We start from the raw sequence: 72,089 nt of genomic DNA, 5'->3' as shown, positions 1-72,089 counted from the left end.
TTACTCAGGTCCAGTGGCTCACTGCGTTAACGCTCGCCCCTGGATGCGGTTGGTCGCGTGTTCGAATCCATGCTGTAGCATACTTTTTTTCATTTTCACCCTTTTTCTATGGATCTCCAAAAAGTCAACTTTGACTTTTTCTGAGTCTGGAGGAATTCAAGGGGAGTTTTCAAGGGACTCTACCCGCCTTATGAGGCACTATTTTCGAATACTTTTTTCCATTTTCACCCTTTTTCTATGGATCTCCAAAAAGTGAACTTTTACATTTTCTGAGTCTGGAGGAATTCAAGGGGAGTTTTCAGGGGAGTGCGTTCTCTCTGCCATCTCCTCCCTGTGTGTGCGTTGCTGCATGCAGCATCTGCGTGTGTGTGTAAACTGCCCCTCCCCTTCGCAAGCAGGCGGGGGAGAGAGAGATGTTTCGTCTCGATTTACACATGCTATGAATCCGGGGGTACCTCCATTTGCTTCGTCTTGATCTGTTGGTGTTATTTCATGTCTCGTTTGTCCATTGTGTCGGTGGGAAAGCCAGGGAAATGTCCCGGAGATATACTGATAAATCTTTGTAACAGCATTTTCCTGCGATCACAGCTGTTCACAGCTACGAGGCTGGGACCGCTTCCATTCGCTTCGTCTTGATCTGTAGATGTTATTTCATGTCTCATTTGTTCATTTTGATGGAGAAAAAGTTGTACATTTAGTGAATTCAGAGTTTCTAAGATGCAAAAGTAGGCATGTTTGAGTACTCAGGTCCAGTGGCTCACTGCGTTAATGCTCGCCCCTGGATGCGGTTGGTCGCGTGTTCGAATCCATACTGTGGCATACTTTTTTTCATTTTCACCCTTTTTCTATGGATCTCCAAAAAGTCAACTTTGACTTTTTCTGAGTCTGGAGGAATTCAAGGGGAGTTTTCAAGGGACTCTACCCGCCTTATGAGGCACTATTTTCGAATACTTTTTTCCATTGTCACCCTTTTTCTATGGATCTCCAAAAAGTGAACTTTTACATTTTCTGAGTCTGGAGGAATTCAAGGGGAGTTTTCAGGGGAGTGCATTCTCTCTGCCATCACCTCCCTGTGTGTGCGTTGCTGCATGCAGCAACTGCGTGTGTGTGTGTAAACTGCCCCTCCCCTTCGAAAGCAGGCGGGGGAGAGAAAGATGTTTCGTCTCGATTTACACATGCTATGACTCCGGGGGTACTTCCATTCGCTTCGTCTTGATCTGTTGATGTTATTTCATGTCTCGTTTGTCCATTGTGACGGTGGCAAAGCCAGGGAAATGTCCCGGAGATATACTGAGAAATCTTTGTAACAGCATTTTCCTGCGATCACAGCTGTTCGCAGCTACGAGGCTGGGACCGCTTCCATTCGCTTCGTCTTGATCTGTAGATGTTATTTAATGTCTCATTTGTTCATTTTGATGGAGAAAAAGTTGTACATTTAGTGAATTCAGAGTTTCTAAGATGCAAAAGTAGGCATGTTTGAGTACTCAGGTCCAGTGGCTCACTGCGTTAATGCTCGCCCCTGGATGCGGTTGGTCGCGTGTTTGAATCCATACTGTGGCATACTTTTTTTCATTTTCACCCTTTTTCTATGGATCTCCAAAAAGTCAACTTTGACTTTTTCTGAGTCTGGAGGAATTCAAGGGGAGTTTTCAAGGGACTCTACCCGCCTTATGAGGCACTATTTTCGAATACTTTTTTCCATTTTCACCCTTTTTCTATGGATCTCCAAAAAGTGAACTTTTACATTTTCTGAGTCTGGAGGAATTCAAGGGGAGTTTTCAGGGGAGTGCATTCTCTCTGCCATCTCCTCCCTCTGTGTGCGTTGCTGCATGCAGCAGCTGCGTGTGTGTGTGTGTAAACTGCCCCTCCCCTTCGCAAGCAGGCGGGGGAAAGAGAGATGTTTCGTCTCGATTTACACATGCTATGACTCCGGGGGTACTTCCATTCGCTTCGTCTTGATCTGTTGATGTTATTTCATGTCTCATTTGTTCATTTTGATGGAGAACAAGTTGTACATTTAGTGAATTCAGAGTTTCTAAGATGCACAAGTAGGCATGTTTGAGTACTCCGGTCCAGTGGCTCACTGCGTTAACGCTCGCCCCTGGATGCGGTTGGTCGTGTGTTCGAGTCCATGCTGTGGCATACTTTTTTTCATTTTCACCCTTTTTCTATGGATCTCCAAAAAGTCAACTTTGACTTTTTCTGAGTCTGGAGGAATTCAAGGGGAGTTTTCAAGGGACTCTACCCGCCTTATGAGGCACTATTTTCGAATACTTTTTTCCATTTTCACCCTTTTTCTATGGATCTCCAAAAAGTGAACTTTTACATTTTCTGAGTCTGGAGGAATTCAAGGGGAGTTTTCAGGGGAGTGCGTTCTCTCTGCCATCTCCTCCCTGTGTGTGTGTTGCTGCATGCAGCAGCTGCGTGTGTGTGTAAACTGCCCCTCCCTCTCGCAAGCAGGCGGGGGAGAGAGAGATGTTTCGTCCATATTTACACATGCTATGACTCCGGGGGTACCTCCATTCGCTTCGTCTTGATCTGTTGATGTTATTTCATGTCTCGTTTGTCCATTGTGACGGTGGGAAAGCCAGGGAAATGTCCCGGAGATATACTGAGAAATCTTTGTAACAGCATTTTCCTGCGATCACAGCTGTTCACAGCTACGAGACTGAGACCGCTTCCATTCGCTTCGTCTTGATCTGTAGATGTTATTTCATGTCTCATTTGTTCATTTTGATTGAGAAAAAGTTGTACATTTAGTGAATTCAGAGTGTCTAAGATGCACAAGTAAGCATATTTGCGTACTCAGGTCCAGTGGCTCACTGCGTTAACACTCGCCCCTGGATGCGGTTGGTCGCGTGTTCGAATCCATGCTGTGGCATTCTTTTTTTCATTTTCACCCTTTTTCTATGGATCTCCAAAAAGTGATCTTTTACATTTTCTGAGTCTGGAGGAATTCAAGGGGAGTTTTCAGGGGAGTGCGTTCTCTCTGCCATCTCCTCCCTGTGTGTGTGTTGCTGCATGCAGCAGCTGCGTGTGTGTGTAAACTGCCCCTCCCTCTCGCAAGCAGGCGGGGGAGAGAGAGATGTTTCGTCTCGATTTACACATGCTATGACTCCGGGGGTACCTCCATTCGCTTCGTCTTGATCTGTTGATGTTATTTCATGTCTCGTTTGTCCATTGTGACGGTGGGAAAGCCAGGGAAATGTCCCGGAGATATACTGAGAAATCTTTGTAACAGCTTTTTCCTGCGATCACAGCTGTTCACAGCTACGAGACTGGGACCGCTTCCATTCGCTTCGTCTTGATCTGTAGATGTTATTTCATGTCTCATTTGTTCATTTTGATGGAGAAAAAGTTGTACATTTAGTGAATTCAGAGTGTCTAAGATGCACAAGTAGGCATATTTGCGTACTCAGGTCCAGTGGCTCACTGCGTTAACACTCGCCCCTGGATGCGGTTGGTCGCGTGTTCGAATCCATGCTGTGGCATTCTTTTTTTTCATTTTCACCCTTTTTCTATGGATCTCCAAAAAGTCAACTTTGACTTTTTCTGAGTCTGGAGGAATTCAAGGGGAGTTTTCAAGGGACTCTACCCGGCTTATGAGGCACTATTTTCGAATACTTTTTTCCATTTTCACCCTTTTTCTATGGATCTCCATAAAGTGAACTTTTACATTTTCTGAGTCTGGAGGAATTCAAGGGGAGTTTTCAGGGGAGTGCGTTCTCTCTGCCATCTCCTCCCTGTGTGTGCGTTGCTGCATGCAGCAGCTGCGTGTGTGTGTAAACTGCCCCTCCCCTTCGCAAGCAGGCGGGGGAGAGAGAGATGTTTCGTCTCGATTTACACATGCTATGACTCCGGGGGTACCTCCATTCGCTTCGTCTTGATCTGTTGATGTTATTTCATGTCTCGTTTGTCCATTGTGACGGTGGGAAAGCCAGGGAAATGTCCCGGAGATATACTGAGAAATCTTTGTAACAGCATTTTCCTGCGATCACAGCTGTTCACAGCTACGAGGCTGGGACCGCTTCCATTCGCTTCGTCTTGATCTGTAGATGTTATTTAATGTCTCATTTGTTCATTTTGATGGAGAAAAAGTTGTACATTTAGTGAATTCAGAGTGTCTAAGATGCAAAAGTAGGCATGTTTGAGTACTCATGTCCAGTGGCTCACATTAACGCTCGCCCCTGGATGCGGTTGGTCGCGTGTTCGAATCCATGCTGTGGCATACTTTTTTTCATTTTCACCCTTTTTCTATGGATCTCCAAAAAGTCAACTTTGACTTTTTTTGAGTCTGGAGGAATTCAAGGGGAGTTTTCAAGGGACTCTGCCCGCCTTATGAGGCACTATTTTCGAATACTTGATTCCATTTTCACCCTTTTTCTATGGATCTCCAAAAAGTGAACTTTTACATTTTCTGAGTCTGGAGGAATTCAAGGGGAGTTTTCAGGGGAGTGCATTCTCTCTGCCATCTCCTCCCTCTGTGTGCGTTGCTGCATGCAGCAGCTGCGTGTGTGTGTGTGTAAACTGCCCCTCCCCTTCGCAAGCAGGCGGGGGAAAGAGAGATGTTTCGTCTCGATTTACACATGCTATGACTCCGGGGGTACTTCCATTCGCTTCGTCTTGATCTGTTGATGTTATTTCATGTCTCATTTGTTCATTTTGATGGAGAACAAGTTGTACATTTAGTGAATTCAGAGTTTCTAAGATGCACAAGTAGGCATGTTTGAGTACTCCGGTCCAGTGGCTCACTGCGTTAACGCTCGCCCCTGGATGCGGTTGGTCGTGTGTTCGAGTCCATGCTGTGGCATACTTTTTTTCATTTTCACCCTTTTTCTATGGATCTCCAAAAAGTCAACTTTGACTTTTTCTGAGTCTGGAGGAATTCAAGGGGAGTTTTCAAGGGACTCTACCCGCCTTATGAGGCACTATTTTCGAATACTTTTTTCCATTTTCACCCTTTTTCTATGGATCTCCAAAAAGTGAACTTTTACATTTTCTGAGTCTGGAGGAATTCAAGGGGAGTTTTCAGGGGAGTGCGTTCTCTCTGCCATCTCCTCCCTGTGTGTGTGTTGCTGCATGCAGCAGCTGCGTGTGTGTGTAAACTGCCCCTCCCTCTCGCAAGCAGGCGGGGGAGAGAGAGATGTTTCGTCCATATTTACACATGCTATGACTCCGGGGGTACCTCCATTCGCTTCGTCTTGATCTGTTGATGTTATTTCATGTCTCGTTTGTCCATTGTGACGGTGGGAAAGCCAGGGAAATGTCCCGGAGATATACTGAGAAATCTTTGTAACAGCATTTTCCTGCGATCACAGCTGTTCACAGCTACGAGACTGAGACCGCTTCCATTCGCTTCGTCTTGATCTGTAGATGTTATTTCATGTCTCATTTGTTCATTTTGATTGAGAAAAAGTTGTACATTTAGTGAATTCAGAGTGTCTAAGATGCACAAGTAAGCATATTTGCGTACTCAGGTCCAGTGGCTCACTGCGTTAACACTCGCCCCTGGATGCGGTTGGTCGCGTGTTCGAATCCATGCTGTGGCATTCTTTTTTTCATTTTCACCCTTTTTCTATGGATCTCCAAAAAGTGATCTTTTACATTTTCTGAGTCTGGAGGAATTCAAGGGGAGTTTTCAGGGGAGTGCGTTCTCTCTGCCATCTCCTCCCTGTGTGTGTGTTGCTGCATGCAGCAGCTGCGTGTGTGTGTAAACTGCCCCTCCCTCTCGCAAGCAGGCGGGGGAGAGAGAGATGTTTCGTCTCGATTTACACATGCTATGACTCCGGGGGTACCTCCATTCGCTTCGTCTTGATCTGTTGATGTTATTTCATGTCTCGTTTGTCCATTGTGACGGTGGGAAAGCCAGGGAAATGTCCCGGAGATATACTGAGAAATCTTTGTAACAGCTTTTTCCTGCGATCACAGCTGTTCACAGCTACGAGACTGGGACCGCTTCCATTCGCTTCGTCTTGATCTGTAGATGTTATTTCATGTCTCATTTGTTCATTTTGATGGAGAAAAAGTTGTACATTTAGTGAATTCAGAGTGTCTAAGATGCACAAGTAGGCATATTTGCGTACTCAGGTCCAGTGGCTCACTGCGTTAACACTCGCCCCTGGATGCGGTTGGTCGCGTGTTCGAATCCATGCTGTGGCATTCTTTTTTTTCATTTTCACCCTTTTTCTATGGATCTCCAAAAAGTCAACTTTGACTTTTTCTGAGTCTGGAGGAATTCAAGGGGAGTTTTCAAGGGACTCTACCCGGCTTATGAGGCACTATTTTCGAATACTTTTTTCCATTTTCACCCTTTTTCTATGGATCTCCATAAAGTGAACTTTTACATTTTCTGAGTCTGGAGGAATTCAAGGGGAGTTTACAGGGGAGTGCGTTCTCTCTGCCATCTCCTCCCTGTGTGTGCGTTGCTGCATGCAGCAGCTGCGTGTGTGTGTAAACTGCCCCTCCCCTTCGCAAGCAGGCGGGGGAGAGAGAGATGTTTCGTCTCGATTTACACATGCTATGACTCCGGGGGTACCTCCATTCGCTTCGTCTTGATCTGTTGATGTTATTTCATGTCTCGTTTGTCCATTGTGACGGTGGGAAAGCCAGGGAAATGTCCCGGAGATATACTGAGAAATCTTTGTAACAGCATTTTCCTGCGATCACAGCTGTTCACAGCTCCGAGGCTGGGACCGCTTCCATTCACTTCGTCTTGATCTGTAGATGTTATTTAATGTCTCATTTGTTCATTTTGATGGAGAAAAAGTTGTACATTTAGTGAATTCAGAGTGTCTAAGATGCAAAAGTAGGCATGTTTGAGTACTCATGTCCAGTGGCTCACTGCGTTAATGCTCGCCCCTGGATGCGGTTGGTCGCGTGTTCGAATCCATGCTGTGGCATACTTTTTTTCATTTTCACCCTTTTTTCTATGGATCTCCAAAAAGTCAACTTTGACTTTTTCTGAGTCTGGAGGAATTCAAGGGGAGTTTTCAAGGGACTCTACCCGCCTTATGAGGCACTTTTATCGAATACTTTTTTCCATTTTCACCCTTTTTCTATGGATCTCCAAAAAGTGAACTTTTACATTTTCTGAGTCTGGAGGAATTCAAGGGGAGTTTTCAGGGGAGTGCGTTCTCTCTGCCATCTCCTCCCTGTGTGTGCGTTGCTGCATGCAGCAGCTGCGTGTGTGTGTAAACTGCCCCTCCCCTTCGCAAGCAGGCGGGGGAGAGAGAGATGTTTCGTCTCGATTTACACATGCTATGACTCCGGGGGTACCTCCATTCGCTTCGTCTTGATCTGTTGATGTTATTTCATGTCTCGTTTGTCCATTGTGACGGTTCGAAAGCCAGGGAAATGTCCCGGAGATATACTGAGAAATCTTTGTAACAGCATTTTCCTGCGATCACAGCTGTTCACAGCTACGAGGCTGGCACCGCTTCCATTCGCTTCGTCTTGATCTGTAGATGTTATTTAATGTCTCATTTGTTCATTTTGATGGAGAAAAAGTTGTACATTTAGTGAATTCAGAGTTTCTAAGATGCAAAAGTAGGCATGTTTGAGTACTCAGGTCCAGTGGCTCACTGCGTTAATGGTCGCCCCTGGATGCGGTTGGTCGCGTGTTCGAATCCATGCTGTGGCATACTTTTTTTCATTTTCACCCTTTTTCTATGGATCTCCAAAAAGTCAACTTTGACTTTTTCTGAGTCTGGAGGAATTCAAGGGGAGTTTTCAAGGGACTCTACCCGCCTTATGAGGCACTATTTTCGAATACTTTTTTCCATTTTCACCCTTTTTCTATGGATCTCCAAAAAGTGAACTTTTACATTTTCTGAGTCTGGAAGAATTCAAAGGGGAGTTTTCAGGGGAGTGCATTCTCTCTGCCATCTCCTCCCTCTGTGTGCGTTGCTGCATGCAGCAGCTGCGTGTGTGTGTGTAAACTGCCCCTCCCCTTCGCAAGCAGGCGGGGGAGAGAGAGATGTTTCGTCTCGATTTACACATGCTATGACTCCGGGGGTACCTCCATTCGCTTCGTCTTGATCTGTTGATGTTATTTCATGTCTCCTTTGTCCATTGTGACGGTTCGAAAGCCAGGGAAATGTCCCGGAGATATACTGAGAAATCTTTGGAACAGCATTTTCCTGCGATCACAGCTGTTCACAGCTACGAGGCTGGGACCGCTTCCATTCGCTTCGTCTTGATCTGTAGATGTTATTTAATGTCTCATTTGTTCATTTTGATGGAGAAAAAGTTGTACATTTAGTGAATTCAGAGTTTCTAAGATGCAAAAGTAGGCATGTTTGAGTACTCAGGTCCAGTGGCTCACTGCGTTAATGCTCGCCCCTGGATGCGGTTGGTCGCGTGTTCGAATCCATGCTGTGGCATACTTTTTTTCATTTTCACCCTTTTTCTATGGATCTCCAAAAAGTCAACTTTGACTTTTTCTGAGTCTGGAGGAATTCAAGGGGAGTTTTCAAGGGACTCTACCCGCCTTATGAGGCACTATTTTCGAATACTTTTTTCCATTTTCACCCTTTTTCTATGGATCTCCAAAAAGTGAACTTTTACATTTTCTGAGTCTGGAGGAATTCAAGGGGAGTTTTCAGGGGAGTGCGTTCTCTCTGCCATCTCCTCCCTGTGTGTGCGTTGCTGCATGCAGCAGCTGCGTGTGTGTGTAAACTGCCCCTCCCCTATTTAGGGGCAATGGATGTCCACTTGCGGGAGACGACAGACAGTGGTGCGGTTAGCCAAAGTGACAATGGATGTCCACTTGCGGGAGACGACAGACAGTGGTGCGGTTAGCCAAAGTGACAGACCTAATGTTAGACCAATTTACAGGCAATGGACGTCCACTCTCGGGAGAGAGACCTCCAGCATGTGTCCCTGACATGGAGACTCTGTTTATTTCACTCATCCTAGACAGAGACCGGGGAAATCTCCTCTCTGTGGCCCCTCCAAGACCCCCAAAGGACGGACCACAGACCTCCAGCATGTGTCCCTGACATGGGCACCTCCATAACCTTGCACACCGTGAGTCCCCGGACTCCCGGACTTAAGCACTCCCCCACGGACTAAACCCAGATGTTCACACCCTACAGAACTCCATGCCCCTGGTTAACCTAAAGGGGGTGGATTTTGCGGTGCTTTACCGTCGGCACATCGGTATCCATATTCGGCCTTATTCACGGCACCACCACCCCTTCTGTGGAGGATATTCTCATGCTCCTGGTAACCCTTTAAATAGTCTGATACTGTCAGGGCTCATCACCGCACTTTACAAGCCATAAATAATGTTTAAATGGTCGGGGAAAGTGTTTTTAAATGTCTGGAAGAGAGTTGTAGCCTGTCATTTTGCAGGATATCATTTAACATGTAACCTCTCCTGGAAATGCACAGAATATGTCCATTTCCAGGAGAGGTTCCATGTTAAATTATATCCTGCAAAATGACAGGCTATAAGCCAGGAACAAGTGTTTGAAAGGCGGGGAAAAGTTGTTTAAAATAGTCGGAAAAGTGTTTTTAAACGTCTGGAAGAGAGTTGTTGCCTGTCATTTTGCAGGATATAATTTAACATGGAACCTCTCCTGGAAATGCGCAGAGTATGTCCATTTCCAGGAGAGGTTCCATGTTAAATTATATCCTGCAAAATGACAGGCTATAAGCCAGGAAAAAGTGTTTGAAAGGCGGGGAAAAGTTGTTTAAAATAGTCGGAAAAGTGTTTTTAAACGTCTGGAAGAGAGTTGTTGCCTGTCATTTTGCAGGATATAATTTAACATGGAACCTCTCCTGGAAATGCGCAGAGTATGTCCATTTCCAGGAGAGGTTCCATGTTAAATTATATCCTGCAAAATGACAGGCTATAAGCCAGGAAAAAGTGTTTGAAAGGCGGGGAAAAGTTGTTTAAAATAGTCGGAAAAGTGTTTTTAAACGTCTGGAAGAGAGTTGTTGCCTGTCATTTTGCAGGATATAATTTAACATGGAACCTCTCCTGGAAATGCGCAGAGTATGTCCATTTCCAGGAGAGGTTCCATGTTAAATTATATCCTGCAAAATGACAGGCTATAAGCCAGGAAAAAGTGTTTGAAAGGCGGGGAAAAGTTGTTTAAAATACTCTGATACCTCCAGGGCGCATCACCGCATTTTACAAGCCAGGGAAGGTGTCGGAATCCTGGGTAAACATTGTTTAAATAGTCTGACACCTGGCACTGTATTTGCCCCTGGGAGAGGTTCCATGTTAAATTATATCCTGCAAAATGACAGGCTATAAGCCAGGAAAAAGTGTTTGAAAGGCGGGGAAAAGTTGTTTAAAATACTCTGATACCTCCAGGGCGCATCACCGCATTTTACAAGCCAGGGAAGGTGTCGGAATCCTGGGTAAACATTGTTTAAATAGTCTGACACCTGGCACTGTATTTGCCCCTGGGAGAGGTTCCATGTTAAATTATATCCTGCAAAATGACAGGCTATAAGCCAGGAAAAAGTGTTTGAAAGGCGGGGAAAAGTTGTTTAAAATACTCTGATACCTCCAGGGCGCATCACCGCATTTTACAAGCCAGGGAAGGTGTCGGAATCCTGGGTAAACATTGTTTAAATAGTCTGACACCTGGCACTGTATTTGCCCCTGGGAGAGGTTCCATGTTAAATTATATCCTGCAAAATGACAGGCTATAAGCCAGGAAAAAGTGTTTGAAAGGCGGGGAAAAGTTGTTTAAAATACTCTGATACCTCCAGGGCGCATCACCGCATTTTACAAGCCAGGGAAGGTGTCGGAATCCTGGGTAAACATTGTTTAAATAGTCTGACACCTGGCACTGTATTTGCCCCTGGGAGAGGTTCCATGTTAAATTATATCCTGCAAAATGACAGGCTATAAGCCAGGAAAAAGTGTTTGAAAGGCGGGGAAAAGTTGTTTAAAATACTCTGATACCTCCAGGGCGCATCACCGCATTTTACAAGCCAGGGAAGGTGTCGGAATCCTGGGTAAACATTGTTTAAATAGTCTGACACCTGGCACTGTATTTGCCCCTGGGAGAGGTTCCATGTTAAATTATATCCTGCAAAATGACAGGCTATAAGCCAGGAAAAAGTGTTTGAAAGGCGGGGAAAAGTTGTTTAAAATACTCTGATACCTCCAGGGCGCATCACCGCATTTTACAAGCCAGGGAAGGTGTCGGAATCCTGGGTAAACATTGTTTAAATAGTCTGACACCTGGCACTGTATTTGCCCCTGGGAGAGGTTCCATGTTAAATTATATCCTGCAAAATGACAGGCTATAAGCCAGGAAAAAGTGTTTGAAAGGCGGGGAAAAGTTGTTTAAAATACTCTGATACCTCCAGGGCGCATCACCGCATTTTACAAGCCAGGGAAGGTGTCGGAATCCTGGGTAAACATTGTTTAAATAGTCTGACACCTGGCACTGTATTTGCCCCTGGGAAACTTCAAGGTTATATTCATGTTTTATTATTTATTTAATAATCACATGATTTTTACAAAAACAGTATACACAGTATACATATATACAATAATAATAATAATAATAATATAACAATATACATAATAAAAACATGAAAAGTGGTGAAAATTAGAAAATGTATCCGAAAATAGTGCCTCCTAATGCGGGCATGTGGACAGTAGCCACAGACTCACAGGCACACACACACATGCAGAGATCCAGGGGGCGGAGCACATGGCTTTTTTTACCCAGAAATAAGTCTATGAGAGGCGGGGAGACTCAGAGGACAGGCTGCGTCACCTCACTTTGTAACCCAGGAAAAGAGCAGGAATTCTGGCTGCGTGAGTGTTAAAAGTGCATTCATCTGTGTTAATCCGACAGCCGCAGAGGTGCTGACGCAAAGCAGGCGGAACAAATTGATTATTTGAACCAGGAATAAATGTTTGCAAGGCGGGGAAAGTGTTCCTGCAGCCCCTCCATAACGGTAATAATGATTAGAAATGATTTCCAGGGCAGAAAGCGTTTTTTAAATGTGGAAAAAAATATGTTAAACTGTTTAAAAAGCACAAAGTGATTTGAGTGCAGTTCTCATGTGTCCCCACAGGAGGGCGCGTCGTCCCAGGGAGCACAGTACATGGTGACAAGGTACGATTTATACCCTAAAATAGCATGCTAAGTGTGGGTGGATTAGTTTCAAAGCATGCACACTCTGCTCGTGTCAGACTTCCATCAAATAGACCGGGGAAAACACCTCTCATTAGCCCCTCAAAGACCACCAAAGGACGGACTAAGCAGCTCCAGCACGGCTCCCTCACATGGAGCTCAGGTTATTTCATACCTCCAGGAGAGGGACCGGGAAAACCACCTCTCTGTAGCCCCTGACAGAGCCCCAAAGGACGGACTAAGGACCTCCGGCAACAGTGGCACTTCCATAACCTCGTGCACCGTGAGACCCCGGGCCCCCGGACTTAAGCACTCCCCCACGGACTAAACCCAGTTGTTCACACCCTGCAGAATCTCATGCCCCTGGTCACCTTTAAGGGGGGGTGGATTTTGCGGTGCTTTACCGTCCGAACACAAGCATCAATATTCGTCCTCCTTCACAGCAGCAGCAGCAGCAGCAGCAGCAGCAGCAGCAGCAGCAGCAGCAGCAGCAGCACCTTCCCTGCTGCACTTCCATAACCTCGTGCACCGTGAGACCCCGGGCCCCCGGACTTAAGCACTCCCCCACGGACTAAACCCAGATGTTCACACCCTGCAGAATCTCATGCCCCTGGTCACCTTTAAGGGGGGGTGGATTTTGCGGTGCTTTACCGTCCGAACACAAGCATCAATATTTGTCCTCCTTCACAGCAGCAGCAGCAGCAGCAGCAGCAGCAGCAGCAGCACCTGCCCTGCTGGAGGTTCACACTTTAACTTATTTGTATTCGTTTTTTTTTGTTCCCCTCCTCTGCCTTACACATCCTCCCACGCTCGAGCACTCCTCACTCGGACTAAACCCCTCCATGCACACCGCCAGAACCAGAACCTCACGCCCCTGGTGACCTTAAAGGTGTTTGTCTTTGTTTGTTTTTGTACTCCACATAGACAGGCAGGTGTTCAGCACCACGGACAGAGCGGGCCCGCTGCTGCTGCTGCTGGAAGGTGGAACACTTTGAGTCTTTTTATTTTCTCTTTTCTCCCTGCTCCTGCACACACCTTTTGTTACCCTCCTCTGCCTTACACATCCTCCCACGCTCGAGCACTCCTCACTCGGACTAAACCCAGATGTTCACACCCTACAGAACTTCATGCCCCTGGTTACCCTAAAGGGGTGGATTTTGCGGTGCTTTACCGTCCGCACATCGGCATACATATTCGGCCTTATTCATGACACTACCACCCCTTCTTTGGAGGATATTGCAGGATATAATTTAACATGGAACCTCTCCTGGAAATGCACAGAGTATGTCCATTTCCAGGAGAGGTTACATGTTAAATTATATCCTGCAAAATGACAGGCACTGTATTTGCCCCTGGGAACCTTCAAGGTTATACTAATGTTTTTTTTTTATTTTTTATTTAATTATCACACCACTTTTACAAAAACAGTATACAAAATAAACATAATAACAACATGATTAACAGGGGCCTGGGGGCCATATTAGCCGTCTAACTTGTACAGTGCACCGGGGAAAAAAGGTTGAGTCCACGGCCCCTTTCCCCTCATCAGGAGTACCAATCGGTCCTGAAGAAGAGGTATCGCTGCTCTCCGCCCCTGAATCCTCTTCGGAGGTAGCTGACGGTGGTAGACCTCCTTCTGATGATGATGCTGCTGCAGCTGCTGCCGCCGCCCTGAACATGGAGCGGATCTTCAATGCCTCCTTTATTCCAGGCGTATTCGCGTAGAACCGGTCTGCAGTGCTTACGTCGTGGCACATAAACCTAGCCAGAATCGACCTGCTTTCTGGATCTTGGTGATGCTTGATATTGTCAGCCAGGGCAGTGCGCAAGATGGTGAAGGTGACGGCTGTTTCTAGCCCAGCATCAGCCCAAGCCCTCTTCAAGTGAGCGTTCAGGTTCTTGGAAGCCTGCTTCCCCGATGTGAAAAGGAAGAATTCATTCTGAGGACCCGACAAGCCCTCTTTTATCCCCATCCACCGCATGACCCAGCTAAACTCCTTTATTGTAAGCACCAGCTGTGCTTCACCAAATGTCTTGGCAGTCTTGTGATCCTGCACGTGGATGATGTAGCCCTCAGCAGTGCCCCTTCTGTCCGCCTCAAAGACCTCCGTGTTGGTCATGTTTGCATACACACCCGGACGGTGGCCATACAGGAGGCTCCAATGGAGGGTTAGATAGCCATATAGCAGGTACTGGGTGATTGTGGTCGGATTGCTAGCCATCAGGTCAAGGAGATCAGGGATGCGCTTCTCAGCGGCCGCCATGGCGGCGAGAAGCTCCGCCTGGCTCGGCAGACGATCCAGCTTGTCCCTCTTCACCTTAAACTGGTGGAGAGTGACAGACTTTTTCAAATCGTTAATGTTGGCTTTCACCTCTCTGATGATGTTGGTCATATCAGACTGGGTGAGCCTGCACCCCCGGAGCTTTGATGCAGACAAGTACCTCAGGAAATGGTTCACAGTCTTCAGGAACAACAGCGATGTTGTGACTGTCCGGCCCGACTCTGAAATATACTTGCTCCAGCCACGGACCCTCTTTGTGTCTTTTAGAAACAGCCAGTCTGACAGCCGGTCAAAACCATGGGCCATGAATACTATGAAGTTCTTTATCCGGCTGACATTGGACATACAATTCTCTTTCCGTTTTACTGTCGGTGCAAGACCCTCACAATGACCTCTGTATGTCTGAATGTACGTCTCCATGCTTTTAGGCAACGTGATTTCACGCATGGTATTCCGCAGTCCCTTCCCAGTGCACCATTGATTTTGGGAAGAGGGCCAGTCCTTAGCCAGATTAGCTTTCAGCTTATTGGAGACAGACGCACGGGTCTTCTGGCATACAGGGGTCTCACTACAGGAGGCTTCTACGGACCGCATGACAGTCTGCATCGGGGTCTTGCTTCCGGAGGCTTCTGGGGACCACATGACAGTCTTCACTGGGGTCTTGCTTCCGGAGGCTTCTGGGGACCGCATCACAGACTTGAGAGGGGTCTCTCTACCGGAGGCTTTGTCGGACCGCATGACAGTCTTCACCGGGGTCTTGCTTCCGGAGGCTTCTGGGGACCGCATGACAGTGTTCACCGGGGTCTCACTACCGGAGGCTTTGTCGGACCGCATGACAGTCTTCACCGGGGTCTTGCTTCCGGAGGCTTCTGGGGACCGCATCACATACTTGAGGGGGGTCTCACTCGCAGAGGCTTCTATGGACCGCATGACAGTCTTCACCGGGGTCTTGAGAGGGGTATTGCTGCCGGAGGCTACTGAGTTCATGTCGGGGGTACTTGGGATTGCTACGCCCTTAAATCGTATACATTCTTCGTCTTCCTCAAGCAGAGCAGCAGTGGCATTCTGCTTCCTGGGTTTTAGACCCTGTTTTAGCCTGGAGCGCAGGGTCTTCACCTCATCAATGAGGGCATCCTTCTGAGCCCTCAATGCCACATTGTCCAGCCTCACCTGCATGCAGTCCTCTTCGTCACACTCGGTATGTGGGGAGAAGGGTGGAGGGTGCACCGGGTATTCCTCCTCATTGTCTATATCCAATGATGTAGCCATTCCAATGATGGGATTAGTCTCTCGGAGGTCATGGAGCAACTGCAGGGCCACACTATGCTTCAGCCTTGCCATGACCTGATGTGCCTCATCTCGGGAGAACTCAGGGTGGTCACGAGTTACATGACGGTGTAGTTTCCTCCCAGCATACGAACACCCTGTGATGGGACAGGGTTTGGTCCGAACATTTATTCTACCACTGGCCATTTTAAGAATGATGCCTCTTTCATCCAGGTTCCGCACTGCATGTTTGTGCTTAAGGTGCTTATTCAAAGCCAGATAGCGGAGGCTGCACACCGGGCATTCGGTCAACATCCTTCCAAAAACACACACAATGAATTATATTTAAATGGTTTTCTGTTTCTCCGTTTATATGCGTTAGCCAACTGCTGATTGCAACCATGGGTCCGATGCTTCAATGCAGGGAACACGGACCAAGGGGAGGACTTGGGTTACCACCTGGTTAAAATGGTCCCACCTCCGCACCAACGCGACTGGCGATGGGTCCGATACATTGATTGTTTTTTGTTTCATGGTTCTGCCACAAACTCACAAGACAGTTTTGGGTACAAAACGTGGGGGTAACAGTACCTCCGGGCGCTCCGTCCCGCTCCGGCTTTCGCCGCAGCGGGGGGAGGAGGCATTGAACCCCTCGCACCTGCCCCCGGAGGAGGCAGGGGAGTCAGGTATCCGGAGGCGCACGGTGGACGGCCAGGGCGAGACCGCCACACCGCACTGGAGTCAGAGTTCCGAGTTTTTCGAGCCAGGTCCCGGTGAAACGCAGTACGGAGCACCCGGCAGGAACCTCCAGCAGACCCCCCCGCGCGGTTCCCTCGTCCCTCGGAAGAGGCGGAGAGGTGGGTGTTTTTCATCTGCTGGCGGACTGCCGGGGAGAACGTGCTGCTCGGGAGCCAGGCTCAGAGTTAGTGGAAGTGAGAGCCCGTGCACCTGCCTTTTACAGCAGGCACGCGCTGGTATCGGGGTGGGGAGAGAAGGTAGATGCAGAGGCTGCAGAAACAGCCAGAGCCTTTCCCCTCTAACACACCCCTCATTTGGTTCATGAGCACTGGGCAGAGTCCCCTGTCAACTCTCCTTATATTCCTCCGGAGACCAGTTGGGAAATGGCAGCATCCCACTTCACCTGGTAGACCAATATCGTTAAATGAGCTCAGTAATGTACTGCACAACATCACATGGGTAAAATGAGCTATATCATGCACTGCAAAATCACATTTGGTTTATTTCCAAAAAGCCTGGAAAAAACACATATCCATCATGTCCTGTAAAATATCATTCTTTGTTTATGTCCGCTCCAGGATTACCCGTAGTTTGGATGAACCGACCGCCAAGCACCGGAAGCTGGACCCGGGGAGGAGGCCCTCCGATGGCGGGTCAAAGTTGATGATACCGCAGCTGGCTGGACACTAGCCGTAGAAGAACACCTGGGCGGGACCAGGCATGTCCCTCTTTGCAGACAAGCATATGTGCTCCCAGGAGCAGAGTCAATCACACAGTTTGGAGGAACCGACCGCCTAGCACCGGAAGCTGGACCCGGGGAGGAGGCCCTCCGATGGCGGGTCAAAGTTGATGATACCGCAGCTGGCTGGACACTAGCCATAGAAGAACACCTGGGCGGGACCAGGCATGTCCCTCTTTGCAGACAAGCATATGTGCTCCCAGGAGCAGAGTCAAACCCGCAGTTTGGAAGAACCGACCGCCAGAGCACCGGCACGAAGCCGGGCCGGCGGAGGCCTTCCGATGGCGGGTCACGTTTGCCATTCGATCAATGTCTTTGCAGACAAGCATATATGTGGTTGTTACGCAGGATCAAATAGGTAGTTTGATGAAGTAGGGTCCTGTGCCCGGAGCAAGGCCAATTGCTGAATGCCGCAGCCGACTAAGGCCGCTATGCCACAGTGGAGGATGAGAGAAACAGGTGTTTGTTTTGCATTCCGCGGCAAAGAGGGGAGGTGGAACTTCCACCCCGCTACGGAACCTGTGGTGGGACCCCTGAGTCAGACGGTTCGTCTTGGAAACGCTTCATATCGGTCGGCCTGGGAGGTAAGAGACACGCAGGGTAACGGACACGCAGGGTTACCCCCACGTAGCCCACGCAACACGGAGGAGGCAGGGGAGTCTGGTACCCGGAGGCGCATGGCCGCAACACCGCACTGGAGTCAGGGTTTCAAGTTTTTCGAGCCAGGTCCCAGTGAACGCAAGACTCCAGCAGGAGCCTCCAGCAGACCCCCCCGACGTTTCCCTCGTCCCTCCCGGCCATCAGAGTCGAACCCGCAGTTCGGAGGAACCGACCGCCAGAGCACCGGCACGAGGCCGGGCCGGCGGAGGCCCTCCGATGGCGGGTCGCGTTTGCCATTCGATCAGTGAGAAATCAGAAGAGGAAGGGGGAAGAAAAAAGACTAACTTGTCTTTTTGGAGAACCATCAAAAATGGGTGAAAATGAAAAAATGTATCCGAGAATAGTGCCCCATAAGGCGGGTAAAGTCCCCTGTCAACTCCCCTCACCTTCCTCCACACTCTGAAAAAGTCAGAGTTATTTTTTGGAGAACCATCAAAAATGGGTGAAAATGAAAAAATGTATCCGAGAATAGTGCCCCATAAGGCGGGTAAAGTCCCCTGTCAACTCCCCTCACCTTCCTCCACACTCTGAAAAAGTCAGAGTTATTTTTTGGAGAACCATCAAAAATGGGTGAAAATGAAAAAATGTATCCGAGAATAGTGCCCCATAAGGCGGGTAAAGTCCCCTGTCAACTCCCCTCACCTTCCTCCACACTCTGAAAAAGTCAGAGTTATTTTTTGGAGAACCATCAAAAATGGGTGAAAATGAAAAAATGTATCCGAGAATAGTGCCCCATAAGGCGGGTAAAGTCCCCTGTCAACTCCCCTCACCTTCCTCCACACTCTGAAAAAGTCAGAGTTATTTTTTGGAGAACCATCAAAAAGGGCTAAAAGTGTTGAAATGTATCCGAGAATAGTGCCCCATAAGGCGGGTAAAGTCCCCTGTCAACTCCCCTCACCTTCCTCCACACTCTGAAAAAGTCAGAGTTATTTTTTGGAGAACCATCAAAAAGGGCTAAAAGTGTTGAAATGTATCCGATAATAGTGCCCCATAAGGCGGGTAAAGTCCCCTGTCAACTCCCCTCACCTTCCTCCACACTCTGAAAAAGTCAGAGTTATTTTTTGGAGAACCATCAAAAAGGGCTAAAAGTGTTGAAATGTATCCGAGAATAGTGCCCCATAAGGCGGGTAAAGTCCCCTGTCAACTCCCCTCACCTTCCTCCACACTCTGAAAAAGTCAGAGTTATTTTTTGGAGAACCATCAAAAAGGGCTAAAAGTGTTGAAATGTATCCGAGAATAGTGCCCCATAAGGCGGGTAAAGTCCCCTGTCAACTCCCCTCACCTTCCTCCACACTCTGAAAAAGTCAGAGTTATTTTTTGGAGAACCATCAAAAAGGGCTAAAAGTGTTGAAATGTATCCGAGAATAGTGCCCCATAAGGCGGGTAAAGTCCCCTGTCAACTCCCCTCACCTTCCTCCACACTCTGAAAAAGTCAGAGTTATTTTTTGGAGAACCATCAAAAAGGGCTAAAAGTGTTGAAATGTATCCGAGAATAGTGCCCCATAAGGCGGATAAAGTCCCCTGTCAACTCCCCTCACCTTCCTCCACACTCTGAAAAAGTCAGAGTTATTTTTTGGAGAACCATCAAAAAGGGCTAAAAGTGTTGAAATGTATCCGAGAATAGTGCCCCATAAGGCGGATTGAGTCCCCTGTCAACTCCCCTTACCTTCCTCCACACTCTGAAAAAGTCAGAGTTATTTTTTGGAGAACCATGAAAAAGGGCTAAAAGTGTTGAAATGTATCCGAAAATAGTGCCTCATGAGGCGGATTGAGTCCCCTGTCAACTCCCCTTACCTTCCTCCAGAGCCCAGTTCAAAAACTTTAAGTTTGGTAAGAACCATGCTGGGGGGTCTCCAGGCAACAAAATGTATCCGAGCCAAAGTGAACATACAGCGGATGAATTCCTCCATGAAGTTACACAGCCGTTTTTTTTCTGAGTCCTCTCAAAAACCGGGTTTCCGATTTCGTGCAGAAGGTAGCTTGTAAAACATGAACGGTTTTTTACAACGGAGGAGGGGAAGTCTGGATTCCCCTCTCCGTTGTACCTTGCAACGGGGTAGGGGAAAAGTGTTCGGCGCTTCGTCCCGAAGCGCCGAACACTTTTCCCCTTCTCCAATTTTTCAGATCCCCTCTCCCATGTAATTTTAAAAGTTCATTTTTTGATTATTTTAACATATAATTGACCGTTTTCTTTCATTTTTTTTTCATTCCACGGGTGGGGGCCTATGGCAGGCTGCCTATGAGCTCCCAAATTTGGCCCGGATCATCCGGGATTTGTGGGATAAGCTCCATAAACTGACAAAGTCATCCAAATATGTCGCTTTTATCGCCCAAAGATATATCATGCAAATACATTAAAATAGTAAAAGGTACGATTGTGCTCAGCATTAACCGGAATTTGATTTATATAGCCCCCAAAAAATAATTAAAAATCATTTTCGTGGGGAAAAGTGTTAAAACGCCTGATTAAAGCATTTGCAGGACCCCAGCGAGCTCCAGACTATGTGCATTGTGTCGGGGACCCTGGATAATGATAAAACACATCATTTAAATGCCAAAAACACCATTAAAAGTCACTTTTAGGGGCAAAAAACAGCCTCTGTCCACTTCGTTAACAAAGTGATGGGGAAAAGGACAAAATCGTGATTAAAGCATTTTGCGGGACCCCAGCGAGCTCCAGACTATGTGCATTGCGTCGGGGACCCTGGAGAAAAATAAAACACATCATTTAAATACAAAAAACACCATTAAATGTCACTTTTAGGGGCAAAAAACAGCCTCTGTCCACTTCGTTAACAAAGTGATGGGGAAATGGACCAAATCGTGATTAAAGCATTTTGCGGGACCCCAGCGAGCTCCAGACTAGTTTCATTGTGTCGGGGACCCTGGATAATGATAAAACACATCATTTAAATGCCAAAAACACCATTAAAAGTCACTTTTAGGGGCAAAAAACAGCCTCTGTCCACTTCGTTAACAAAGTGATGGGGAAAAGGACAAAATCGTGATTAAAGCATTTTGCGGGACCCCAGCGAGCTCCAGACTAGTTTCATTGTGTCGGGGACCCTGGAGAATGATAAAACCCATCATTTAAATGCCAAAAACACCATTAAAAGTCACTTTTAGGGGCGAAAAACAGCCTCTGTCCACTTCGTTAACAAACTGATAGGCAAATGGACAGAAGGGGGAACACGGCCCAGCCGCTGCTCCGCTGCTCCAGACTATGTGCATTGTGTCGGGGAGCCAGGTCAAACCCCTCCATGCACACCGCCAGAACCAGAACCTCACGACCCTGGTGACCTTAAAGGTGTTTGTCTTTGTTTGTTTTTGTACTCCACATAGACAGGCAGGTGTTCAGCACCGCGGGCCCGCTGCTGCTGCTGCTGCTGCTGGAAGGTGGAACACTTTGAGTCTTTTTATTTTCTCTTTTCTCCCTGCTCCTGCACACACCTTTTGTTACCCTCCTCTGCCTTACACATCCTCCCACGCTCGAGCACTCCTCACTCGGACTAAACCCCTCCATGCACACCGCCAGAACCAGAACCTCACGACCCTGGTGACCTTAAAGGTGTTTGTCTTTGTTTGTTTTTGTATTCCACATAGACAGGCTGGGGTTCAGCACCACGCACAGAGCCTACCCGCTACCTCCAGGGCGCATCACCACATTTTACAAGCCAGGAAAGGTGCATGGATCCTGGGTAAACATTGATTAAGTGTTTTTAAATGTGTGGAACAGTGTTTTGTCACTTTCAAAACTCTCCTGTCATTGACCGGAGAATTTGGGTCGATTTTGTATTCAATCTGGCCATTAATATTCCAGTGAGACGAAGTACGTACATTGACCGGAGTGATCCCATGTTAATGTTGTCCAAATACCGGAACATTCCCTAACCCTTCGCAAGCAGGCGGGGGAGAGAGAGATGTTTCGTCTCGATTTACACATGCTATGACTCCGGGGGTACCTCCATTCGCTTCGTCTTGATCTGTTGATGTTATTTCATGTCTCGTTTGTCCATTGTGACGGTGGGAAAGCCAGGGAAATGTCCCGGAGATATACTGAGAAATCTTTGTAACAGAATTTTCCTGCGATCACAGCTGTTCACAGCTACAAGGCTGGGACCGCTTCCATTCGCTTCGTCTTGATCTGTAGATGTTATTTAATGTCTCATTTGTTCATTTTGATGGAGAAAAAGTTGTACATTTAGTGAATTCAGAGTTTCTAAGATGCACAAGTAGGCATGTTTGAGTACTCAGGTCCAGTGGCTCACTGCGTTAACGCTCGCCCCTGGATGCGGTTGGTCGCGTGTTCGAGTCCATGCTGTGGCATACTTTTTTTCATTTTCACCCTTTTTCTATGGATCTCCAAAAAGTCAACTTTGACTTTTTCTGAGTCTGGAGGAATTCAAGGGGAGTTTTCAAGGGACTCTACCCGCCTTATGAGGCACTATTTTCGAATACTTTTTTCCATTTTCACCCTTTTTCTATGGATCTCCAAAAAGTGAACTTTTACATTTTCTGAGTCTGGAGGAATTCAAAGGGGAGTTTTCAGGGGAGTGCATTCTCTCTGCCATCTCCTCCCTCTGTGTGCGTTGCTGCATGCAGCAGCTGTGTGTGTGTGTGTGTAAACTGCCCCTCCCCTTCGCAAGCAGGCGGGGGAGAGAGAGATGTTTCGTCTCGATTTACACATGCTATGACTCCGGGGGTACCTCCATTCGCTTCGTCTTGATCTGTTGATGTTATTTCATGTCTCGTTTGTCCATTGTGACGGTTCGAAAGCCAGGGAAATGTCCCGGAGATATACTGAGAAATCTTTGGAACAGCATTTTCCTGCGATCACAGCTGTTCACAGCTACGAGGCTGGGACCGCTTCCATTCGCTTCGTCTTGATCTGTAGATGTTATTTAATGTCTCATTTGTTCATTTTGATGGAGAAAAAGTTGTACATTTAGTGAATTCAGAGTTTCTAAGATGCAAAAGTAGGCATGTTTGAGTACTCAGGTCCAGTGGCTCACTGCGTTAATGCTCGCCCCTGGATGCGGTTGGTCGCGTGTTCGAATCAATGCTGTGGCATACTTTTTTTCATTTTCACCCTTTTTCTATGGATCTCCAAAAAGTCAACTTTGACTTTTTCTGAGTCTGGAGGAATTCAAGGGGAGTTTTCAAGGGACTCTACCCGCCTTATGAGGCACTATTTTCGAATACTTTTTTCCATTTTCACCCTTTTTCTATGGATCTCCAAAAAGTGAACTTTTACATTTTCTGAGTCTGGAGGAATTCAAGGGGAGTTTTCAGGGGAGTGCGTTCTCTCTGCCATCTCCTCCCTGTGTGTGCGTTGCTGCATGCAGCAGCTGCGTGTGTGTGTAAACTGCCCCTCCCCTTCGCAAGCAGGCGGGGGAGAGAGAGATGTTTCGTCTCGATTTACACATGCTATGACTCCGGGGGTACCTCCATTCGCTTCGTCTTGATCTGTTGATGTTATTTCATGTCTCGTTTGTCCATTGTGACGGTGGGAAAGCCAGGGAAATGTCCCGGAGATATACTGAGAAATCTTTGTAACAGAATTTTCCTGCGATCACAGCTGTTCACAGCTACAAGGCTGGGACCGCTTCCATTCGCTTCGTCTTGATCTGTAGATGTTATTTAATGTCTCATTTGTTCATTTTGATGGAGAAAAAGTTGTACATTTAGTGAATTCAGAGTTTCTAAGATGCACAAGTAGGCATGTTTGAGTACTCAGGTCCAGTGGCTCACTGCGTTAACGCTCGCCCCTGGATGCGGTTGGTCGCGTGTTCGAGTCCATGCTGTGGCATACTTTTTTTCATTTTCACCCTTTTTCTATGGATCTCCAAAAAGTCAACTTTGACTTTTTCTGAGTCTGGAGGAATTCAAGGGGAGTTTTCAAGGGACTCTACCCGCCTTATGAGGCACTATTTTCGAATACTTTTTTCCATTTTCACCCTTTTTCTATGGATCTCCAAAAAGTGAACTTTTACATTTTCTGAGTCTGGAGGAATTCAAAGGGGAGTTTTCAGGGGAGTGCATTCTCTCTGCCATCTCCTCCCTCTGTGTGCGTTGCTGCATGCAGCAGCTGCGTGTGTGTGTGTAAACTGCCCCTCCCCTTCGCAAGCAGGCGGGGGAGAGAGAGAGATGTTTCGTCTCGATTTACACATGCTATGACTCCGGGGGTACTTCCATTCGCTTCGTCTTGATCTGTTGATGTTATTTCATGTCTCGTTTGTCCATTGTGACAGTGGCAAAGCCAGGGAAATGTCCCGGAGATATACTGAGAAATCTTTGTAACAGCATTTTCCTGCGATCACAGCTGTTCACAGCTACGAGGCTGGGACCGCTTCCATTCGCTTCGTCTTGATCTGTAGATGTTATTTAATGTCTCATTTGTTCATTTTGATGGAGAAAAAGTTGTACATTTAGTGAATTCAGAGTTTCTAAGATGCAAAAGTAGGCATGTTTGAGTACTCAGGTCCAGTGGCTCACTGCGTTAATGCTCGCCCCTGGATGCGGTTGGTCTCGTGTTCGAATCCATGCTGTGGCATACTTTTTTTCATTTTCACCCTTTTTCTATGGATCTCCAAAAAGTCAACTTTGACTTTTTCTGAGTCTGGAGGAATTCAAGGGGAGTTTTCAAGGGACTCTACCCGCCTTATGAGGCACTATTTTCGAATACTTTTTTCCATTTTCACCCTTTTTCTATGGATCTCCAAAAAGTGAACTTTTACATTTTCTGAGTCTGGAGGAATTCAAGGGGAGTTTTCAGGGGAGTGCGTTCTCTCTGCAATCTCCTCCCTGTGTGTGCGTTGCTGCATGCAGCAGCTGCGTGTGTGTGTAAACTGCCCCTCCCCTTCGCAAGCAGGCGGGGGAGAGAGAGATGTTTCGTCTCGATTTACACATGCTATGACTCCGGGGGTACCTCCATTCGCTTCGTCTTGATCTGTTGATGTTATTTCATGTCTCGTTTGTCCATTGTGACGGTTCGAAAGCCAGGGAAATGTCCCGGAGATATACTGAGAAATCTTTGGAACAGCATTTTCCTGCGATCACAGCTGTTCACAGCTACGAGGCTGGGACCGCTTTCATTCGCTTCGTCTTGATCTGTAGATGTTATTTAATGTCTCATTTGTTCATTTTGATGGAGAAAAAGTTGTACATTTAGTGAATTCAGAGTTTCTAAGATGCAAAAGTAGGCATGTTTGAGTACTCAGGTCCAGTGGCTCACTGCGTTAATGCTCGCCCCTGGATGCGGTTGGTCGCGTGTTCGAGTCCATGCTGTGGCATACTTTTTTTCATTTTCACCCTTTTTCTATGGATCTCCAAAAAGTCAACTTTGACTTTTTCTGAGTCTGGAGGAATTCAAGGGGAATTTTCAAGGGACTCTACCCGCCTTATGAGGCACTATTTTCGAATACTTTTTTCCATTTTCACCCTTTTTCTATGGATCTCCAAAAAGTGATCTTTTACATTTTCTGAGTCTGGAGGAATTCAAGGGGAGTTTTCAGGGGAGTGCGTTCTCTCTGCCATCTCCTCCCTATGTGTGTGTTGCTGCATGCAGCAGCTGCGTGTGTGTGTAAACTGCCCCTCCCCCTCGCAAGCAGGCGGGGGAGAGAGAGATGTTTCGTCTCGATTTACAAATGCTATGACTCCGGGGGTACCTCCATTCGCTTCGTCTTGATCTGTTGATGTTATTTCATGTCTCGTTTGTCCATTGTGACGGTGGGAAAGCCAGGGAAATGTCCCGGAGATATACTGAGAAATCTTTGTAACAGCATTTTCCTGCGATCACAGCTGTTCACAGCTACGAGGCTGGGACCGCTTCCATTCGCTTCGTCTTGATATGTAGATGTTATTTAATGTCTCATTTGTTCATTTTGATGGAGAAAAAGTTGTACATTTAGTGAATTCAGAGTTTCTAAGATGCAAAAGTAGGCATGTTTGAGTACTCAGGTCCAGTGGCTCACTGCGTTAATGCTCGCCCCTGGATGCGGTTGGTCGCGTGTTCGAATCCATGCTGTGGCATACTTTTTTTCATTTTCACCCTTTTTCTATGGATCTCCAAAAAGTGAACTTTTACATTTTCTGAGTCTGGAGGAATTCAAGGGGAGTTTTCAGGGGAGTGCATTCTCTCTGCCATCTCCTCCCTCTGTGTGCGTTGCTGCATGCAGCAGCTGCGTGTGTGTGTGTAAACTGCCCCTCCCCTTCGCAAGCAGGCGGGGGAGAGAGAGATGTTTCGTCTCGATTTACACATGCTATGACTCCGGGGGTACTTCCATTCGCTTCGTCTTGATCTGTTGATGTTATTTCATGTCTCGTTTGTCCATTGTGACGGTGGCAAAGCCAGGGAAATGTCCCGGAGATATACTGAGAAATCTTTGTAACAGCATTTTCCTGCGATCACAGCTGTTCACAGCTACGAGGCTGGGACCACTTCCATTCGCTTCGTCTTGATCTGTAGATGTTATTTCATGTCTCATTTGTTCATTTTGATGGAGAAAAAGTTGTACATTTAGTGAATTCAGAGTTTCTAAGATGCAAAAGTAGGCATGTTTGAGTACTCAGGTCCAGTGGCTCACTGCGTTAACGCTCGCCCCTGGACGCGGTTGGTCGCGTGTTCGAATCCATGCTGTAGCATACTTTTTTTCATTTTCACCCTTTTTCTATGGATCTCCAAAAAGTCAACTTTGACTTTTTCTGAGTCTGGAGGAATTCAAGGGGAGTTTTCAAGGGACTCTACCCGCCTTATGAGGCACTATTTTCGAATACTTTTTTACATTTTCACCCTTTTTCTATGGATCTCCAAAAAGTGATCTTTTACATTTTCTGAGTCTGGAGGAATTCAAGGGGAGTTTTCAAGGGAGTGCGTTCTCTCTGCCATCTCCTCCCTATGTGTGTGTTGCTGCATGCAGCAGCTGCGTGTGTGTGTAAACTGCCCCTCCCCCTCGCAAGCAGGCGGGGGAGAGAGAGATGTTTCGTCTCGATTTACACATGCTATGACTCCGGGGGTACCTCCATTCGCTTCGTCTTGATCTGTTGATGTTATTTCATGTCTCGTTTGTCCATTGTGACGGTGGGAAAGCCAGGGAAATGTCCCGGAGATATACTGAGAAATCTTTGTAACAGCATTTTCCTGCGATCACAGCTGTTCACAGCTACGAGGCTGGGACCGCTTCCATTCGCTTCGTCTTGATCTGTAGATGTTATTTAATGTCTAATTTGTTCATTTTGATGAATAAAAGGTTGTACATTTAGTGAATTCAGAGTTTCTAAGATGCAAAAGTAGGCATGTTTGAGTACTCAGGTCCAGTGGCTCACTGCGTTAATGCTCGCCCCTGGATGCGGTTGGTCGCGTGTTCGAATCCATACTGTGGCATACTTTTTTTCATTTTCAACCTTTTTCTATGGATCTCCAAAAAGTCAACTTTGACTTTTTCTGAGTCTGGAGGAATTCAAGGGGAGTTTTCAAGGGACTCTACCCGCCTTATGAGGCACTATTTTCGAATACTTTTTTCCATTTTCACCCTTTTTCTATGGATCTCCAAAAAGTGAACTTTTACATTTTCTGAGTCTGGAGGAATTCAAGGGGAGTTTTCAGGGGAGTGCATTCTCTCTGCCATCTCCTCCCTCTGTGTGCGTTGCTGCATGCAGCAGCTGCGTGTGTGTGTGTAAACTGCCCCTCCCCTTCGCAAGCAGGCGGGGGAGAGAGAGATGTTTCGTCTCGATTTACACATGCTATGACTCCGGGGGTACTTCCATTCGCTTCGTCTTGATCTGTTGATGTTATTTCATGTCTCGTTTGTCCATTGTGACGGTGGCAAAGCCAGCGAAATGTCCCGGAGATATACTGAGAAATCTTTGTAACAGCATTTTCCTGCGATCACAGCTGTTCACAGCTACGAGGCTGGGACCACTTCCATTCTCTTCGTCTTGATCTGTAGATGTTATTTCATGTCTCATTTGTTCATTTTGATGGAGAAAAAGTTGTACATTTAGTGAATTCAGAGTTTCTAAGATGCAAAAGTAGGCATGTTTGAGTACTCAGGTCCAGTGGCTCACTGCGTTAATGCTCGCCCCTGGATGCGGTTGGTCGCGTGTTCGAATCCATGCTGTGGCATACTTTTTTTCATTTTCACCCTTTTTCTATGGATCTCCAAAAAGTCAAGTTTGACTTTTTCTGAGTCTGGAGGAATTCAAGGGGAGTTTTCAAGGGACTCTACCCGCCTTATGAGGCACTATTTTCGAATACTTTTTTCCATTTTCACCCTTTTTCTATGGATCTCCAAAAAGTGAACTTTTACATTTTCTGAGTCTGGAGGAATTCAAGGGGAGTTTTCAGGGGAGTGCATTCTCTCTGCCATCTCCTCCCTGTGTGTGCGTTGCTGCATGCAGCAGCTGCGTGTGTGTGTAAACTGCCCCTCCCCTTCGCAAGCAGGCGGGGGAGAGAGAGATGTTTCGTCTCGATTTACACATGCTATGACTCCGGGGGTACCTCCATTCGCTTCGTCTTGATCTGTTGATGTTATTTCATGTCTCGTTTGTCCATTGTGACTGTGGGAAAGCCAGGGAAATGTCCCGGAGATATACTGAGAAATCTTTGTAACAGCATTTTCCTGCGATCACAGCTGTTCACAGCTACGAGGCTGGGACCGCTTCCATTCGCTTCGTCTTGATCTGTAGATGTTATTTAATGTCTAATTTGTTCATTTTGATGAAGAAAAGGTTGTACATTTAGTGAATTCAGAGTTTCTAAGATGCAAAAGTAGGCATGTTTGAGTACTCAGGTCCAGTGGCTCACTGCGTTAACGCTCGCCCCTGGATGCGGTTTGTCGCGTGTTCGAATCCATGCTGTAGCATACTTTTTTTCATTTTCACCCTTTTTCTATGGATCTCCAAAAAGTCAACTTTGACTTTTTCTGAGTCTGGAGGAATTCAAGGGGAGTTTTCAAGGGACTCTACCCGCCTTATGAGGCACTATTTTCGAATACTTTTTTCCATTTTCACCCTTTTTCTATGGATCTCCAAAAAGTGAACTTTTACATTTTCTGAGTCTGGAGGAATTCAAGGGGAGTTTTCAGGGGAGTGCATTCTCTCTGCCATCTCCTCCCTCTGTGTGCGTTGCTGCATGCAGCAGCTGCGTGTGTGTGTGTAAACTGCCCCTCCCCTTCGCAAGCAGGCGGGGGAGAGAGAGATGTTTCGTCTCGATTTACACATGCTATGACTCCGGGGGTACTTCCATTCGCTTCGTCTTGATCTGTTGATGTTATTTCATGTCTCGTTTGTCCATTGTGACGGTGGCAAAGCCAGGGAAATGTCCCGGAGATATACTGAGAAATCTTTGTAACAGCATTTTCCTGCGATCACAGCTGTTCACAGCTACGAGGCTGGGACCGCTTCCATTCGCTTCGTCTTGATCTGTAGATGTTATTTAATGTCTCATTTGTTCATTTTGATGGAGAAAAAGTTGTACATTTAGTGAATTCAGAGTTTCTAAGATGCAAAAGTAGGCATGTTTGAGTACTCAGGTCCAGTGGCTCACTGCGTTAATGCTCGCCCCTGGACGCGGTTGGTCGCGTGTTCGAATCCATACTGTGGCATACTTTTTTTCATGTTCACCCTTTTTCTATGGATCTCCAAAAAGTCAACTTTGACTTTTTCTGAGTCTGGAGGAATTCAAGGGGAGTTTTCAAGGGACTCTACCCGCCTTATGAGAGACTATTTTCGAATACTTTTTTCCATTTTCACCCTTTTTCTATGGATCTCAGAAAAGTGAACTTTTACATTTTCTGAGTCTGGAGGAATTCAAGGGGAGTTTTCAGGGGAGTGCATTCTCTCTGCCATCTCCTCCCTCTGTGTGCGTTGCTGCATGCAGCAGCTGCGTGTGTGTGTGTAAACTGCCCCTCCCCTTCGCAAGCAGGCGGGGGAGAGAGAGATGTTTCGTCTCGATTTACACATGCTATGACTCCGGGGGTACTTCCATTCGCTTCGTCTTGATCTGTTGATGTTATTTCATGTCTCGTTTGTCCATTGTGACGGTGGGAAAGCCAGGGAAATGTCCCGGAGATATACTGATAAATCTTTGTAACAGCATTTTCCTGCGATCACAGCTCTTCACAGCTACGAGGCTGGGACCGCTTCCATTCGCTTCGTCTTGATCTGGAGATGTTATTTCATGTCTCATTTGTTCATTTTGATGGAGAAAAGGTTGTACATTTAGTGAATTCAGAGTGTCTAAGATGCACAAGTAGGCATGTTTGAGTACTCAGGTCCAGTGGCTCACTGCGTTAACGCTCGCCCCTGGATGCGGTTGGTCGCGTGTTCGAATCCATGCTGTGGCATACTTTTTTTCATTTTCACCCTTTTTCTATGGATCTCCAAAAAGTCAACTTTGACTTTTTCTGAGTCTGGAGGAATTCAAGGGGAGTTTTCAAAGGACTCTACCCGCCTTATGAGGCACTATTTTCGAATACTTTTTTACATTTTCACCCTTTTTCTATGGATCTCCAAAAAGTGAACTTTTACATTTTCTGAGTCTGGAGGAATTCAAGGGGAGTTTTCAGGGGAGTGCATTCTCTCTGCCATCTCCTCCCTCTGTGTGCGTTGCTGCATGCAGCAGCTGCGTGTGTGTGTGTAAACTGCCCCTCCCCTTCGCAAGCAGGCGGGGGAGAGAGAGATGTTTCGTCTCGATGTACACATGCTATGACTCCGGGGGTACTTCCATTCGCTTCGTCTTGATCTGTTGATGTTATTTCATGTCTCGTTTGTCCATTGTGACGGTGGGAAAGCCAGGGAAATGTCCCGGAGATATACTGATAAATCTTTGTAACAGCATTTTCCTGCGATCACAGCTCTTCACAGCTACGAGGCTGGGACCGCTTCCATTCGCTTCGTCTTGATCTGGAGATGTTATTTCATGTCTCATCTGTTCATTTTGATGGAGAAAAGGTTGTACATTTAGTGAATTCAGAGTGTCTATGATGCACAAGTAGGCATGTTTGAGTACTCAGGTCCAGTGGCTCACTGCGTTAACGCTCGCCCCTGGATGCGGTTGGTCGCGTGTTCGAATCCATGCTGTGGTATACTTTTTTTCATTTTCACCCTTTTTCTATGGATCTCCAAAAAGTGAACTTTTACATTTTCTGAGTCTGGAGGAATTCAAGGGGAGTTTTCAGGGGAGTGCGTTCTCTCTGCCATCTCCTCCCTCTGTGTGCATTGCTGCATGCAGCAGCTGCGTGTGTGTGTAAACTGCCCCTCCCCTTCGCAAGCAGGCGGGGGAGAGAGAGATGTTTCGTCTCGATTTACACATGCTATGACTCCGGGGGTACCTCCATTCGCTTCGTCTTGATCTGTTGATGTTATTTCATGTCTCGTTTGTCCATTGTGACGGTGGGAAAGCCAGGGAAATGTCCCGGAGATATACTGAGAAATCTTTGTAACAGCATTTTCCTGCGATCACAGCTGTTCACAGCTACGAGGCTGGGACCGCTTCCATTCGCTTCGTCTTGATATGTAGATGTTATTTAATGTCTCATTTGTTCATTTTGATGGAGAAAAAGTTGTACATTTAGTGAATTCAGAGTTTCTAAGATGCAAAAGTAGGCATGTTTGAGTACTCAGGTCCAGTGGCTCACTGCGTTAATGCTCGCCCCTGGATGCGGTTGGTCGCGTGTTCGAATCCATGCTGTGGCATACTTTTTTTCATTTTCACCCTTTTTCTATGGATCTCCAAAAAGTCAACTTTGACTTTTTCTGAGTCTGGAGGAATTCAAGGGGAGTTTTCAAGGGACTCTACCCGCCTTATGAGGCACTATTTTCGAATACTTTTTTCCATTTTCACCCTTTTTCTATGGATCTCCAAAAAGTGATCTTTTACATTTTCTGAGTCTGGAGGAATTCAAGGGGAGTTTTCAAGGGAGTGCGTTCTCTTTGCCATCTCCTCCCTATGTGTGTGTTGCTGCATGCAGCAGCTGCGTGTGTGTGTAAACTGCCCCTCCCCCTCGCAAGCAGGCGGGGGAGAGAGAGATGTTTCGTCTCGATTTACACATGCTATGACTCCGGGGGTACCTCCATTCGCTTCGTCTTGATCTGTTGATGTTATTTCATGTCTCGTTTGTCCATTGTGACAGTGGGAAAGCCAGGGAAATGTCCCGGAGATATACTGAGAAATCTTTGTAACAGCATTTTCCTGCGATCACAGCTGTTCACAGCTACGAGGCTGGGACCGCTTCCATTCGCTTCGTCTTGATCTGTAGATGTTATTTAATGTCTAATTTGTTCATTTTGATGAATAAAAGGTTGTACATTTAGTGAATTCAGAGTTTCTAAGATGCAAAAGTAGGCATGTTTGAGTACTCAGGTCCAGTGGCTCACTGCGTTAATGCTCGCCCCTGGATGCGGTTGGTCGCGTGTTCGAATCCATACTGTGGCATACTTTTTTTCATTTTCAACCTTTTTCTATGGATCTCCAAAAAGTCAACTTTGACTTTTTCTGAGTCTGGAGGAATTCAAGGGGAGTTTTCAAGGGACTCTACCCGCCTTATGAGGCACTATTTTCGAATACTTTTTTCCATTTTCACCCTTTTTCTATGGATCTCCAAAAAGTGAACTTTTACATTTTCTGAGTCTGGAGGAATTCAAGGGGAGTTTTCAGGGGAGTGCATTCTCTCTGCCATCTCCTCCCTCTGTGTGCGTTGCTGCATGCAGCAGCTGCGTGTGTGTGTGTAAACTGCCCCTCCCCTTCGCAAGCAGGCGGGGGAGAGAGAGATGTTTCGTCTCGATTTACACATGCTATGACTCCGGGGGTACTTCCATTCGCTTCGTCTTGATCTGTTGATGTTATTTCATGTCTCGTTTGTCCATTGTGACGGTGGCAAAGCCAGCGAAATGTCCCGGAGATATACTGAGAAATCTTTGTAACAGCATTTTCCTGCGATCACAGCTGTTCACAGCTACGAGGCTGGGACCACTTCCATTCGCTTCGTCTTGATCTGTAGATGTTATTTCATGTCTCATTTGTTCATTTTGATGGAGAAAAAGTTGTACATTTAGTGAATTCAGAGTTTCTAAGATGCAAAAGTAGGCATGTTTGAGTACTCAGGTCCAGTGGCTCACTGCGTTAATGCTCGCCCCTGGATGCGGTTGGTCGCGTGTTCGAATCCATGCTGTGGCATACTTTTTTTCATTTTCACCCTTTTTCTATGGATCTCCAAAAAGTCAAGTTTGACTTTTTCTGAGTCTGGAGGAATTCAAGGGGAGTTTTCAAGGGACTCTACCCGCCTTATGAGGCACTATTTTCGAATACTTTTTTCCATTTTCACCCTTTTTCTATGGATCTCCAAAAAGTGAACTTTTACATTTTCTGAGTCTGGAGGAATTCAAGGGGAGTTTTCAGGGGAGTGCATTCTCTCTGCCATCTCCTCCCTGTGTGTGCGTTGCTGCATGCAGCAGCTGCGTGTGTGTGTAAACTGCCCCTCCCCTTCGCAAGCAGGCGGGGGAGAGAGAGATGTTTCGTCTCGATTTACACATGCTATGACTCCGGGGGTACCTCCATTCGCTTCGTCTTGATCTGTTGATGTTATTTCATGTCTCGTTTGTCCATTGTGACGGTGGGAAAGCCAGGGAAATGTCCAGGAGAGATACTGAGAAATCTTTGTAACAGCATTTTCCTGCGATCACAGCTGTTCACAGCTACGAGGCTGGGACCGCTTCCATTCGCTTCGTCTTGATCTGTAGATGTTATTTAATGTCTAATTTGTTCATTTTGATGAAGAAAAGGTTGTACATTTAGTGAATTCAGAGTTTCTAAGATGCAAAAGTAGGCATGTTTGAGTACTCAGGTCCAGTGGCTCACTGCGTTAACGCTCGCCCCTGGATGCGGTTTGTCGCGTGTTCGAATCCATGCTGTAGCATACTTTTTTTCATTTTCACCCTTTTTCTATGGATCTCCAAAAAGTCAACTTTGACTTTTTCTGAGTCTGGAGGAATTCAAGGGGAGTTTTCAAGGGACTCTACCCGCCTTATGAGGCACTATTTTCGAATACTTTTTTCCATTTTCACCCTTTTTCTATGGATCTCCAAAAAGTGAACTTTTACATTTTCTGAGTCTGGAGGAATTCAAGGGGAGTTTTCAGGGGAGTGCATTCTCTCTGCCATCTCCTCCCTGTGTGTGCGTTGCTGCATGCAGCAGCTGCGTGTGTGTGTAAACTGCCCCTCCCCTTCGCAAGCAGGCGGGGGAGAGAGAGATGTTTCGTCTCGATTTACACATGCTATGACTCCGGGGGTACCTCCATTCGCTTCGTCTTGATCTGTTGATGTTATTTCATGTCTCGTTTGTCCATTGTGACGGTGGGAAAGCCAGGGAAATGTCCCGGAGATATACTGAGAAATCTTTGTAACAGCATTTTCCTGCGATCACAGCTGTTCACAGCTACGAGGCTGGGACCGCTTCCATTCGCTTCGTCTTGATCTGTAGATGTTATTTCATGTCTCATTTGTTCATTTTGATGGAGAAAAAGTTGTACATTTAGTGAATTCAGAGTGTCTAAGATGCAAAAGTAGGCATGTTTGAGTACTCATGTCCAGTGGCTCACTGCGTTAACGTTCGCCCCTGGATGCGGTTGGTCGCGTGTTCGAATCCATACTGTGGCATACTTTTTTTCATTTTCACCCTTTTTCTATGGATCTCCAAAAAGTCAACTTTGACTTTTTCTGAGTCTGGAGGAATTCAAGGGGAGTTTTCAAGGGACTCTACCCGCCTTATGAGGCACTATTTTCGAATACTTTTTTCCATTTTCACCCTTTTTCTATGGATCTCCAAAAAGTGAACTTTTACATTTTCTGAGTCTGGAGGAATTCAAGGGGAGTTTTCAGGGGAGTGCGTTCTCTCTGCCATCTCCTCCCTGTGTGTGCGTTGCTGCATGCAGCAGCTGCGTGTGTGTGTAAACTGCCCCTCCCCTTCGCAAGCAGGCGGGGGAGAGAGAGATGTTTCGTCTCGATTTACACATGCTATGACTCCGGGGGTACCTCCATTCGCTTTGTCTTGATCTGTTGATGTTATTTCATGTCTCGTTTGTCCATTGTGACGGTGGGAAAGCCAGGGAAATGTCCCGGAGATATACTGAGAAATCTTTGTAACAGCATTTTCCTGCGATCACAGCTGTTCACAGCTACGAGGCTGGGACCGCTTCCATTCGCTTCGTCTTGATCTGTAGATGTTATTTAATGTCTCATTTGTTCATTTTGATGGAGAAAAAGTTGTACATTTAGTAAATTCAGAGTGTCTAAGATGCACAAGTAGGCATGTTTGAGTACTCAGGTCCAGTGGCTCACTATGTTAATGCTCGCCCCTGGATGCGGTTGCTCGCGTGTTTGAATCCATGCTGTAGCATACTTTTTTTCATTTTCACCCTTTTTCTATGGATCTCCAAAAAGTGAACTTTTACATTTTCTGAGTCTGGAGGAATTCAAGGGGAGTTTTCAGGGGAGTGCGTTCTCTCTGCCATCTCCTCCCTATGTGTGTGTTGCTGCATGCAGCAGCTGCGTGTGTGTGTAAACTGCCCCTCCCCCTCGCAAGCAGGCGGGGGAGAGAGAGATGTTTCGTCTCGATTTACAAATGCTATGACTCCGGGGGTACCTCCATTCGCTTCGTCTTGATCTGTTGATGTTATTTCATGTCTCGTTTGTCCATTGTGACGGTGGGAAAGCCAGGGAAATGTCCCGGAGATATACTGAGAAATCTTTGTAACAGCATTTTCCTGCGATCACAGCTGTTCACAGCTACGAGGCTGGGACCGCTTCCATTCGCTTCGTCTTGATCTGTAGATGTTATTTAATGTCTCATTTGTTCATTTTGATGGAGAAAAAGTTGTACATTTAGTGAATTCAGAGTTTCTAAGATGCAAAAGTAGGCATGTTTGAGTACTCAGGTCCAGTGGCTCACTGCGTTAATGCTCGCCCCTGGATGCGGTTGGTCGCGTGTTTGAATCCATGCTGTAGCATACTTTTTTTCATTTTCACCCTTTTTCTATGGATCTCCAAAAAGTCAACTTTGACTTTTTCTGAGTCTGGAGGAATTCAAGGGGAGTTTTCAAGGGACTCTACCCGCCTTATGAGGCACTATTTTCGAATACTTTTTTCCATTTTCACCCTTTTTCTATGGATCTCCAAAAAGTGAACTTTTACATGTTCTGAGTCTGGAGGAATTCAAGGGGAGTTTTCAGGGGAGTGCATTCTCTCTGCCATCTCCTCCCTCTGTGTGCGTTGCTGCATGCAGCAGCTGCGTGTGTGTGTGTAAACTGCCCCTCCCCTTCGCAAGCAGGCGGGGGAGAGAGAGATGTTTCGTCTCGATTTACACATGCTATGACTCCGGGGGTACTTCCATTCGCTTCGTCTTGATCTGTTGATGTTATTTCATGTCTCGTTTGTCCATTGTGACGGTGGCAAAGCCAGGGAAATGTCCCGGAGATATACTGAGAAATCTTTGTAACAGCATTTTCCTGCGATCACAGCTGTTCACAGCTACGAGGCTGGGACCGCTTCCATTCGCTTCGTCTTGATCTGTAGATGTTATTTCATGTCTCATTTGTTCATTTTGATGGAGAAAAAGTTGTACATTTAGTGAATTCAGAGTGTCTAAGATGCAAAAGTAGGCATGTTTGAGTACTCATGTCCAGTGGCTCACTGCGTTAACGCTCGCCCCTGGATGCGGTTGGTCGCGTGTTCGAATCCATACTGTGGCATACTTTTTTTCATTTTCACCCTTTTTCTATGGATCTCCAAAAAGTCAACTTTGACTTTTTCTGAGTCTGGAGGAATTCAAGGGGAGTTTTCAAGGGACTCTACCCGCCTTATGAGGCACTATTTTCGAATACTTTTTTCCATTTTCACCCTTTTTCTATGGATCTCCAAAAAGTGAACTTTTACATTTTCTGAGTCTGGAGGAATTCAAGGGGAGTTTTCAGGGGAGTGCATTCTCTCTGCCATCTCCTCCCTCTGTGTGCGTTGCTGCATGCAGCAGCTGCGTGTGTGTGTGTAAACTGCCCCTCCCCTTCGCAAGCAGGCGGGGGAGAGAGAGATGTTTCGTCTCGATTTACACATGCTATGACTCCGGGGGTACTTCCATTCGCTTCGTCTTGATTTGTTGATGTTATTTCATGTCTCGTTTGTCCATTGTGACGGTGGCAAAGCCAGGGAAATGTCCCGGAGATATACTGAGAAATCTTTGTAACAGCATTTTCCTGCGATCACAGCTGTTCACAGCTACGAGGCTGGGACCGCTTCCATTCGCTTCGTCTTGATCTGTAGATGTTATTTAATGTCTCATTTGTTCATTTTGATGGAGAAAAAGTTGTACATTTAGTGAATTCAGAGTTTCTAAGATGCAAAAGTAGGCATGTTTGAGTACTCAGGTCCAGTGGCTCACTGCGTTAATGCTCGCCCCTGGACGCGGTTGGTCGCGTGTTCGAATCCATACTGTGGCATACTTTTTTTCATTTTCACCCTTTTTCTATGGATCTCCAAAAAGTCAACTTTGACTTTTTCTGAGTCTGGAGGAATTCAAGGGGAGTTTTCAAGGGACTCTACCCGCCTTATGAGGCACTATTTTCGAATACTTTTTTCCATTTTCACCCTTTTTCTATGGATCTCAGAAAAGTGAACTTTTACATTTTCTGAGTCTGGAGGAATTCAAGGGGAGTTTTCAGGGGAGTGCATTCTCTCTGCCATCTCCTCCCTCTGTGTGCGTTGCTGCATGCAGCAGCTGCGTGTGTGTGTGTAAACTGCCCCTCCCCTTCGCAAGCAGGCGGGGGAGAGAGAGATGTTTCGTCTCGATTTACACATGCTATGACTCCGGGGGTACTTCCATTCGCTTCGTCTTGATCTGTTGATGTTATTTCATGTCTCGTTTGTCCATTGTGACGGTGGGAAAGCCAGGGAAATGTCCCGGAGATATACTGATAAATCTTTGTAACAGCATTTTCCTGCGATCACAGCTCTTCACAGCTACGAGGCTGGGACCGCTTCCATTCGCTTCGTCTTGATCTGGAGATGTTATTTCATGTCTCATTTGTTCATTTTGATGGAGAAAAGGTTGTACATTTAGTGAATTCAGAGTGTCTAAGATGCACAAGTAGGCATGTTTGAGTACTCAGGTCCAGTGGCTCACTGCGTTAACGCTCGCCCCTGGATGCGGTTGGTCGCGTGTTCGAATCCATGCTGTGGCATACTTTTTTTCATTTTCACCCTTTTTCTATGGATCTCCAAAAAGTCAACTTTGACTTTTTCTGAGTCTGGAGGAATTCAAGGGGAGTTTTCAAAGGACTCTACCCGCCTTATGAGGCACTATTTTCGAATACTTTTTTACATTTTCACCCTTTTTCTATGGATCTCCAAAAAGTGAACTTTTACATTTTCTGAGTCTGGAGGAATTCAAGGGGAGTTTTCAGGGGAGTGCATTCTCTCTGCCATCTCCTCCCTCTGTGTGCGTTGCTGCATGCAGCAGCTGCGTGTGTGTGTGTAAACTGCCCCTCCCCTTCGCAAGCAGGCGGGGGAGAGAGAGATGTTTCGTCTCGATGTACACATGCTATGACTCCGGGGGTACTTCCATTCGCTTCGTCTTGATCTGTTGATGTTATTTCATGTCTCGTTTGTCCATTGTGACGGTGGGAAAGCCAGGGAAATGTCCCGGAGATATACTGATAAATCTTTGTAACAGCATTTTCCTGCGATCACAGCTGTTCACAGCTACGAGGCTGGGACCGCTTCCATTCGCTTCGTCTTGATCTGTAGATGTTATTTCATGTCTCATTTGTTCATTTTGATGGAGAAAAAGTTGTACATTTAGTGAATTCAGAGTGTCTAAGATGCAAAAGTAGGCATGTTTGAGTACTCATGTCCAGTGGCTCACTGCGTTAACGTTCGCCCCTGGATGCGGTTGGTCGCGTGTTCGAATCCATACTGTGGCATACTTTTTTTCATTTTCACCCTTTTTCTATGGATCTCCAAAAAGTCAACTTTGACTTTTTCTGAGTCTGGAGGAATTCAAGGGGAGTTTTCAAGGGACTCTACCCGCCTTATGAGGCACTATTTTCGAATACTTTTTTCCATTTTCACCCTTTTTCTATGGATCTCCAAAAAGTGAACTTTTACATTTTCTGAGTCTGGAGGAATTCAAGGGGAGTTTTCAGGGGAGTGCGTTCTCTCTGCCATCTCCTCCCTGTGTGTGCGTTGCTGCATGCAGCAGCTGCGTGTGTGTGTAAACTGCCCCTCCCCTTCGCAAGCAGGCGGGGGAGAGAGAGATGTTTCGTCTCGATTTACACATGCTATGACTCCGGGGGTACCTCCATTCGCTTTGTCTTGATCTGTTGATGTTATTTCATGTCTCGTTTGTCCATTGTGACGGTGGGAAAGCCAGGGAAATGTCCCGGAGATATACTGAGAAATCTTTGTAACAGCATTTTCCTGCGATCACAGCTGTTCACAGCTACGAGGCTGGGACCGCTTCCATTCGCTTCGTCTTGATCTGTAGATGTTATTTAATGTCTCATTTGTTCATTTTGATGGAGAAAAAGTTGTACATTTAGTAAATTCAGAGTGTCTAAGATGCACAAGTAGGCATGTTTGAGTACTCAGGTCCAGTGGCTCACTATGTTAATGCTCGCCCCTGGATGCGGTTGCTCGCGTGTTTGAATCCATGCTGTAGCATACTTTTTTTCATTTTCACCCTTTTTCTATGGATCTCCAAAAAGTGAACTTTTACATTTTCTGAGTCTGGAGGAATTCAAGGGGAGTTTTCAGGGGAGTGCGTTCTCTCTGCCATCTCCTCCCTATGTGTGTGTTGCTGCATGCAGCAGCTGCGTGTGTGTGTAAACTGCCCCTCCCCCTCGCAAGCAGGCGGGGGAGAGAGAGATGTTTCGTCTCGATTTACAAATGCTATGACTCCGGGGGTACCTCCATTCGCTTCGTCTTGATCTGTTGATGTTATTTCATGTCTCGTTTGTCCATTGTGACGGTGGGAAAGCCAGGGAAATGTCCCGGAGATATACTGAGAAATCTTTGTAACAGCATTTTCCTGCGATCACAGCTGTTCACAGCTACGAGGCTGGGACCGCTTCCATTCGCTTCGTCTTGATCTGTAGATGTTATTTAATGTCTCATTTGTTCATTTTGATGGAGAAAAAGTTGTACATTTAGTGAATTCAGAGTTTCTAAGATGCAAAAGTAGGCATGTTTGAGTACTCAGGTCCAGTGGCTCACTGCGTTAATGCTCGCCCCTGGATGCGGTTGGTCGCGTGTTTGAATCCATGCTGTAGCATACTTTTTTTCATTTTCACCCTTTTTCTATGGATCTCCAAAAAGTCAACTTTGACTTTTTCTGAGTCTGGAGGAATTCAAGGGGAGTTTTCAAGGGACTCTACCCGCCTTATGAGGCACTATTTTCGAATACTTTTTTCCATTTTCACCCTTTTTCTATGGATCTCCAAAAAGTGAACTTTTACATGTTCTGAGTCTGGAGGAATTCAAGGGGAGTTTTCAGGGGAGTGCATTCTCTCTGCCATCTCCTCCCTCTGTGTGCGTTGCTGCATGCAGCAGCTGCGTGTGTGTGTGTAAACTGCCCCTCCCCTTCGCAAGCAGGCGGGGGAGAGAGAGATGTTTCGTCTCGATTTACACATGCTATGACTCCGGGGGTACTTCCATTCGCTTCGTCTTGATCTGTTGATGTTATTTCATGTCTCGTTTGTCCATTGTGACGGTGGCAAAGCCAGGGAAATGTCCCGGAGATATACTGAGAAATCTTTGTAACAGCATTTTCCTGCGATCACAGCTGTTCACAGCTACGAGGCTGGGACCGCTTCCATTCGCTTCGTCTTGATCTGTAGATGTTATTTCATGTCTCATTTGTTCATTTTGATGGAGAAAAAGTTGTACATTTAGTGAATTCAGAGTGTCTAAGATGCAAAAGTAGGCATGTTTGAGTACTCATGTCCAGTGGCTCACTGCGTTAACGCTCGCCCCTGGATGCGGTTGGTCGCGTGTTCGAATCCATACTGTGGCATACTTTTTTTCATTTTCACCCTTTTTCTATGGATCTCCAAAAAGTCAACTTTGACTTTTTCTGAGTCTGGAGGAATTCAAGGGGAGTTTTCAAGGGACTCTACCCGCCTTATGAGGCACTATTTTCGAATACTTTTTTCCATTTTCACCCTTTTTCTATGGATCTCCAAAAAGTGAACTTTTACATTTTCTGAGTCTGGAGGAATTCAAGGGGAGTTTTCAGGGGAGTGCATTCTCTCTGCCATCTCCTCCCTCTGTGTGCGTTGCTGCATGCAGCAGCTGCGTGTGTGTGTGTAAACTGCCCCTCCCCTTCGCAAGCAGGCGGGGGAGAGAGAGATGTTTCGTCTCGATTTACACATGCTATGACTCCGGGGGTACTTCCATTCGCTTCGTCTTGATTTGTTGATGTTATTTCATGTCTCGTTTGTCCATTGTGACGGTGGCAAAGCCAGGGAAATGTCCCGGAGATATACTGAGAAATCTTTGTAACAGCATTTTCCTGCGATCACAGCTGTTCACAGCTACGAGGCTGGGACCGCTTCCATTCGCTTCGTCTTGATCTGTAGATGTTATTTAATGTCTCATTTGTTCATTTTGATGGAGAAAAAGTTGTACATTTAGTGAATTCAGAGTTTCTAAGATGCAAAAGTAGGCATGTTTGAGTACTCAGGTCCAGTGGCTCACTGCGTTAATGCTCGCCCCTGGACGCGGTTGGTCGCGTGTTCGAATCCATACTGTGGCATACTTTTTTTCATTTTCACCCTTTTTCTATGGATCTCCAAAAAGTCAACTTTGACTTTTTCTGAGTCTGGAGGAATTCAAGGGGAGTTTTCAAGGGACTCTACCCGCCTTATGAGGCACTATTTTCGAATACTTTTTTCCATTTTCACCCTTTTTCTATGGATCTCAGAAAAGTGAACTTTTACATTTTCTGAGTCTGGAGGAATTCAAGGGGAGTTTTCAGGGGAGTGCATTCTCTCTGCCATCTCCTCCCTCTGTGTGCGTTGCTGCATGCAGCAGCTGCGTGTGTGTGTGTAAACTGCCCCTCCCCTTCGCAAGCAGGCGGGGGAGAGAGAGATGTTTCGTCTCGATTTACACATGCTATGACTCCGGGGGTACTTCCATTCGCTTCGTCTTGATCTGTTGATGTTATTTCATGTCTCGTTTGTCCATTGTGACGGTGGGAAAGCCAGGGAAATGTCCCGGAGATATACTGATAAATCTTTGTAACAGCATTTTCCTGCGATCACAGCTCTTCACAGCTACGAGGCTGGGACCGCTTCCATTCGCTTCGTCTTGATCTGGAGATGTTATTTCATGTCTCATTTGTTCATTTTGATGGAGAAAAGGTTGTACATTTAGTGAATTCAGAGTGTCTAAGATGCACAAGTAGGCATGTTTGAGTACTCAGGTCCAGTGGCTCACTGCGTTAACGCTCGCCCCTGGATGCGGTTGGTCGCGTGTTCGAATCCATGCTGTGGCATACTTTTTTTCATTTTCACCCTTTTTCTATGGATCTCCAAAAAGTCAACTTTGACTTTTTCTGAGTCTGGAGGAATTCAAGGGGAGTTTTCAAAGGACTCTACCCGCCTTATGAGGCACTATTTTCGAATACTTTTTTACATTTTCACCCTTTTTCTATGGATCTCCAAAAAGTGAACTTTTACATTTTCTGAGTCTGGAGGAATTCAAGGGGAGTTTTCAGGGGAGTGCATTCTCTCTGCCATCTCCTCCCTCTGTGTGCGTTGCTGCATGCAGCAGCTGCGTGTGTGTGTGTAAACTGCCCCTCCCCTTCGCAAGCAGGCGGGGGAGAGAGAGATGTTTCGTCTCGATGTACACATGCTATGACTCCGGGGGTACTTCCATTCGCTTCGTCTTGATCTGTTGATGTTATTTCATGTCTCGTTTGTCCATTGTGACGGTGGGAAAGCCAGGGAAATGTCCCGGAGATATACTGATAAATCTTTGTAACAGCATTTTCCTGCGATCACAGCTCTTCACAGCTACGAGGCTGGGACCGCTTCCATTCGCTTCGTCTTGATCTGGAGATGTTATTTCATGTCTCATCTGTTCATTTTGATGGAGAAAAGGTTGTACATTTAGTGAATTCAGAGTGTCTATGATGCACAAGTAGGCATGTTTGAGTACTCAGGTCCAGTGGCTCACTGCGTTAACGCTCGCCCCTGGATGCGGTTGGTCGCGTGTTCGAATCCATGCTGTGGTATACTTTTTTTCATTTTCACCCTTTTTCTATGGATCTCCAAAAAGTCAACTTTGACTTTTTCTGAGTCTGGAGGAATTCAAGGGGAGTTTTCAAAGGACTCTACCCGCCTTATGAGGCACTATTTTCGAATACTTTTTTACATTTTCACCCTTTTTCTATGGATCTCCAAAAAGTGATCTTTTACATTTTCTGAGTCTGGAGGAATTCAAGGGGCGTTTTCAGGGGAGTGCGTTCTCTCTGCCATCTCCTCCCTGTTTGTGCGTTGCTGCATGCAGCAGCTGCGTGTGTGTGTGTAAACTGCCCCTCCCCTTCGCAAGCAGGCGGGGGAGAGAGAGATGTTTCGTCTCGATTTACACATGCTATGACTCCGGGGGTACTTCCATTCGCTTCGTCTTGATCTGTTGATGTTATTTCATGTCTCGTTTGTCCATTGTGACGGTGGCAAAGCCAGGGAAATGTCCCGGAGATATACTGAGAAATCTTTGTAACAGCATTTTCCTGCGATCACAGCTGTTCACAGCTACGAGGCTGGGACCACTTCCATTCGCTTCGTCTTGATCTGTAGATGTTATTTCATGTCTCATTTGTTCATTTTGATGGAGAAAAAGTTGTACATTTAGTGAATTCAGAGTTTCTAAGATGCAAAAGTAGGCATGTTTGAGTACTCAGGTCCAGTGGCTCACTGCGTTAACGCTCGCCCCTGGATGCGGTTGGTCGCGTGTTCGAATCCATGCTGTAGCATACTTTTTTTCATTTTCACCCTTTTTCTATGGATCTCCAAAAAGTCAACTTTGACTTTTTCTGAGTCTGGAGGAATTCAAGGGGAGTTTTCAAGGGACTCTACCCGCCTTATGAGGCACTATTTTCGAATACTTTTTTCCATTTTCACCCTTTTTCTATGGATCTCCAAAAAGTGATCTTTTACATTTTCTGAGTCTGGAGGAATTCAAGGGGAGTTTTCAAGGGAGTGCGTTCTCTCTGCCATCTCCTCCCTATGTGTGTGTTGCTGCATGCAGCAGCTGCGTGTGTGTGTAAACTGCCCCTCCCCCTCGCAAGCAGGCGGGGGAGAGAGAGATGTTTCGTCTCGATTTACACATGCTATGACTCCGGGGGTACCTCCATTCGCTTCGTCTTGATCTGTTGATGTTATTTCATGTCTCGTTTGTCCATTGTGACGGTGGGAAAGCCAGGGAAATGTCCCGGAGATATACTGAGAAATCTTTGTAACAGCATTTTCCTGCGATCACAGCTGTTCACAGCTACGAGGCTGGGACCGCTTCCATTCGCTTCGTCTTGATCTGTAGATGTTATTTAATGTCTAATTTGTTCATTTTGATGAATAAAAGGTTGTACATTTAGTGAATTCAGAGTTTCTAAGATGCAAAAGTAGGCATGTTTGAGTACTCAGGTCCAGTGGCTCACTGCGTTAATGCTCGCCCCTGGATGCGGTTGGTCGCGTGTTCGAATCCATACTGTGGCATACTTTTTTTCATTTTCAACCTTTTTCTATGGATCTCCAAAAAGTCAACTTTGACTTTTTCTGAGTCTGGAGGAATTCAAGGGGAGTTTTCAAGGGACTCTACCCGCCTTATGAGGCACTATTTTCGAATACTTTTTTCCATTTTCACCCTTTTTCTATGGATCTCCAAAAAGTGAACTTTTACATTTTCTGAGTCTGGAGGAATTCAAGGGGAGTTTTCAGGGGAGTGCATTCTCTCTGCCATCTCCTCCCTCTGTGTGCGTTGCTGCATGCAGCAGCTGCGTGTGTGTGTGTAAACTGCCCCTCCCCTTCGCAAGCAGGCGGGGGAGAGAGAGATGTTTCGTCTCGATTTACACATGCTATGACTCCGGGGGTACTTCCATTCGCTTCGTCTTGATCTGTTGATGTTATTTCATGTCTCGTTTGTCCATTGTGACGGTGGCAAAGCCAGCGAAATGTCCCGGAGATATACTGAGAAATCTTTGTAACAGCATTTTCCTGCGATCACAGCTGTTCACAGCTACGAGGCTGGGACCACTTCCATTCGCTTCGTCTTGATCTGTAGATGTTATTTCATGTCTCATTTGTTCATTTTGATGGAGAAAAAGTTGTACATTTAGTGAATTCAGAGTTTCTAAGATGCAAAAGTAGGCATGTTTGAGTACTCAGGTCCAGTGGCTCACTGCGTTAATGCTCGCCCCTGGATGCGGTTGGTCGCGTGTTCGAATCCATGCTGTGGCATACTTTTTTTCATTTTCACCCTTTTTCTATGGATCTCCAAAAAGTCAAGTTTGACTTTTTCTGAGTCTGGAGGAATTCAAGGGGAGTTTTCAAGGGACTCTACCCGCCTTATGAGGCACTATTTTCGAATACTTTTTTCCATTTTCACCCTTTTTCTATGGATCTCCAAAAAGTGAACTTTTACATTTTCTGAGTCTGGAGGAATTCAAGGGGAGTTTTCAGGGGAGTGCATTCTCTCTGCCATCTCCTCCCTGTGTGTGCGTTGCTGCATGCAGCAGCTGCGTGTGTGTGTAAACTGCCCCTCCCCTTCGCAAGCAGGCGGGGGAGAGAGAGATGTTTCGTCTCGATTTACACATGCTATGACTCCGGGGGTACCTCCATTCGCTTCGTCTTGATCTGTTGATGTTATTTCATGTCTCGTTTGTCCATTGTGACGGTGGGAAAGCCAGGGAAATGTCCAGGAGAGATACTGAGAAATCTTTGTAACAGCATTTTCCTGCGATCACAGCTGTTCACAGCTACGAGGCTGGGACCGCTTCCATTCGCTTCGTCTTGATCTGTAGATGTTATTTAATGTCTAATTTGTTCATTTTGATGAAGAAAAGGTTGTACATTTAGTGAATTCAGAGTTTCTAAGATGCAAAAGTAGGCATGTTTGAGTACTCAGGTCCAGTGGCTCACTGCGTTAACGCTCGCCCCTGGATGCGGTTTGTCGCGTGTTCGAATCCATGCTGTAGCATACTTTTTTTCATTTTCACCCTTTTTCTATGGATCTCCAAAAAGTCAACTTTGACTTTTTCTGAGTCTGGAGGAATTCAAGGGGAGTTTTCAAGGGACTCTACCCGCCTTATGAGGCACTATTTTCGAATACTTTTTTCCATTTTCACCCTTTTTCTATGGATCTCCAAAAAGTGAACTTTTACATTTTCTGAGTCTGGAGGAATTCAAGGGGAGTTTTCAGGGGAGTGCATTCTCTCTGCCATCTCCTCCCTGTGTGTGCGTTGCTGCATGCAGCAGCTGCGTGTGTGTGTAAACTGCCCCTCCCCTTCGCAAGCAGGCGGGGGAGAGAGAGATGTTTCGTCTCGATTTACACATGCTATGACTCCGGGGGTACCTCCATTCGCTTCGTCTTGATCTGTTGATGTTATTTCATGTCTCGTTTGTCCATTGTGACGGTGGGAAAGCCAGGGAAATGTCCCGGAGATATACTGAGAAATCTTTGTAACAGCATTTTCCTGCGATCACAGCTGTTCACAGCTACGAGGCTGGGACCGCTTCCATTCGCTTCGTCTTGATCTGTAGATGTTATTTCATGTCTCATTTGTTCATTTTGATGGAGAAAAAGTTGTACATTTAGTGAATTCAGAGTGTCTAAGATGCAAAAGTAGGCATGTTTGAGTACTCATGTCCAGTGGCTCACTGCGTTAACGTTCGCCCCTGGATGCGGTTGGTCGCGTGTTCGAATCCATACTGTGGCATACTTTTTTTCATTTTCACCCTTTTTCTATGGATCTCCAAAAAGTCAACTTTGACTTTTTCTGAGTCTGGAGGAATTCAAGGGGAGTTTTCAAGGGACTCTACCCGCCTTATGAGGCACTATTTTCGAATACTTTTTTCCATTTTCACCCTTTTTCTATGGATCTCCAAAAAGTGAACTTTTACATTTTCTGAGTCTGGAGGAATTCAAGGGGAGTTTTCAGGGGAGTGCGTTCTCTCTGCCATCTCCTCCCTGTGTGTGCGTTGCTGCATGCAGCAGCTGCGTGTGTGTGTAAACTGCCCCTCCCCTTCGCAAGCAGGCGGGGGAGAGAGAGATGTTTCGTCTCGATTTACACATGCTATGACTCCGGGGGTACCTCCATTCGCTTTGTCTTGATCTGTTGATGTTATTTCATGTCTCGTTTGTCCATTGTGACGGTGGGAAAGCCAGGGAAATGTCCCGGAGATATACTGAGAAATCTTTGTAACAGCATTTTCCTGCGATCACAGCTGTTCACAGCTACGAGGCTGGGACCGCTTCCATTCGCTTCGTCTTGATCTGTAGATGTTATTTAATGTCTCATTTGTTCATTTTGATGGAGAAAAAGTTGTACATTTAGTAAATTCAGAGTGTCTAAGATGCACAAGTAGGCATGTTTGAGTACTCAGGTCCAGTGGCTCACTATGTTAATGCTCGCCCCTGGATGCGGTTGCTCGCGTGTTTGAATCCATGCTGTAGCATACTTTTTTTCATTTTCACCCTTTTTCTATGGATCTCCAAAAAGTGAACTTTTACATTTTCTGAGTCTGGAGGAATTCAAGGGGAGTTTTCAGGGGAGTGCGTTCTCTCTGCCATCTCCTCCCTATGTGTGTGTTGCTGCATGCAGCAGCTGCGTGTGTGTGTAAACTGCCCCTCCCCCTCGCAAGCAGGCGGGGGAGAGAGAGATGTTTCGTCTCGATTTACAAATGCTATGACTCCGGGGGTACCTCCATTCGCTTCGTCTTGATCTGTTGATGTTATTTCATGTCTCGTTTGTCCATTGTGACGGTGGGAAAGCCAGGGAAATGTCCCGGAGATATACTGAGAAATCTTTGTAACAGCATTTTCCTGCGATCACAGCTGTTCACAGCTACGAGGCTGGGACCGCTTCCATTCGCTTCGTCTTGATCTGTAGATGTTATTTAATGTCTCATTTGTTCATTTTGATGGAGAAAAAGTTGTACATTTAGTGAATTCAGAGTTTCTAAGATGCAAAAGTAGGCATGTTTGAGTACTCAGGTCCAGTGGCTCACTGCGTTAATGCTCGCCCCTGGATGCGGTTGGTCGCGTGTTTGAATCCATGCTGTAGCATACTTTTTTTCATTTTCACCCTTTTTCTATGGATCTCCAAAAAGTCAACTTTGACTTTTTCTGAGTCTGGAGGAATTCAAGGGGAGTTTTCAAGGGACTCTACCCGCCTTATGAGGCACTATTTTCGAATACTTTTTTCCATTTTCACCCTTTTTCTATGGATCTCCAAAAAGTGAACTTTTACATGTTCTGAGTCTGGAGGAATTCAAGGGGAGTTTTCAGGGGAGTGCATTCTCTCTGCCATCTCCTCCCTCTGTGTGCGTTGCTGCATGCAGCAGCTGCGTGTGTGTGTGTAAACTGCCCCTCCCCTTCGCAAGCAGGCGGGGGAGAGAGAGATGTTTCGTCTCGATTTACACATGCTATGACTCCGGGGGTACTTCCATTCGCTTCGTCTTGATCTGTTGATGTTATTTCATGTCTCGTTTGTCCATTGTGACGGTGGCAAAGCCAGGGAAATGTCCCGGAGATATACTGAGAAATCTTTGTAACAGCATTTTCCTGCGATCACAGCTGTTCACAGCTACGAGGCTGGGACCGCTTCCATTCGCTTCGTCTTGATCTGTAGATGTTATTTCATGTCTCATTTGTTCATTTTGATGGAGAAAAAGTTGTACATTTAGTGAATTCAGAGTGTCTAAGATGCAAAAGTAGGCATGTTTGAGTACTCATGTCCAGTGGCTCACTGCGTTAACGCTCGCCCCTGGATGCGGTTGGTCGCGTGTTCGAATCCATACTGTGGCATACTTTTTTTCATTTTCACCCTTTTTCTATGGATCTCCAAAAAGTCAACTTTGACTTTTTCTGAGTCTGGAGGAATTCAAGGGGAGTTTTCAAGGGACTCTACCCGCCTTATGAGGCACTATTTTCGAATACTTTTTTCCATTTTCACCCTTTTTCTATGGATCTCCAAAAAGTGAACTTTTACATTTTCTGAGTCTGGAGGAATTCAAGGGGAGTTTTCAGGGGAGTGCATTCTCTCTGCCATCTCCTCCCTCTGTGTGCGTTGCTGCATGCAGCAGCTGCGTGTGTGTGTGTAAACTGCCCCTCCCCTTCGCAAGCAGGCGGGGGAGAGAGAGATGTTTCGTCTCGATTTACACATGCTATGACTCCGGGGGTACTTCCATTCGCTTCGTCTTGATTTGTTGATGTTATTTCATGTCTCGTTTGTCCATTGTGACGGTGGCAAAGCCAGGGAAATGTCCCGGAGATATACTGAGAAATCTTTGTAACAGCATTTTCCTGCGATCACAGCTGTTCACAGCTACGAGGCTGGGACCGCTTCCATTCGCTTCGTCTTGATCTGTAGATGTTATTTAATGTCTCATTTGTTCATTTTGATGGAGAAAAAGTTGTACATTTAGTGAATTCAGAGTTTCTAAGATGCAAAAGTAGGCATGTTTGAGTACTCAGGTCCAGTGGCTCACTGCGTTAATGCTCGCCCCTGGACGCGGTTGGTCGCGTGTTCGAATCCATACTGTGGCATACTTTTTTTCATTTTCACCCTTTTTCTATGGATCTCCAAAAAGTCAACTTTGACTTTTTCTGAGTCTGGAGGAATTCAAGGGGAGTTTTCAAGGGACTCTACCCGCCTTATGAGGCACTATTTTCGAATACTTTTTTCCATTTTCACCCTTTTTCTATGGATCTCAGAAAAGTGAACTTTTACATTTTCTGAGTCTGGAGGAATTCAAGGGGAGTTTTCAGGGGAGTGCATTCTCTCTGCCATCTCCTCCCTCTGTGTGCGTTGCTGCATGCAGCAGCTGCGTGTGTGTGTGTAAACTGCCCCTCCCCTTCGCAAGCAGGCGGGGGAGAGAGAGATGTTTCGTCTCGATTTACACATGCTATGACTCCGGGGGTACTTCCATTCGCTTCGTCTTGATCTGTTGATGTTATTTCATGTCTCGTTTGTCCATTGTGACGGTGGGAAAGCCAGGGAAATGTCCCGGAGATATACTGATAAATCTTTGTAACAGCATTTTCCTGCGATCACAGCTCTTCACAGCTACGAGGCTGGGACCGCTTCCATTCGCTTCGTCTTGATCTGGAGATGTTATTTCATGTCTCATTTGTTCATTTTGATGGAGAAAAGGTTGTACATTTAGTGAATTCAGAGTGTCTAAGATGCACAAGTAGGCATGTTTGAGTACTCAGGTCCAGTGGCTCACTGCGTTAACGCTCGCCCCTGGATGCGGTTGGTCGCGTGTTCGAATCCATGCTGTGGCATACTTTTTTTCATTTTCACCCTTTTTCTATGGATCTCCAAAAAGTCAACTTTGACTTTTTCTGAGTCTGGAGGAATTCAAGGGGAGTTTTCAAAGGACTCTACCCGCCTTATGAGGCACTATTTTCGAATACTTTTTTACATTTTCACCCTTTTTCTATGGATCTCCAAAAAGTGAACTTTTACATTTTCTGAGTCTGGAGGAATTCAAGGGGAGTTTTCAGGGGAGTGCATTCTCTCTGCCATCTCCTCCCTCTGTGTGCGTTGCTGCATGCAGCAGCTGCGTGTGTGTGTGTAAACTGCCCCTCCCCTTCGCAAGCAGGCGGGGGAGAGAGAGATGTTTCGTCTCGATGTACACATGCTATGACTCCGGGGGTACTTCCATTCGCTTCGTCTTGATCTGTTGATGTTATTTCATGTCTCGTTTGTCCATTGTGACGGTGGGAAAGCCAGGGAAATGTCCCGGAGATATACTGATAAATCTTTGTAACAGCATTTTCCTGCGATCACAGCTCTTCACAGCTACGAGGCTGGGACCGCTTCCATTCGCTTCGTCTTGATCTGGAGATGTTATTTCATGTCTCATCTGTTCATTTTGATGGAGAAAAGGTTGTACATTTAGTGAATTCAGAGTGTCTATGATGCACAAGTAGGCATGTTTGAGTACTCAGGTCCAGTGGCTCACTGCGTTAACGCTCGCCCCTGGATGCGGTTGGTCGCGTGTTCGAATCCATGCTGTGGTATACTTTTTTTCATTTTCACCCTTTTTCTATGGATCTCCAAAAAGTCAACTTTGACTTTTTCTGAGTCTGGAGGAATTCAAGGGGAGTTTTCAAAGGACTCTACCCGCCTTATGAGGCACTATTTTCGAATACTTTTTTACATTTTCACCCTTTTTCTATGGATCTCCAAAAAGTGATCTTTTACATTTTCTGAGTCTGGAGGAATTCAAGGGGCGTTTTCAGGGGAGTGCGTTCTCTCTGCCATCTCCTCCCTGTGTGTGCGTTGCTGCATGCAGCAGCTGCGTGTGTGTGTGTAAACTGCCCCTCCCCTTCGCAAGCAGGCGGGGGAGAGAGAGATGTTTCGTCTCGATTTACACATGCTATGACTCCGGGGGTACTTCCATTCGCTTCGTCTTGATCTGTTGATGTTATTTCATGTCTCGTTTGTCCATTGTGACGGTGGCAAAGCCAGGGAAATGTCCCGGAGATATACTGAGAAATCTTTGTAACAGCATTTTCCTGCGATCACAGCTGTTCACAGCTACGAGGCTGGGACCACTTCCATTCGCTTCGTCTTGATCTGTAGATGTTATTTCATGTCTCATTTGTTCATTTTGATGGAGAAAAAGTTGTACATTTAGTGAATTCAGAGTTTCTAAGATGCAAAAGTAGGCATGTTTGAGTACTCAGGTCCAGTGGCTCACTGCGTTAACGCTCGCCCCTGGATGCGGTTGGTCGCGTGTTCGAATCCATGCTGTAGCATACTTTTTTTCATTTTCACCCTTTTTCTATGGATCTCCAAAAAGTCAACTTTGACTTTTTCTGAGTCTGGAGGAATTCAAGGGGAGTTTTCAAGGGACTCTACCCGCCTTATGAGGCACTATTTTCGAATACTTTTTTCCATTTTCACCCTTTTTCTATGGATCTCCAAAAAGTGATCTTTTACATTTTCTGAGTCTGGAGGAATTCAAGGGGAGTTTTCAAGGGAGTGCGTTCTCTCTGCCATCTCCTCCCTATGTGTGTGTTGCTGCATGCAGCAGCTGCGTGTGTGTGTAAACTGCCCCTCCCCCTCGCAAGCAGGCGGGGGAGAGAGAGATGTTTCGTCTCGATTTACACATGCTATGACTCCGGGGGTACCTCCATTCGCTTCGTCTTGATCTGTTGATGTTATTTCATGTCTCGTTTGTCCATTGTGACGGTGGGAAAGCCAGGGAAATGTCCCGGAGATATACTGAGAAATCTTTGTAACAGCATTTTCCTGCGATCACAGCTGTTCACAGCTACGAGGCTGGGACCGCTTCCATTCGCTTCGTCTTGATCTGTAGATGTTATTTAATGTCTAATTTGTTCATTTTGATGAATAAAAGGTTGTACATTTAGTGAATTCAGAGTTTCTAAGATGCAAAAGTAGGCATGTTTGAGTACTCAGGTCCAGTGGCTCACTGCGTTAATGCTCGCCCCTGGATGCGGTTGGTCGCGTGTTCGAATCCATACTGTGGCATACTTTTTTTCATTTTCAACCTTTTTCTATGGATCTCCAAAAAGTCAACTTTGACTTTTTCTGAGTCTGGAGGAATTCAAGGGGAGTTTTCAAGGGACTCTACCCGCCTTATGAGGCACTATTTTCGAATACTTTTTTCCATTTTCACCCTTTTTCTATGGATCTCCAAAAAGTGAACTTTTACATTTTCTGAGTCTGGAGGAATTCAAGGGGAGTTTTCAGGGGAGTGCATTCTCTCTGCCATCTCCTCCCTCTGTGTGCGTTGCTGCATGCAGCAGCTGCGTGTGTGTGTGTAAACTGCCCCTCCCCTTCGCAAGCAGGCGGGGGAGAGAGAGATGTTTCGTCTCGATTTACACATGCTATGACTCCGGGGGTACTTCCATTCGCTTCGTCTTGATCTGTTGATGTTATTTCATGTCTCGTTTGTCCATTGTGACGGTGGCAAAGCCAGCGAAATGTCCCGGAGATATACTGAGAAATCTTTGTAACAGCATTTTCCTGCGATCACAGCTGTTCACAGCTACGAGGCTGGGACCACTTCCATTCGCTTCGTCTTGATCTGTAGATGTTATTTCATGTCTCATTTGTTCATTTTGATGGAGAAAAAGTTGTACATTTAGTGAATTCAGAGTTTCTAAGATGCAAAAGTAGGCATGTTTGAGTACTCAGGTCCAGTGGCTCACTGCGTTAATGCTCGCCCCTGGATGCGGTTGGTCGCGTGTTCGAATCCATGCTGTGGCATACTTTTTTTCATTTTCACCCTTTTTCTATGGATCTCCAAAAAGTCAAGTTTGACTTTTTCTGAGTCTGGAGGAATTCAAGGGGAGTTTTCAAGGGACTCTACCCGCCTTATGAGGCACTATTTTCGAATACTTTTTTCCATTTTCACCCTTTTTCTATGGATCTCCAAAAAGTGAACTTTTACATTTTCTGAGTCTGGAGGAATTCAAGGGGAGTTTTCAGGGGAGTGCATTCTCTCTGCCATCTCCTCCCTGTGTGTGCGTTGCTGCATGCAGCAGCTGCGTGTGTGTGTAAACTGCCCCTCCCCTTCGCAAGCAGGCGGGGGAGAGAGAGATGTTTCGTCTCGATTTACACATGCTATGACTCCGGGGGTACCTCCATTCGCTTCGTCTTGATCTGTTGATGTTATTTCATGTCTCGTTTGTCCATTGTGACGGTGGGAAAGCCAGGGAAATGTCCAGGAGAGATACTGAGAAATCTTTGTAACAGCATTTTCCTGCGATCACAGCTGTTCACAGCTACGAGGCTGGGACCGCTTCCATTCGCTTCGTCTTGATCTGTAGATGTTATTTAATGTCTAATTTGTTCATTTTGATGAAGAAAAGGTTGTACATTTAGTGAATTCAGAGTTTCTAAGATGCAAAAGTAGGCATGTTTGAGTACTCAGGTCCAGTGGCTCACTGCGTTAACGCTCGCCCCTGGATGCGGTTTGTCGCGTGTTCGAATCCATGCTGTAGCATACTTTTTTTCATTTTCACCCTTTTTCTATGGATCTCCAAAAAGTCAACTTTGACTTTTTCTGAGTCTGGAGGAATTCAAGGGGAGTTTTCAAGGGACTCTACCCGCCTTATGAGGCACTATTTTCGAATACTTTTTTCCATTTTCACCCTTTTTCTATGGATCTCCAAAAAGTGAACTTTTACATTTTCTGAGTCTGGAGGAATTCAAGGGGAGTTTTCAGGGGAGTGCATTCTCTCTGCCATCTCCTCCCTGTGTGTGCGTTGCTGCATGCAGCAGCTGCGTGTGTGTGTAAACTGCCCCTCCCCTTCGCAAGCAGGCGGGGGAGAGAGAGATGTTTCGTCTCGATTTACACATGCTATGACTCCGGGGGTACCTCCATTCGCTTCGTCTTGATCTGTTGATGTTATTTCATGTCTCGTTTGTCCATTGTGACGGTGGGAAAGCCAGGGAAATGTCCCGGAGATATACTGAGAAATCTTTGTAACAGCATTTTCCTGCGATCACAGCTGTTCACAGCTACGAGGCTGGGACCGCTTCCATTCGCTTCGTCTTGATCTGTAGATGTTATTTCATGTCTCATTTGTTCATTTTGATGGAGAAAAAGTTGTACATTTAGTGAATTCAGAGTGTCTAAGATGCAAAAGTAGGCATGTTTGAGTACTCATGTCCAGTGGCTCACTGCGTTAACGTTCGCCCCTGGATGCGGTTGGTCGCGTGTTCGAATCCATACTGTGGCATACTTTTTTTCATTTTCACCCTTTTTCTATGGATCTCCAAAAAGTCAACTTTGACTTTTTCTGAGTCTGGAGGAATTCAAGGGGAGTTTTCAAGGGACTCTACCCGCCTTATGAGGCACTATTTTCGAATACTTTTTTCCATTTTCACCCTTTTTCTATGGATCTCCAAAAAGTGAACTTTTACATTTTCTGAGTCTGGAGGAATTCAAGGGGAGTTTTCAGGGGAGTGCGTTCTCTCTGCCATCTCCTCCCTGTGTGTGCGTTGCTGCATGCAGCAGCTGCGTGTGTGTGTAAACTGCCCCTCCCCTTCGCAAGCAGGCGGGGGAGAGAGAGATGTTTCGTCTCGATTTACACATGCTATGACTCCGGGGGTACCTCCATTCGCTTTGTCTTGATCTGTTGATGTTATTTCATGTCTCGTTTGTCCATTGTGACGGTGGGAAAGCCAGGGAAATGTCCCGGAGATATACTGAGAAATCTTTGTAACAGCATTTTCCTGCGATCACAGCTGTTCACAGCTACGAGGCTGGGACCGCTTCCATTCGCTTCGTCTTGATCTGTAGATGTTATTTAATGTCTCATTTGTTCATTTTGATGGAGAAAAAGTTGTACATTTAGTAAATTCAGAGTGTCTAAGATGCACAAGTAGGCATGTTTGAGTACTCAGGTCCAGTGGCTCACTATGTTAATGCTCGCCCCTGGATGCGGTTGCTCGCGTGTTTGAATCCATGCTGTAGCATACTTTTTTTCATTTTCACCCTTTTTCTATGGATCTCCAAAAAGTGAACTTTTACATTTTCTGAGTCTGGAGGAATTCAAGGGGAGTTTTCAGGGGAGTGCGTTCTCTCTGCCATCTCCTCCCTATGTGTGTGTTGCTGCATGCAGCAGCTGCGTGTGTGTGTAAACTGCCCCTCCCCCTCGCAAGCAGGCGGGGGAGAGAGAGATGTTTCGTCTCGATTTACAAATGCTATGACTCCGGGGGTACCTCCATTCGCTTCGTCTTGATCTGTTGATGTTATTTCATGTCTCGTTTGTCCATTGTGACGGTGGGAAAGCCAGGGAAATGTCCCGGAGATATACTGAGAAATCTTTGTAACAGCATTTTCCTGCGATCACAGCTGTTCACAGCTACGAGGCTGGGACCGCTTCCATTCGCTTCGTCTTGATCTGTAGATGTTATTTAATGTCTCATTTGTTCATTTTGATGGAGAAAAAGTTGTACATTTAGTGAATTCAGAGTTTCTAAGATGCAAAAGTAGGCATGTTTGAGTACTCAGGTCCAGTGGCTCACTGCGTTAATGCTCGCCCCTGGATGCGGTTGGTCGCGTGTTTGAATCCATGCTGTAGCATACTTTTTTTCATTTTCACCCTTTTTCTATGGATCTCCAAAAAGTCAACTTTGACTTTTTCTGAGTCTGGAGGAATTCAAGGGGAGTTTTCAAGGGACTCTACCCGCCTTATGAGGCACTATTTTCGAATACTTTTTTCCATTTTCACCCTTTTTCTATGGATCTCCAAAAAGTGAACTTTTACATGTTCTGAGTCTGGAGGAATTCAAGGGGAGTTTTCAGGGGAGTGCATTCTCTCTGCCATCTCCTCCCTCTGTGTGCGTTGCTGCATGCAGCAGCTGCGTGTGTGTGTGTAAACTGCCCCTCCCCTTCGCAAGCAGGCGGGGGAGAGAGAGATGTTTCGTCTCGATTTACACATGCTATGACTCCGGGGGTACTTCCATTCGCTTCGTCTTGATCTGTTGATGTTATTTCATGTCTCGTTTGTCCATTGTGACGGTGGCAAAGCCAGGGAAATGTCCCGGAGATATACTGAGAAATCTTTGTAACAGCATTTTCCTGCGATCACAGCTGTTCACAGCTACGAGGCTGGGACCGCTTCCATTCGCTTCGTCTTGATCTGTAGATGTTATTTCATGTCTCATTTGTTCATTTTGATGGAGAAAAAGTTGTACATTTAGTGAATTCAGAGTGTCTAAGATGCAAAAGTAGGCATGTTTGAGTACTCATGTCCAGTGGCTCACTGCGTTAACGCTCGCCCCTGGATGCGGTTGGTCGCGTGTTCGAATCCATACTGTGGCATACTTTTTTTCATTTTCACCCTTTTTCTATGGATCTCCAAAAAGTCAACTTTGACTTTTTCTGAGTCTGGAGGAATTCAAGGGGAGTTTTCAAGGGACTCTACCCGCCTTATGAGGCACTATTTTCGAATACTTTTTTCCATTTTCACCCTTTTTCTATGGATCTCCAAAAAGTGAACTTTTACATTTTCTGAGTCTGGAGGAATTCAAGGGGAGTTTTCAGGGGAGTGCATTCTCTCTGCCATCTCCTCCCTCTGTGTGCGTTGCTGCATGCAGCAGCTGCGTGTGTGTGTGTAAACTGCCCCTCCCCTTCGCAAGCAGGCGGGGGAGAGAGAGATGTTTCGTCTCGATTTACACATGCTATGACTCCGGGGGTACTTCCATTCGCTTCGTCTTGATTTGTTGATGTTATTTCATGTCTCGTTTGTCCATTGTGACGGTGGCAAAGCCAGGGAAATGTCCCGGAGATATACTGAGAAATCTTTGTAACAGCATTTTCCTGCGATCACAGCTGTTCACAGCTACGAGGCTGGGACCGCTTCCATTCGCTTCGTCTTGATCTGTAGATGTTATTTAATGTCTCATTTGTTCATTTTGATGGAGAAAAAGTTGTACATTTAGTGAATTCAGAGTTTCTAAGATGCAAAAGTAGGCATGTTTGAGTACTCAGGTCCAGTGGCTCACTGCGTTAATGCTCGCCCCTGGACGCGGTTGGTCGCGTGTTCGAATCCATACTGTGGCATACTTTTTTTCATTTTCACCCTTTTTCTATGGATCTCCAAAAAGTCAACTTTGACTTTTTCTGAGTCTGGAGGAATTCAAGGGGAGTTTTCAAGGGACTCTACCCGCCTTATGAGGCACTATTTTCGAATACTTTTTTCCATTTTCACCCTTTTTCTATGGATCTCAGAAAAGTGAACTTTTACATTTTCTGAGTCTGGAGGAATTCAAGGGGAGTTTTCAGGGGAGTGCATTCTCTCTGCCATCTCCTCCCTCTGTGTGCGTTGCTGCATGCAGCAGCTGCGTGTGTGTGTGTAAACTGCCCCTCCCCTTCGCAAGCAGGCGGGGGAGAGAGAGATGTTTCGTCTCGATTTACACATGCTATGACTCCGGGGGTACTTCCATTCGCTTCGTCTTGATCTGTTGATGTTATTTCATGTCTCGTTTGTCCATTGTGACGGTGGGAAAGCCAGGGAAATGTCCCGGAGATATACTGATAAATCTTTGTAACAGCATTTTCCTGCGATCACAGCTCTTCACAGCTACGAGGCTGGGACCGCTTCCATTCGCTTCGTCTTGATCTGGAGATGTTATTTCATGTCTCATTTGTTCATTTTGATGGAGAAAAGGTTGTACATTTAGTGAATTCAGAGTGTCTAAGATGCACAAGTAGGCATGTTTGAGTACTCAGGTCCAGTGGCTCACTGCGTTAACGCTCGCCCCTGGATGCGGTTGGTCGCGTGTTCGAATCCATGCTGTGGCATACTTTTTTTCATTTTCACCCTTTTTCTATGGATCTCCAAAAAGTCAACTTTGACTTTTTCTGAGTCTGGAGGAATTCAAGGGGAGTTTTCAAAGGACTCTACCCGCCTTATGAGGCACTATTTTCGAATACTTTTTTACATTTTCACCCTTTTTCTATGGATCTCCAAAAAGTGATCTTTTACATTTTCTGAGTCTGGAGGAATTCAAGGGGCGTTTTCAGGGGAGTGCGTTCTCTCTGCCATCTCCTCCCTGTGTGTGTGTTGCTGCATGCAGCAGCTGCGTGTGTGTGTAAACTGCCCCTCCCTCTCGCAAGCAGGCGGGGGAGAGAGAGATGTTTCGTCTCGATTTACACATGCTATGACTCCGGGGGTACCTCCATTCGCTTCGTCTTGATCTGTTGATGTTATTTCATGTCTCGTTTGTCCATTGTGACGGTGGGAAAGCCAGGGAAATGTCCCGGAGATATACTGAGAAATCTTTGTAACAGCATTTTCCTGCGATCACAGCTGTTCACAGCTACGAGACTGGGACCGCTTCCATTCGCTTCGTCTTGATCTGTAGATGTTATTTCATGTCTCATTGGTTCATTTTGATGGAGAAAAAGTTGTACATTTAGTGAATTCAGAGTGTCTAAGATGCACAAGTAGGCATATTTGCGTACTCAGGTCCAGTGGCTCACTGCGTTAACACTCGCCCCTGGATGCGGTTGGTCGCGTGTTCGAATCCATGCTGTGGCATTCTTTTTTTCATTTTCACCCTTTTCTATGGATCTCCAAAAAGTGATGTTTTACATTTTCTGAGTCTGGAGGAATTCAAGGGGAGTTTTCAGGGGAGTGCGTTCTCTCTGCCATCTCCTCCCTCTGTGTGCGTTGCTGCATGCAGCAGCTGCGTGTGTGTGTGTAAACTGCCCCTCCACTTCGCAAGCAGGCGGGGGAGAGAGAGATGTTTCGTCTCGATTTACACATGCTATGACTCCGGGGGTACTTCCATTCGCTTCGTCTTGATCTGTTGATGTTATTTCATGTCTCGTTTGTCCATTGTGACGGTGGCAAAGCCATTGAAATGTCCCGGAGATATACTGAGAAATCTTTGTAACAGCATTTTCCTGCGATCACAGCTGTTCACAGCTACGAGGCTGGGACCGCTTCCATTCGCTTCGTCTTGATCTGTATATGTTATTTCATGTCTCATTTGTTCATTTTGATGGAGAAAAAGTTGTACATTTAGTGAATTCAGAGTTTCTAAGATGCAAAAGTCGGCATGTTTGAGTACTCAGGTCCAGTGGCTCACTGCGTTAATGCTCGCCCCTGGAAGCGGTTGGTCGCGTGTTCGAATCCATACTGTGGCATACTTTTTTTCATTTTCACCCTTTTTCTATGGATCTCCAAAAAGTCAACTTTGACTTTTTCTGAGTCTGGAGGAATTCAAGGGGAGTTTTCAAAGGACTCTACCCGCCTTATGAGGCACTATTTTCGAATACTTTTTTACATTTTCACCCTTTTTCTATGGATCTCCAAAAAGTGATGTTTTACATTTTCTGAGTCTGGAGGAATTCAAGGGGAGTTTTCAGGGGAGTGCGTTCTCTCTGCCATCTCCTCCCTCTGTGTGCGTTGCTGCATGCAGCAGCTGCGTGTGTGTGTGTAAACTGCCCCTCCACTTCGCAAGCAGGCGGGGGAGAGAGAGATGTTTCGTCTCGATTTACACATGCTATGACTCCGGGGGTACTTCCATTCGCTTCGTCTTGATCTGTTGATGTTATTTCATGTCTCGTTTGTCCATTGTGACGGTGGCAAAGCCATTGAAATGTCCCGGAGATATACTGAGAAATCTTTGTAACAGCATTTTCCTGCGATCACAGCTGTTCACAGCTACGAGGCTGGGACCGCTTCCATTCGCTTCGTCTTGATCTGTATATGTTATTTCATGTCTCATTTGTTCATTTTGATGGAGAAAAAGTTGTACATTTGGTGAATTCAGAGTGTCTAAGATGCAAAAGTAGGCATGTTTGAGTACTCATGTCCAGTGGCTCACTGCGTTAACGCTCGCCCCTGGATGCGGTTGGTCGCGTGTTCGAATCCATACTGTGGCATACTTTTTTTCATTTTCACCCTTTTTCTATGGATCTCCAAAAAGTCAACTTTGATTTTTTCTGAGTTTGGAGGAATTCAAGGGGAGTTTTCAAGGGACTCTACCCGCCTTATGAGGCACTATTTTCGAATACTTTTTTCCATTTTCACCCTTTTTCTATGGATCTCCAAAAAGTGATCTTTTACATTTTCTGAGTCTGGAGGAATTCAAGGGGCGTTTTCAGGGGAGTGCGTTCTCTCTGCCATCTCCTCCCTGTGTGTGTGTTGCTGCATGCAGCAGCTGCGTGTGTGTGTAAACTGCCCCTCCCTCTCGCAAGCAGGCGGGGGAGAGAGAGATGTTTCGTCTCGATTTACACATGCTATGACTCCGGGGGTACCTCCATTCGCTTCGTCTTGATCTGTTGATGTTATTTCATGTCTCGTTTGTCCATTGTGACGGTGGGAAAGCCAGGGAAATGTCCCGGAGATATACTGAGAAATCTTTGTAACAGCATTTTCCTGCGATCACAGCTGTTCACAGCTACGAGGCTGGGACCGCTTCCATTCGCTTCGTCTTGATCTGTAGATGTTATTTCATGTCTCATTTGTTCATTTTGATGGAGAAAAAGTTGTACATTTAGTAAATTCAGAGTGTCTAAGATGCACAAGTAGGCATGTTTGAGTACTCAGGTCCAGTGGCTCACTGTGTTAACGCTCGCCCCTGGATGCGGTTGGTCGCGTGTTCGAATCCATGCTGTGGCATTCTTTTTTTCATTTTCACCCTTTTTCTATGGATCTCCAAAAAGTGATCTTTTACATTTTCTGAGTCTGGAGGAATTCAAGGGGAGTTTTCAGGGGAGTGCGTTCTCTCTGCCATCTCCTCCCTGTGTGTGTGTTGCTGCATGCAGCAGCTGCGTGTGTGTGTAAACTGCCCCTCCCCCTCACAAGCAGGCGGGGGAGAGAGAGATGTTTCGTCTCGATTTACACATGCTATGACTCCGGGGGTACCTCCATTCACTTCGTCTTGATCTGTTGATGTTATTTCATGTCTCGTTTGTCCATTGTGTCGGTGGGAAAGCCAGGGAAATGTCCCGGAGATATACTGAGAAATCTTTGTAACAGCATTTTCCTGCGATCACAGCTGTTCACAGCTACGAGGCTGGGACCGCTTCCATTCGCTTCGTCTTGATCTTTAGATGTTATTTCATGTCTCATTTGTTCATTTTGATGGAGAAAAAGTTGTACATTTAGTGAATTCAGAGTTTCTAAGATGCAAAAGTCGGCATGTTTGAGTACTCAGGTCCAGTGGCTCACTGCGTTAATGCTCGCCCCTGGATGCGGTTGGTCGCGTGTTCGAATCCATACTGTGGCATACTTTTTTTCATTTTCACCCTTTTTCTATGGATCTCCAAAAAGTCAACTTTGACTTTTTCTGAGTCTGGAGGAATTCAAGGGGAGTTTTCAAAGGACTCTACCCGCCTTATGAGGCACTATTTTCGAATACTTTTTTACATTTTCACCCTTTTTCTATGGATCTCCAAAAAGTGATGTTTTACATTTTCTGAGTCTGGAGGAATTCAAGGGGAGTTTTCAGGGGAGTGCGTTCTCTCTGCCATCTCCTCCCTCTGTGTGCGTTGCTGCATGCAGCAGCTGCGTGTGTGTGTGTAAACTGCCCCTCCACTTCGCAAGCAGGCGGGGGAGAGAGAGATGTTTCGTCTCGATTTACACATGCTATGACTCCGGGGGTACTTCCATTCGCTTCGTCTTGATCTGTTGATGTTATTTCATGTCTCGTTTGTCCATTGTGACGGTGGCAAAGCCATTGAAATGTCCCGGAGATATACTGAGAAATCTTTGTAACAGCATTTTCCTGCGATCACAGCTGTTCACAGCTACGAGGCTGGGACCGCTTCCATTCGCTTCGTCTTGATCTGTATATGTTATTTCATGTCTCATTTGTTCATTTTGATGGAGAAAAAGTTGTACATTTGGTGAATTCAGAGTGTCTAAGATGCAAAAGTAGGCATGTTTGAGTACTCATGTCCAGTGGCTCACTGCGTTAACGCTCGCCCCTGGATGCGGTTGGTCGCGTGTTCGAATCCATACTGTGGCATACTTTTTTTCATTTTCACCCTTTTTCTATGGATCTCCAAAAAGTCAACTTTGATTTTTTCTGAGTTTGGAGGAATTCAAGGGGAGTTTTCAAGGGACTCTACCCGCCTTATGAGGCACTATTTTCGAATACTTTTTTCCATTTTCACCCTTTTTCTATGGATCTCCAAAAAGTGATCTTTTACATTTTCTGAGTCTGGAGGAATTCAAGGGGCGTTTTCAGGGGAGTGCGTTCTCTCTGCCATCTCCTCCCTGTGTGTGTGTTGCTGCATGCAGCAGCTGCGTGTGTGTGTAAACTGCCCCTCCCTCTCGCAAGCAGGCGGGGGAGAGAGAGATGTTTCGTCTCGATTTACACATGCTATGACTCCGGGGGTACCTCCATTCGCTTCGTCTTGATCTGTTGATGTTATTTCATGTCTCGTTTGTCCATTGTGACGGTGGGAAAGCCAGGGAAATGTCCCGGAGATATACTGAGAAATCTTTGTAACAGCATTTTCCTGCGATCACAGCTGTTCACAGCTACGAGACTGGGACCGCTTCCATTCGCTTCGTCTTGATCTGTAGATGTTATTTCATGTCTCATTTGTTCATTTTGATGGAGAAAAAGTTGTACATTTAGTGAATTCAGAGTGTCTAAGATGCACAAGTAGGCATATTTGCGTACTCAGGTCCAGTGGCTCACTGCGTTAACACTCGCCCCTGGATGCGGTTGGTCGCGTGTTCGAATCCATGCTGTGGCATTCTTTTTTTCATTTTCACCCTTTTTCTATGGATCTCCAAAAAGTGATGTTTTACATTTTCTGAGTCTGGAGGAATTCAAGGGGAGTTTTCAGGGGAGTGCGTTCTCTCTGCCATCTCCTCCCTCTGTGTGCGTTGCTGCATGCAGCAGCTGCGTGTGTGTGTGTAAACTGCCCCTCCACTTCGCAAGCAGGCGGGGGAGAGAGAGATGTTTCGTCTCGATTTACACATGCTATGACTCCGGGGGTACTTCCATTCGCTTCGTCTTGATCTGTTGATGTTATTTCATGTCTCGTTTGTCCATTGTGACGGTGGCAAAGCCATTGAAATGTCCCGGAGATATACTGAGAAATCTTTGTAACAGCATTTTCCTGCGATCACAGCTGTTCACAGCTACGAGGCTGGGACCGCTTCCATTCGCTTCGTCTTGATCTGTATATGTTATTTCATGTCTCATTTGTTCATTTTGATGGAGAAAAAGTTGTACATTTGGTGAATTCAGAGTGTCTAAGATGCAAAAGTAGGCATGTTTGAGTACTCATGTCCAGTGGCTCACTGCGTTAACGCTCGCCCCTGGATGCGGTTGGTCGCGTGTTCGAATCCATACTGTGGCATACTTTTTTTCATTTTCACCCTTTTTCTATGGATCTCCAAAAAGTCAACTTTGATTTTTTCTGAGTTTGGAGGAATTCAAGGGGAGTTTTCAAGGGACTCTACCCGCCTTATGAGGCACTATTTTCGAATACTTTTTTCCATTTTCACCCTTTTTCTATGGATCTCCAAAAAGTGATCTTTTACATTTTCTGAGTCTGGAGGAATTCAAGGGGCGTTTTCAGGGGAGTGCGTTCTCTCTGCCATCTCCTCCCTGTGTGTGTGTTGCTGCATGCAGCAGCTGCGTGTGTGTGTAAACTGCCCCTCCCTCTCGCAAGCAGGCGGGGGAGAGAGAGATGTTTCGTCTCGATTTACACATGCTATGACTCCGGGGGTACCTCCATTCGCTTCGTCTTGATCTGTTGATGTTATTTCATGTCTCGTTTGTCCATTGTGACGGTGGGAAAGCCAGGGAAATGTCCCGGAGATATACTGAGAAATCTTTGTAACAGCATTTTCCTGCGATCACAGCTGTTCACAGCTACGAGACTGGGACCGCTTCCATTCGCTTCGTCTTGATCTGTAGATGTTATTTCATGTCTCATTTGTTCATTTTGATGGAGAAAAAGTTGTACATTTAGTGAATTCAGAGTGTCTAAGATGCACAAGTAGGCATATTTGCGTACTCAGGTCCAGTGGCTCACTGCGTTAACACTCGCCCCTGGATGCGGTTGGTCGCGTGTTCGAATCCATGCTGTGGCATTCTTTTTTTCATTTTCACCCTTTTTCTATGGATCTCCAAAAAGTGATGTTTTACATTTTCTGAGTCTGGAGGAATTCAAGGGGAGTTTTCAGGGGAGTGCGTTCTCTCTGCCATCTCCTCCCTCTGTGTGCGTTGCTGCATGCAGCAGCTGCGTGTGTGTGTGTAAACTGCCCCTCCACTTCGCAAGCAGGCGGGGGAGAGAGAGATGTTTCGTCTCGATTTACACATGCTATGACTCCGGGGGTACTTCCATTCGCTTCGTCTTGATCTGTTGATGTTATTTCATGTCTCGTTTGTCCATTGTGACGGTGGCAAAGCCATTGAAATGTCCCGGAGATATACTGAGAAATCTTTGTAACAGCATTTTCCTGCGATCACAGCTGTTCACAGCTACGAGGCTGGGACCGCTTCCATTCGCTTCGTCTTGATCTGTATATGTTATTTCATGTCTCATTTGTTCATTTTGATGGAGAAAAAGTTGTACATTTGGTGAATTCAGAGTGTCTAAGATGCAAAAGTAGGCATGTTTGAGTACTCATGTCCAGTGGCTCACTGCGTTAACGCTCGCCCCTGGATGCGGTTGGTCGCGTGTTCGAATCCATGCTGTAGCATACTTTTTTTCATTTTCACCCTTTTTCTATGGATCTCCAAAAAGTCAACTTTGACTTTTTCTGAGTCTGGAGGAATTCAAGGGGAGTTTTCAAGGGACTCTACCCGCCTTATGAGGCACTATTTTCGAATACTTTTTTCCATTTTCACCCTTTTTCTATGGATCTCCAAAAAGTGAACTTTTACATTTTCTGAGTCTGGAGGAATTCAAGGGGAGTTTTCAGGGGAGTGCATTCTCTCTGCCATCTCCTCCCTCTGTGTGCGTTGCTGCATGCAGCAGCTGCGTGTGTGTGTGTAAACTGCCCCTCCCCTTCGCAAGCAGGCGGGGGAGAGAGAGATGTTTCGTCTCGATTTACACATGCTATGACTCCGGGGGTACTTCCATTCGCTTCGTCTTGATCTGTTGATGTTATTTCATGTCTCGTTTGTCCATTGTGACGGTGGGAAAGCCAGGGAAATGTCCCGGAGATATACTGATAAATCTTTGTAACAGCATTTTCCTGCGATCACAGCTCTTCACAGCTACGAGGCTGGGACCGCTTCCATTCGCTTCGTCTTGATCTGGAGATGTTATTTCATGTCTCATCTGTTCATTTTGATGGAGAAAAGGTTGTACATTTAGTGAATTCAGAGTGTCTATGATGCACAAGTAGGCATGTTTGAGTACTCAGGTCCAGTGGCTCACTGCGTTAACGCTCGCCCCTGGATGCGGTTGGTCGCGTGTTCGAATCCATGCTGTGGTATACTTTTTTTCATTTTCACCCTTTTTCTATGGATCTCCAAAAAGTCAACTTTGACTTTTTCTGAGTCTGGAGGAATTCAAGGGGAGTTTTCAAAGGACTCTACCCGCCTTATGAGGCACTATTTTCGAATACTTTTTTACATTTTCACCCTTTTTCTATGGATCTCCAAAAAGTGATCTTTTACATTTTCTGAGTCTGGAGGAATTCAAGGGGCGTTTTCAGGGGAGTGCGTTCTCTCTGCCATCTCCTCCCTGTGTGTGTGTTGCTGCATGCAGCAGCTGCGTGTGTGTGTAAACTGCCCCTCCCTCTCGCAAGCAGGCGGGGGAGAGAGAGATGTTTCGTCTCGATTTACACATGCTATGACTCCGGGGGTACCTCCATTCGCTTCGTCTTGATCTGTTGATGTTATTTCATGTCTCGTTTGTCCATTGTGACGGTGGGAAAGCCAGGGAAATGTCCCGGAGATATACTGAGAAATCTTTGTAACAGCATTTTCCTGCGATCACAGCTGTTCACAGCTACGAGACTGGGACCGCTTCCATTCGCTTCGTCTTGATCTGTAGATGTTATTTCATGTCTCATTTGTTCATTTTGATGGAGAAAAAGTTGTACATTTAGTGAATTCAGAGTGTCTAAGATGCACAAGTAGGCATATTTGCGTACTCAGGTCCAGTGGCTCACTGCGTTAACACTCGCCCCTGGATGCGGTTGGTCGCGTGTTCGAATCCATGCTGTGGCATTCTTTTTTTCATTTTCACCCTTTTTCTATGGATCTCCAAAAAGTGATGTTTTACATTTTCTGAGTCTGGAGGAATTCAAGGGGAGTTTTCAGGGGAGTGCGTTCTCTCTGCCATCTCCTCCCTCTGTGTGCGTTGCTGCATGCAGCAGCTGCGTGTGTGTGTGTAAACTGCCCCTCCACTTCGCAAGCAGGCGGGGGAGAGAGAGATGTTTCGTCTCGATTTACACATGCTATGACTCCGGGGGTACTTCCATTCGCTTCGTCTTGATCTGTTGATGTTATTTCATGTCTCGTTTGTCCATTGTGACGGTGGCAAAGCCATTGAAATGTCCCGGAGATATACTGAGAAATCTTTGTAACAGCATTTTCCTGCGATCACAGCTGTTCACAGCTACGAGGCTGGGACCGCTTCCATTCGCTTCGTCTTGATCTGTATATGTTATTTCATGTCTCATTTGTTCATTTTGATGGAGAAAAAGTTGTACATTTGGTGAATTCAGAGTGTCTAAGATGCAAAAGTAGGCATGTTTGAGTACTCATGTCCAGTGGCTCACTGCGTTAACGCTCGCCCCTGGATGCGGTTGGTCGCGTGTTCGAATCCATACTGTGGCATACTTTTTTTCATTTTCACCCTTTTTCTATGGATCTCCAAAAAGTCAACTTTGATTTTTTCTGAGTTTGGAGGAATTCAAGGGGAGTTTTCAAGGGACTCTACCCGCCTTATGAGGCACTATTTTCGAATACTTTTTTCCATTTTCACCCTTTTTCTATGGATCTCCAAAAAGTGATCTTTTACATTTTCTGAGTCTGGAGGAATTCAAGGGGCGTTTTCAGGGGAGTGCGTTCTCTCTGCCATCTCCTCCCTGTGTGTGTGTTGCTGCATGCAGCAGCTGCGTGTGTGTGTAAACTGCCCCTCCCTCTCGCAAGCAGGCGGGGGAGAGAGAGATGTTTCGTCTCGATTTACACATGCTATGACTCCGGGGGTACCTCCATTCGCTTCGTCTTGATCTGTTGATGTTATTTCATGTCTCGTTTGTCCATTGTGACGGTGGGAAAGCCAGGGAAATGTCCCGGAGATATACTGAGAAATCTTTGTAACAGCATTTTCCTGCGATCACAGCTGTTCACAGCTACGAGACTGGGACCGCTTCCATTCGCTTCGTCTTGATCTGTAGATGTTATTTCATGTCTCATTTGTTCATTTTGATGGAGAAAAAGTTGTACATTTAGTGAATTCAGAGTGTCTAAGATGCACAAGTAGGCATATTTGCGTACTCAGGTCCAGTGGCTCACTGCGTTAACACTCGCCCCTGGATGCGGTTGGTCGCGTGTTCGAATCCATGCTGTGGCATTCTTTTTTTCATTTTCACCCTTTTTCTATGGATCTCCAAAAAGTGATGTTTTACATTTTCTGAGTCTGGAGGAATTCAAGGGGAGTTTTCAGGGGAGTGCGTTCTCTCTGCCATCTCCTCCCTCTGTGTGCGTTGCTGCATGCAGCAGCTGCGTGTGTGTGTGTAAACTGCCCCTCCACTTCGCAAGCAGGCGGGGGAGAGAGAGATGTTTCGTCTCGATTTACACATGCTATGACTCCGGGGGTACTTCCATTCGCTTCGTCTTGATCTGTTGATGTTATTTCATGTCTCGTTTGTCCATTGTGACGGTGGCAAAGCCATTGAAATGTCCCGGAGATATACTGAGAAATCTTTGTAACAGCATTTTCCTGCGATCACAGCTGTTCACAGCTACGAGGCTGGGACCGCTTCCATTCGCTTCGTCTTGATCTGTATATGTTATTTCATGTCTCATTTGTTCATTTTGATGGAGAAAAAGTTGTACATTTGGTGAATTCAGAGTGTCTAAGATGCAAAAGTAGGCATGTTTGAGTACTCATGTCCAGTGGCTCACTGCGTTAACGCTCGCCCCTGGATGCGGTTGGTCGCGTGTTCGAATCCATACTGTGGCATACTTTTTTTCATTTTCACCCTTTTTCTATGGATCTCCAAAAAGTCAACTTTGATTTTTTCTGAGTTTGGAGGAATTCAAGGGGAGTTTTCAAGGGACTCTACCCGCCTTATGAGGCACTATTTTCGAATACTTTTTTCCATTTTCACCCTTTTTCTATGGATCTCCAAAAAGTGATCTTTTACATTTTCTGAGTCTGGAGGAATTCAAGGGGCGTTTTCAGGGGAGTGCGTTCTCTCTGCCATCTCCTCCCTGTGTGTGTGTTGCTGCATGCAGCAGCTGCGTGTGTGTGTAAACTGCCCCTCCCTCTCGCAAGCAGGCGGGGGAGAGAGAGATGTTTCGTCTCGATTTACACATGCTATGACTCCGGGGGTACCTCCATTCGCTTCGTCTTGATCTGTTGATGTTATTTCATGTCTCGTTTGTCCATTGTGACGGTGGGAAAGCCAGGGAAATGTCCCGGAGATATACTGAGAAATCTTTGTAACAGCATTTTCCTGCGATCACAGCTGTTCACAGCTACGAGACTGGGACCGCTTCCATTCGCTTCGTCTTGATCTGTAGATGTTATTTCATGTCTCATTTGTTCATTTTGATGGAGAAAAAGTTGTACATTTAGTGAATTCAGAGTGTCTAAGATGCACAAGTAGGCATATTTGCGTACTCAGGTCCAGTGGCTCACTGCGTTAACACTCGCCCCTGGATGCGGTTGGTCGCGTGTTCGAATCCATGCTGTGGCATTCTTTTTTTCATTTTCACCCTTTTTCTATGGATCTCCAAAAAGTGATGTTTTACATTTTCTGAGTCTGGAGGAATTCAAGGGGAGTTTTCAGGGGAGTGCGTTCTCTCTGCCATCTCCTCCCTCTGTGTGCGTTGCTGCATGCAGCAGCTGCGTGTGTGTGTGTAAACTGCCCCTCCACTTCGCAAGCAGGCGGGGGAGAGAGAGATGTTTCGTCTCGATTTACACATGCTATGACTCCGGGGGTACTTCCATTCGCTTCGTCTTGATCTGTTGATGTTATTTCATGTCTCGTTTGTCCATTGTGACGGTGGCAAAGCCATTGAAATGTCCCGGAGATATACTGAGAAATCTTTGTAACAGCATTTTCCTGCGATCACAGCTGTTCACAGCTACGAGGCTGGGACCGCTTCCATTCGCTTCGTCTTGATCTGTATATGTTATTTCATGTCTCATTTGTTCATTTTGATGGAGAAAAAGTTGTACATTTGGTGAATTCAGAGTGTCTAAGATGCAAAAGTAGGCATGTTTGAGTACTCATGTCCAGTGGCTCACTGCGTTAACGCTCGCCCCTGGATGCGGTTGGTCGCGTGTTCGAATCCATACTGTGGCATACTTTTTTTCATTTTCACCCTTTTTCTATGGATCTCCAAAAAGTCAACTTTGATTTTTTCTGAGTTTGGAGGAATTCAAGGGGAGTTTTCAAGGGACTCTACCCGCCTTATGAGGCACTATTTTCGAATACTTTTTTCCATTTTCACCCTTTTTCTATGGATCTCCAAAAAGTGAACTTTTACATTTTCTGAGTCTGGAGGAATTCAAGGGGAGTTTTCAGGGGAGTGCATTCTCTCTGCCATCTCCTCCCTCTGTGTGCGTTGCTGCATGCAGCAGCTGCGTGTGTGTGTGTAAACTGCCCCTCCCCTTCGCAAGCAGGCGGGGGAGAGAGAGATGTTTCGTCTCGATTTACACATGCTATGACTCCGGGGGTACTTCCATTCGCTTCGTCTTGATCTGTTGATGTTATTTCATGTCTCGTTTGTCCATTGTGACGGTGGCAAAGCCAGGGAAATGTCCCGGAGATATACTGAGAAATCTTTGTAACAGCATTTTCCTGCGATCACAGCTGTTCACAGCTACGAGGCTGGGACCGCTTCCATTCGCTTCGTCTTGATCTGTAGATGTTATTTCATGTCTCATTTGTTCATTTTGATGGAGAAAAAGTTGTACATTTAGTAAATTCAGAGTGTCTAAGATGCACAAGTAGGCATGTTTGAGTACTCAGGTCCAGTGGCTCACTGTGTTAACGCTCGCCCCTGGATGCGGTTGGTCGCGTGTTCGAATCCATGCTGTGGCATTCTTTTTTTCATTTTCACCCTTTTTCTATGGATCTCCAAAAAGTGATCTTTTACATTTTCTGAGTCTGGAGGAATTCAAGGGGAGTTTTCAGGGGAGTGCGTTCTCTCTGCCATCTCCTCCCTGTGTGTGTGTTGCTGCATGCAGCAGCTGCGTGTGTGTGTAAACTGCCCCTCCCCCTCACAAGCAGGCGGGGGAGAGAGAGATGTTTCGTCTCGATTTACACATGCTATGACTCCGGGGGTACCTCCATTCGCTTCGTCTTGATCTGTTGATGTTATTTCATGTCTCGTTTGTCCATTGTGTCGGTGGGAAAGCCAGGGAAATGTCCCGGAGATATACTGAGAAATCTTTGTAACAGCATTTTCCTGCGATCACAGCTGTTCACAGCTACGAGGCTGGGACCGCTTCCATTCGCTTCGTCTTGATCTGTAGATGTTATTTCATGTCTCATTTGTTCATTTTGATGGAGAAAAAGTTGTACATTTAGTGAATTCAGAGTTTCTAAGATGCAAAAGTCGGCATGTTTGAGTACTCAGGTCCAGTGGCTCACTGCGTTAATGCTCGCCCCTGGATGCGGTTGGTCGCGTGTTCGAATCCATACTGTGGCATACTTTTTTTCATTTTCACCCTTTTTCTATGGATCTCCAAAAAGTCAACTTTGACTTTTTCTGAGTCTGGAGGAATTCAAGGGGAGTTTTCAAAGGACTCTACCCGCCTTATGAGGCACTATTTTCGAATACTTTTTTACATTTTCACCCTTTTTCTATGGATCTCCAAAAAGTGATGTTTTACATTTTCTGAGTCTGGAGGAATTCAAGGGGAGTTTTCAGGGGAGTGCGTTCTCTCTGCCATCTCCTCCCTCTGTGTGCGTTGCTGCATGCAGCAGCTGCGTGTGTGTGTGTAAACTGCCCCTCCACTTCGCAAGCAGGCGGGGGAGAGAGAGATGTTTCGTCTCGATTTACACATGCTATGACTCCGGGGGTACTTCCATTCGCTTCGTCTTGATCTGTTGATGTTATTTCATGTCTCGTTTGTCCATTGTGACGGTGGCAAAGCCATTGAAATGTCCCGGAGATATACTGAGAAATCTTTGTAACAGCATTTTCCTGCGATCACAGCTGTTCACAGCTACGAGGCTGGGACCGCTTCCATTCGCTTCGTCTTGATCTGTATATGTTATTTCATGTCTCATTTGTTCATTTTGATGGAGAAAAAGTTGTACATTTGGTGAATTCAGAGTGTCTAAGATGCAAAAGTAGGCATGTTTGAGTACTCATGTCCAGTGGCTCACTGCGTTAACGCTCGCCCC

Source organism: Notothenia rossii (genome assembly GCF_949606895.1).
Source record: "Notothenia rossii genome assembly, contig: scaffold_27, whole genome shotgun sequence".
NCBI lineage: Eukaryota > Metazoa > Chordata > Actinopteri > Perciformes > Nototheniidae > Notothenia > Notothenia rossii.
The sequence above is the reverse complement of the archived record's forward strand: the minus strand, read 5'-3'. Positions refer to the sequence as shown.